At 44.4% G+C, this 71,873-nt stretch overlaps 1 protein-coding gene and 2 non-coding genes across 3 annotated transcripts; all 3 read left to right on the top strand.

Annotated features, from left to right (window-relative positions):
* The first annotated feature begins 17,554 nt into the window (after window positions 1-17,554).
* On the top strand, window positions 17,555-58,886 carry Elavl1 (ELAV like RNA binding protein 1). The gene is made up of 6 exons (XM_036209536.1): window positions 17,555-17,722; window positions 33,794-33,981; window positions 44,735-44,838; window positions 49,405-49,558; window positions 54,440-54,665; window positions 58,481-58,886. The coding sequence occupies exons 2-6, from the start codon at window positions 33,810-33,812 to the stop codon at window positions 58,803-58,805; spliced, it is 981 nt and encodes a 326-aa protein (XP_036065429.1). The 5' UTR covers window positions 17,555-17,722; window positions 33,794-33,809; the 3' UTR covers window positions 58,806-58,886.
* LOC118569220 lies at window positions 24,005-24,168 on the top strand. Its single transcript, XR_004943019.1, has one exon. It is a non-coding gene; the product is annotated as a U1 spliceosomal RNA (small nuclear RNA).
* Window positions 58,887-65,910: 7,024 nt separating the features above from the next.
* Window positions 65,911-66,016, top strand: LOC118569250. The gene has a single exon (XR_004943039.1). It is a non-coding gene; the product is annotated as a U6 spliceosomal RNA (small nuclear RNA).
* The last annotated feature ends 5,857 nt before the right edge of the window (window positions 66,017-71,873 follow it).

The following is a 71,873-nucleotide window of genomic DNA, read 5'->3' as shown; positions in this document are numbered from 1 at the left end:
AAACAAAAACACCACTTCGCTCCTGTCTTTCCCACCTCTCCAACACCTCTGCACTCATCTTAGCAGCACTGGGAGCTACAGTGGGCCATGCAGTATACCCTCTTTGCTTTACTTGCAAATGTTTATTGCAATTATTGTTATGGTTCAAGGCCTCTGGCCCCTGGTATACCATCAGTACTGGACCCTGACCAAAACTCCTCTCAGACATCCTGCTGTTGTCTGGAGTCATGGAGATCCCACAGCTATGGTTCCACAGGATAAGTCTCTTCACGCACTTCAGCAGGTCACGGATGGGTTAGATGTTGAAAGGGCCAACTCAAAGCCTTGAATACGGGCCTGGGTGGTAGCTGATTTGGTCAATCTGGGCCCCTGGGACCTCTACCCACCCCCACCACTGCCCAGCAAGGGGCAGAGTCAGTTTTCCTATGCCCATGCCATCAGGCCTCTCTCCCACACCCGTGGTGAGGGGCAGGGCCATCTCTTAAGTGTGGGGCCAGCTCTCCCATGAGCGGTGGGTCCAGCTCTTGTGCTGCAGTGGCCAGCAAGGGGCAGGACCAGCTCTCCCAGGGCCACTGAAGTGACACTGGCTCAGCATAGCCCTCAGATTTCAACATGCATGGTTCCTATGGCCCCCTGTGGTAACAGGAGCCATGGAAATCAACACAGACCTCAGCTGCAGTAGGACCATGGACCCAGACATGCCCTTGGCAACAGCTCAGGCCCAGAAGTCACCATGGCCCCGGTGGCAGCACAGGCCACCTTGATCAGTATGGCATTGGTGGCAGCATGGCCCTAAGACACTAACATGGTCTCGGGTGGCTGACCAGACCCCACTATCTGCATGGCAGTAACAGGAGCCATGGACCCAGACATAGGCCTTGGCAGCAGCTCAGGCCCAAAAGTCACTATGCCCCAGGTGGCAACACAAGCCACCCAGATCAGTATGGCTGCAGCAGCACAGCCCGCAGACACCATCATGGCCACGGGTGGCAGCCCAGACACTGGGCATCCATGTGGCCCCTTGGTGGCAACACAGGCCACGGAGACCCTGGCTTTGTTAGGACCACAGACCCAGATATGGTCCTTGGCAGCAGCCTGGGCCCGGATGTCACTATGGCCCCAGGAAGCAGCCCAGGCCACTCAGATCGGCATGACCCTCAGGCACCAACATAGCTTCAGGTGGCAGCCCAGAACCAGGGCACAGCTTTCAGTGGTACCTGGGGCCATGGAGATCAACACAGACCCTGCCTCCCCTCATTTTTAAAAATTATATGTGTGTTTGTTGACACACATGAAATCATAGAAAAATTCCTTTACCTCCACTTTATGTGGGCTCCAGGGATCAAACTTGGGCTGTCCGGTACCTTTATCTGCTAAGTCCTCTTGCTTAACCACCATTCCCCCTATTCTGACATCCATGTCTGGTTTGCATAGTCCCTGCTCCCACCCTCCCTCCTCTTTAGGCAGAATTTTCTGCTTAACACACATTTTAGTTTACTTTTTCTAGGTCCCTTTGATAAAATACTCCAACTAAAAACAATTGGGAGAAGAAAGGGTTTATTTTCCTTACATTTCCAGATGGAAGCCAGGGCACAAACTGAAGCAGAAACCAAGGAGGACCATTCATGTTTGGCTGCTTCCTGCTGGTTTTGTTTGTTTTTTCCTTTTAAAAAATACAATCCATGCCTACTTGCCTAGGGATGGTACTGCCCGAAGTGAGCAGGCCTTCCCACATCTATCATCAGTCAAGAAAATCTCACAGCCACGGCCACAGCCCATTCTTTTGCTGAGACCCCCTCCTTCCAAGGGGACTCTAGCTTGTGTCGAGCCGACAATAAAAACTAGGTATAGAACGTTGGTCTTTTTTGGCAACCCAGTAACTCACCCTCCTCTCTGGGTCTGGGCCAGCTTTTCTTCACAAGGCAGATCCCACAAGACAATCTCAAAACCCCAGTTGCTGCTGAAGGCTTATTGTCAGGCTCATATTCCGCTCTCTTACATGGCACCAGTGCACCTGCATGGACGGTACTGCACAGCAGGCTGGGCTCTCCTACATTAATTATGAATCAAGAAAATACCACACAGACATGCCCAAAGGCTAATCTGATAGAGGTAATTCTTCAGTTGAGGCTGTCTCCCAGGTGTGTTGTCGTTGACAACCAAGATTAGCCTTTACAACTCTGGTTTCCTTACTGGGGTTGGGCATGGTAATACTTGTCTGAGCTCTCAGCTCCGAGAAGGAGCAGGATCAGCATTCAAAGTCACCCGGGATATGGAGACCCTGTCTCTAAACAACAAGTTAACAGCCTTTTAAAAGTTTTTTTCATTTATGTGTGCGTGTTCTTGTGCGTGCATGTACATGTGTGCAGTTGCCCTTGGAGGCCAGAAGAGAGCATCAGATACCTGGGTGCTGGGATCTGAACTGTAATGATTGAGCACTATTCGCGCTTAACTGCTCAGCCATCTCTCCAAAACTGCCCCCCCAGTTATTTCTGTGTGGACTGTGTGTCGGACGCCTTAGTGATGCACGTCTCTCACTCAACCTGGAGCTTACCAAAGAGGCTACCTGGTGGGCCAGTGAGTGCCAGGTTGTCCCCTGACTCAGCCTCTCCATGCAGTGCAGTGCCTTTTTACACAGTGCTGGAGGAGGATCTGAGCTCAGTCCTCATGTTCTCGACAAACTATTTACCAACAGAACCTCCTAGTCCAACTCTCTTATTTTAGAATTTTTTTCTCAGCCAGAAGGCAATTTTTAAGTTTTAATCTGGTTGTTTTTTTTTTTTGTTTGTTTTTTTTTAATTCTTGGAAGAGTTTCATGTAGTCCAGGCTGGCCTCAAACTGGCTAAAGTTCCTGATCCTCCCACCTCTACCTCCCAAGAGCCAGGAGTATGGGCCTGCACCACCATTCCCTGGCTCGACAAAATTTCTTTAGATAATCATTTTTTATTAGTTTATGGAGATTGAAATTTACATTTCATATAATTTTCAATTAAAAAATTACAACTAAACACTAAGTTCAATAGGTCTTTATTTTCTTACAACAAAAATAAACAAAACATCAGAAATCTCAAATAATGTATTACTAGCCTGTTTAGTGCAATTTCCTCTCTGATTAACTTTCCATTTTGGAGGGAAACAAGACATTGGACATGCTATGGGGAGGGAATCATTCCATCCTAGAGGTAAGATCTTTAAGCTCAGGAAGTAAACAACTCAAGGGTTTCAGAAAGTCCTTCAAACTGACCAGATTTTCTTCTCCAAGCACATGCTTTATGGACTGCTGAGAGACACTCTCAGCCCAACTCAAAGGCCTGGAAGAAGCAGAGACCTACCTCGCTGCCTAGAAGAGGGCAGTCTCCAGTCTGCTGAACTGCTTGCAGGTTGTGTAGTCTGCTCCAGGTTTTCAGGGTTTTCTTGAGTTGTCACCCATGTGGAGGTGGGCCTTTTGGTGATCCAGCTGACTGAGCCATTCCTGCTCCTGTAAGTAACCACAATAAAGCTTACCAGCTTACCAATTTGGACTTTCGTGGTATCTTCTTCCTGGTCTGTTGTTAGTTCCCTATTTAGGGTAAGTAGAAATTTGTTAATGGCTGACCCCCAGAAACAGTGTCAGACAACAGGCTAAAATCAAGGTGCTGGCAGGGCTGACCCCTTCTGCAGGCTCTAGACAGTACTGGCGTCTGCCTTTCTGGCTTGTGTCCTCGGTCCACAGCTCAGTCCACTTCTTCAGGGCTGGCAGCAGAGCTTCTGCCAGCCTTTCGGATCCCTGCTCTTCAGCCTCCCTTTTAGGAGGTGCTTTGGGGACTGACACAGATTGAGACATGACTCCTCCCACCTCCTCTCAGATCCCAACTGTGGCAGCAAAGTTCTAGTGTCCCTGAAGAATTCAGCCAAGCATGGGTAGAGCAAGCCGGGTTTTCAAAGTTTATTATTCAGGTTAAAAAGCAAAAGCAGGGCTAAGGTGCTTACCACCGAATCTTGAGGATTCCAGTTTGATCCCAAGGACACACGTTAGGAGAGAACTGACTCCCATGAGTTGTCCTGAGTTCAGCATGTGCACTGTGGCACACATACACATAAATAAACTGTTAAAAAGCAGAGCAAAATAACCTCTGAATGGAGAGTGGACCAAGCCAGGCACCAGCAACAGAAGGCACCCAGTATCTGACTGACAGGTCTGGGTCTAGCACTCCTCCTCCCCTGGCGCACCACTGGGACAGTCTAGGAACAAGAGGGTTTCTCAGAAGCTGCACATGCCCACAATTAAGTCCCTAACCATCAGATGCACGGATGTGCTGAAGGTGTAACTGCTCTCAGCTGCTGAGCTTCCTAGGAGAAAAAGCAAAGGTACCTTGAGTGTGTTGCCAGGTGCGGGTGCAGCCTCTATGGAGCCAGCTGGAACTTGCAAGACAGGCTTGTTTTTCTGAGCTGCCCTTCTCTTTCTGGTTGGCTACCTAATACCTGCTGTAAACTTTCTTATTCTGTGTATTCCAGCATGTGTACGTGTGCATATGTATGTGGAGGCCATCAATATTGGGTGGGCATCTTCCTCAATCACTCTCAACCTTGGTTTTTGGTTTTTGAGACAGAGTCTCACTGTGTATCCCTGGCTGGCCTGGAACTCCCTACGTACAGGCCATTGAACTTAAAGAGATCCGTTTGCTTCTTCCTCTGGACTGATGAAGTCACTTTCCCATCTCCATAGTCTCTTATGGTTTGGGTACTAAATGTTCCCCCAAAGTTCCTATCTTCAGAACAAAATGGACCATGGGGGCTCTGACTTCATCAGTGGTTCATCCATTGATAGGTTCACAGCTAAATGAACCATGAGAAGGAGATGGGGCTATCCTAGGAGGTAGGACCTAGATGGAGGAAGCAGGTCACTGGGGTTAGATATCTTGTGCCTGCTTCTTTGTTCTCAATCCACCCCCCCCCCCCCCCCCCCCACCCCCCCCACCCCCCCACCCCCCCACCCCCCCCCACCCCCCCCCGCCTCGGCGGGCAGCTGCGCTCCAATTCATGCTTTCCACTATGATCTTCTGCCCCATCCAAGGCCAGAAGCAACGAAGCCAAGTGACCATGGACCGAAACCGTTGAAAGGTAAGAGCCAAAATAAGCTTTCTTCTATATAAAGTGTTCATCTCAGGCATTTGTCAGTGACAGAACACTAACACAGATATCCAGAGCAAACATTTGAGGCTTTGTGGGCCTATGTTCTCTGTTCCTACAGCAGCTACATGATTTACAAAAATGTAGGATCTGGAGTTGAACAGATGGCTTAGTGGTTAAGAGAGCTTGCTGCTCCTGCAGAAGCCCAGAGTTTAGTTCCTAGCACCCACATCAGGTGGCTTACAACCATTTACAACCCCAGCTCCAGTGGACTTCGGGCCTCTAACAGCTGCACACATATGCACATTCACACATACAAACTCACTCACATTTTTTGTTTGTCTGTTTCTGTTTTGTTTTTCAAGAGTGTTTCTTTGTGTAGCCCTGGCTGTCCTGGGACTAGCCCTATAGACCAGGCTGGCCTCACTAAGATCTGTTTGCTTCTGCCTCCAAGTGCTGGGTTTAAAGGCATGTGCCACCACCCAGTTCATCTTCAAAACAAAAAAAATCTTAAAAAGGGAAGGTAAAGCTTACTCTTAAACAGTCTTCAGAATCATGCCATAACTACTCCAGCTTCTTCTCTGTGACCCTTTGAAGCAGGCAGCTGGCATGTCTTCAGTGTCATCTTGACATCCTCTCCACTCACTACCTGAATTCCTGGTGTGGAATGACCTTCCTGGATAGGTGTGTGCTTTCCCTCATTTTCATGTGTGTGTGTACATGTATATGTATATGTGTTTGCATGAATGGGCTCACGTAGGTGCAGGTGCAATGTGCATATGCATGAAGAGGCCAAGGTTGATGCTGGGAACCATTCATAATAGCTCTTCCCTTTTATTCATTGAGACAGGTCTCTCAATCAAACCAGGGCTCACTAGCTTGCTTTGGGGATTCTGTCTCCACCTTCCAAGGCTGGAATTACAGAGGGCCACACACCAGCCAGTTAGTATTTATGTGGGTCCATAGGAATTCACTGGCTGTCCTCACCTATTGACAGACCAGCAAGTCAAGAGCCCGGACAGGTGAGAACCATAAGCAGGTATCACCTTCAAGGTCTACCCTTACTCCCCAGCAACCTACTTCTTCCCGATAGGCTGACTCCTAAAACTGTGCCTTCTGCTGGAAACCAAATGTTAAACCACATGATGCTGTTGGGGGTGGTTCTCATTTACACCATAACCCTTACTCCTTAGGTGCTGCCTACACATAGTGACTTCCTTACAAAGTAGTCAGTGTGGTGGTATTTGTAATCTAAAAAATAAAGCTTGTTTGAAGATCAGAGGACAGCGCCAGCCAGAGTTAAACACAGAGTTAAGGCAATGGTAGCACACACCTTTAATCCTAGCACTTGGAAGGTCCACCTGGCTCTCTGAGTTGAAGGCCACACTGGGCTACATGAGAATGATCCAGTCTAGGAGAGAAACAGAGCCAAGCACTGGTAGTACACACCTTTAACCCCAGTATTTGGGAAGCACACACACCATTAATCCCAGCACTAGGAAGGTTGAGATAGAAAGTGAAATGGCTGAGCGGAGAAAGGTATATAAGGTGTGAGAAGACAGGAACTAGACACCCTTTTGGCTGAGGACTGAGAGGCATTCAGTCTGAGGATTTGTGGAGACAGGATCAGCTGAAGAATTGGCAAGGTGAGAAGTGGCTGTGGCTTCTTTCTTCTGATCTTTCAGCATGTACCCCAATATCTGGCTCTGGGTTGTTATTATAAGGCCATTTAGGCCAGGCAGTAGTGGCACATGCCTTTAATCCCAGCACTTGGGAGGCAGAGCCAGGCAGATCTGTGAGTTCAAGGCCAGCCTGGTCTACAGAGAGAGATCCAGAACAGGCACCAAAACTACACAGAAAAAACTGTCCCCCAAAAACCCAGAAAAAAACCCAAAAGACCATTTAGGATTTGTGCAACAATTCAGTGCAGTGCTGGAGATACAGCTCAGTGGAACAGAACTTGCTCAGCATGCATGAGGCCTTGGGTTCAGTCCCCATATCACATAAACAAAACAGAAACAAGAACAAAGCAAGAGAAAACGAAGGAAAGGGTGACTATGCTGGAGACTGACAGATATCACCAGCAATGAAGGTGGACATCAAAATACAGACACTGCTCAAGAAGGGTGAGAGGCTGGGCTCCGTGGCAAGGCACTTACTGTGACGGCTCTTCTTGGTTGTCAACTTGGCTACATCTGGAATGAACTACAATCCAGAAATGAAGGCCATACCCTGGAGAGAATTTTTGCTTGGTTTGAAGTAGGTCAATCTACTTCCAGTCTGAACCTTTGAGGTAAGGTAGGGGGACACATACCTTTGATGCAGATCTTGAAGCAGAAAGACACGTCTTTAAGTTGGATCTTGAGGTGGGAAGACACACCTTTAATCTGGGCCACACCTGATGGAAGCCTATACAAGGACCTGGAGGATGGAAACTTGCTCTTTGCCTGCTTGCTCTCCCCTCGACAGCAAGCTCATTACAGGAATTAGAGCCAGCACCTTCAGGACTCCAGGGTCTACTCAAGACCAGCCGAGACAACCAGCCTCTTGGACTGAGCAACTTTTGGATCCTTGGACTTTCCATTCATGGCCTGCCATTGTTGCCTGTGATTCTAATAAATCCTTTACATAGGAAAGATTCATTCTGTAGTTCTGCTACTCTAGAGAACCCTGACTAACAACTTAGCATGCTGAAGGCTCAAGCAAAACTGACCAAGTAATGTTGACGGACGTACCTCGATATATGAGAGTACAGGGGAGACGATTCAGTCAGTAAAATGCTTATAGCGTAAGCATGAGGACCTGAGTTTGGATCCTCAACACCCACACTGGGCACAGGTACATACCTATAATCTTGGCACTGAGGAGACAGAGACAGGAGGATCCCTGGGGCTCTTTAGTCAGTCAGTCTAGCCAATCGGTCAGCTCCAGGTTCAATGAGAGACTCTGTCTCAAAAATAAAGTGGAGAGTGACTGAGAAAGACAACAGATGTCAACCTTTGTCCTCCACATTCATACACACACAAGATGATGGGAGAAAACCAGTAACGGGCTGCTTTGATCTTTCTGTCAATAATCCATTATCATAATCTATGACTACTCCGGCAGAGAAACATCTTCCAAAGTAACTCACCAGCCAGGTACAGTGGTGCACACCTCTAATTCCAGCACCCGAGAGTATCGTGAGGTCTCAGCCAATCTGTTTTGTTCTAGACAGCAAGATGGCTGAGAGCTACAGAGACCCTGTCCCAAAGGACAAAACAAAACAAAATACCTGGCCTGTGATTCTTAAAAGTGTCAAGGTCATCACAAACAAGGAAAATGTAGTTCTGCCACAGGCAAGAAGTGGCTAGACAGGACAATTAATTTAAGTATAATGTGGTATTCTCTGTGGAAACCTAGAAGAGTAAAGGGACATTAGAGAAAGACATACTCTAAATAACCAAAAACAAAGCATCAATATTGGCCTATTAATTACAATAAATTATTTTTGTATGTGAATGTGTGTGGTGTATGTAAGTATGTACTCATGTGTGTGCACATATGTATGCATACATGGAAAGGACAGAGTGGATGGCCTTTTATTTAAAACATTTTTTTAAAACATTTATTTGTGTGTGTGTGTGTATGTGTGTGTGTGTGTGTGTGTGTGTGTGTGTGTGTGTGCGCGCGCAACCGCAACATAGAAAAGTCAGTTCTCTCCTTTCACCACATAAGTTCCAAGGATTGAACTCAGGTTGTTAGGCTTGGAGGCAAGCTACTAAGTTGTCTGGGTTCTAAATCTAATTTTTTAAGAGAGGGTCTCTGAGCTTAGAGCTCATCAATTCAGCTAGGCTGGCTGGCCAGTAAGATCCAGGGATCAGTCGGTCTCTATCCTACCATTGCTGAGGTTAATAGTTGTGTGATGCAGGGCTCAGCTTTTAAGTGAGTGCTAGGGCATCCAAAATCAGGTCCTCAAACCTGGGCAGCAGGCACTTTCCAGACTGAGCCATTTCTCTACCTGCCCCTCCTTTCTATGTCAGTGCTTAGGGCTCAATCTTAGCCCTTACACAGACTAGGCAACCTCTCCACCTTTGATATCTCTAGCCCTATTTTAAAAAGCAAAAACCCAAAATCTTGTTGTGGAGCCCTTTCTATCCTAGAACTTGATGTGTAGCCCAAGCTAGTCTTAAACTTATGACAATCCTCCTACCTCAGCACCCCAAATGATATTACAGATAATATAGCATTACTCTAAACTTCAAGAGAATCAAGGAATACAAATCTCTACCACCAGGTCTGGTAATGACTATATTACCAAGATGGATGTGATGGAGAACATCTTTAGTCTCAGCACTTGAGAAGCAAAGGCAGGCAGATCTCTACAAGTTCAAGGCCAGCCAGGGCTATAGAGTAAGACCATCTCAAAACAAGCAAAAACAAAACAAAACAAAACAAAAACCCAAAGCAAGTATTTTGATTTTAAAAATTAACTAATTAGGGAACCAGGTATGGAGAATAATGCTCTACCATCTTTCTGATATTCCAAAAAATCTAAATAGTCTATGGCCAACAAGATGGCTCATAGGATAAAGGTGCCAAATAAGACAATCTGAATTTGACCCTATGTGGTAAAAGAGGCAAACCAACTTCCTCAAGTCAGTCCGTCTGTCTGTCTGTCTCTCTCTCTCTCTCTGTCTCTCTCTCTCTCTCTCACACACCCAAAAAATTTAAATTTTTAAAATGTAATTTTTAAAAAGTCAATTTTTTTTTTGTTTTGTTTTTTGAGGCAAGGTTTCTCTATGTAGTTTTGGTGCCTGTCCTGGATCTTGCTCTGCAGACCAGGCTGGCCTTGCACTCACAGAGATCCTCCTGGCTCTGCCTCCCGAGTGCTGGGATTAAAGGCATGCACCACAACTGCCTGGCAAAAAGACAATTATCAACAATAGAATATAAATGAAGGAAAACCACGCATAGTGGTACATACTGGTAATCCCAGCACTAGGGAGGTAGAGGCAAGAGGATCATGAGTCCAAGGTCATCCTCAGCTACACACCAAGTCTGAAGCCAGCTTGGGCTACATAATACTTGGGGTAGGGATGGCTGAGAAAGGGCTTATTGATTAAGAGCACTGGCTGCTCTTCCTGAGGACCTGACTTTGATTCCCAGACCTACAGAGTGCTTCACAGCTTTGTCCAATCCCAGTACCAGGGGATCCACCACCTTCCATGGGTACCAGACATGCATGTAACACAGAGACATACATATAGCCAAAACACCTGTGGTGGTTTGAATAAGAAGAGCTCATAGATTAGAATGCCACCAGAGTAGCACTATTAGGTGTGGCCTTGTTGGAAGAGGTGTGCCTTTGTTGGAGAAAGTGTGTCATTGGGAGCAGGCTTTGAGGTTTTAAAAGCCAAAGCCAGGGCCAGTGGCTCTTTCTCTTCCTGCTATCTGGGGAATCCAAACGTAGAACTCTCAGCTCATCTCCAGCAGTATGCTTACCTGCATGCCACCATGAATTCTGCCATGCTTGATAATGGACTAAACCCCTGAAACTGTAAGCCAGTTCCAATTAAACGTTTCGCTCTATAAAAGCTGCCTCTTTTATAAAGTCATGGCGTCTCTTCACAGCAACAGAACAATGACTAAGACAGAAGTTGGTACCAGAAACTAGGGTATTGTTGTGATAGGCCTGACCATGCTTTTGTTTGGAGGAATATGGAAGACTATAGGTCTCTGTACTAGAAAAGTGATTGGACACTTTAACTGGGGCTTAATGGGCCATACTACTAGGAGCATGGAAGGCAGTGCTGAGGGTAATTTGAACTGTGGGAGCCCTGCTCAAGAAGTTTCAGAAGGGAAGAACATTAGTATGCAGCTTAGAGACCATTCTTGTGGGGTTTTGGCCAACAATGTGGCTGCTTTTTGCCTTTTTCTAAAAAGTCTCCCTGAGGCTAAACTGAAAAGTTTTGGATTAATGGTGCAAACTGAACAAGGGAAAACACAAAAAGTATAGTTTGAGGAGAAAAGAGGCATCAGAAAGTATAATGGAGCTAAGGCCTGTGTTCAAGGAGATAAAAAGATTCAAGAAAAGCCTGGTGCTAAATGGAATAAAGGGAGTGGTGGCTTCAGGGCAAGATCCCACCAGGTAAGCTTTTAACTTTTGAAAAGGAATTAAGAAAAGTTTAAGCAGTGAAGGATACCATAAAACCCAGAAATCTGGTGAAGATATAATTGAAGGGGGGGACCATGTTCTAGCTCCAGCAAGCAGCAGAACTTGGCAGCTTTGGACACACGGTTCTGACTTTAGAGTTAAGGATAAAAGAAAGGGGTTATGGACTATCCCTCTGAAACTAAGAAAAGCCACTTACGCCAGGCCTGTGTCAGGGGTGTCCCTGCATGGAGGCTTGCATTGGGTAATGCTGTGAAGGCGAAGCTTGGATTGCCTTGGAGACCACCCAAGATGTTGGAAATGCCAGAATTTCAGGAGACCTACTGAAGAAAGCTACAAAGAGTAGAATCAGCCCAAAAGAGAGAAATGTGTTACAATTAACAAAGCTGAAAGGAGTTGGGAGATCTGAAGAGTGCTTTGACAGCGGGCATGGATATGCAGAGTTTGGAGTTTTCAGTCTTGTTTTGGTCCTGTATTTCCTCACTATGCTCCCTTTCCTCCTTTTTGGAATGGTAATGATATCCTCTGCCTCTGTATGTTGCAAGTATGTGATATGCTTTTTTATTTTGATTTTACATGGGGTTATAGTTCAGAGACTGCCTTGAGTCTCAGAAGAGACTTTGGATTTTTAAACAGAGTTGAGACTGTTACAGATATGGGGACTTTTGAAGCTGGACTGAATGCAGCTTTGCATTATGATATGGCTACAAGCCTATGAGGGTCAGGGAGTGGTTTGGTTTGAATAAGAATGGCCTCCATAGGCCCATAGATTTGACTGCTCAGTCACCAAAGAAGGCACTATTAGGAAGTATAGCCTTGTTAGAGAAAGTGTGTCACTAGGGGTGGGCTTTGAGTCTCAGATGCTCAAGCCATGTCCAATATGCCTACAGATTCAGACGCACAACTTTTAGCTACCTCTCTAGTATCATGTCTGTCTGCATGCCACCATGCTTCCTACTGTGATAATGGACTAAATCTCAGAACTATAAGCCAGCCCCAGTTAAATGTTTTTCATTATAAGAGTTGCCATGGGATACCTTGCTCAGCCTTGATACAATGGGGAGGGGCTAGGCTCTCCTTCAACTTGGTATGCCAGACTTTGTTGACTACCATGGGAGGCCTTACCCACTCTGAGGAGTGGATGGGGGTAGAGTGGGAGGGAGGTGAGGAGGCAGGAGAAGGGGAGGGAGGGGGAACTGGGGTTGGTATGTAAAATGAAAAAAATTTTAATAAATAAATATATTAAAAATAAATTAAAAAAAAAAAAAAAAGAGTTGCCATGGTCATGCCTGGCAGTAGTGGCACACGCCTTTAATCCCAGCACTCGGGGAGACAGAGCCAGGCGAATCTTTGTGAGTTCGAGGCCAGCCTGGTCTACAGAGTGAGTTCCAGGAAAGGCGCAAAGCTACACAGAGAAACCCTGTCTCGAAAAACAAAAAAAAAAAAAGTTGCCATGGGTAGATCCGTGGGGCTCCCTGGTCTGCCAACCTAGACTAATTGGCAAGTTCTAGACCAATGAAGATACTGTGTCTCAGAAAAACAAGGTAGACAGTGCATAAAGAATGACACTGGAGGCAGGTGGTAGTGACACACATCTGTAATCCTAGCACTTGGGAGGCAGAGGCAGGGAGAGCTCTGTGAGTTCCAGGCCAGCCTGGTCTACACAGCAAGTTCCAGGGCAGCCAAAACTACACAGAGAAACCCTGCCTCAAATAAACAAATAAATAAATAAAACAACACCAGAGGGATATCTGTCCTCTACATGCATGTGACCACACATGTGCATGCATAAACATAAACATACACACCTGCTGTGGAATAATCCTTCTGTACACTGTGAATATATGTTACTCTCACTGGTTAATAAAGAACTGACTGGCATACACTGCACAGCCAAATTGAGAATGCTAGGAAGAAGAAGGGCAGAGAGTGGAGTCGCCAGGAGACAAGGAGGGAGCAAGACATGCTGGAGGACAGGTAAAGTCACAAGCCACATGGCAATACATAGATGAATAGACATGGGTTAATTTCCAAACCCAGAAGAACAAACATGGTATGTACTCACTCATAAGTGGATTCTAGATATAAAGCAAAGAACAATCAGACTGCAACCCACAGAACCAGGGAGGCTTTATAGAAATAGAAATAAATTAATTTTTAAAAAAGCAAAAAAAAAAAAAAAAAGAAGAAGAAGAAATGGGTTAATTTAAGTTCTAAGAGCTAGTTAGTAATAAGCCTGAGCTATCCACCAAGCATTTACAATTAATATTAAGTGATTATTTGGGAACAGCTGCTACACAGGAAAACTCCGCATACACATAACCTACATACACACATAAATATAATTAAAAATTCAGATATTCAGTTAACTAGCTATTGTCAAGTGCCCAACATCAAGTTTCAATAGGGAAGTGTTGATGGGGACACGTTAATTTTTGTGTGCAAGTATAGTGTATGTCCACTTGTATGCACACAGGTAGAGGCCAGAAGAGGGCAATGCTCTTGCTCTCCATCATTGGGTAATTTCTTTCTTTCTTTGAGGCAGTCTCCCCGGAACCTTGTGCTATATTGGCTGCCAGCAAGCCCCATCCATCCTCCCACCTCTGCCTCCCATAACATGTGGTTACACAAATACACTGGCCTTTTATGTGTGCACCAGGTTCTGGACTCAGGTCCTCATGCTTGCACAGCAAACCTCTTACCTACTAAGCTATCTTCCAGGCCCCATACCCAAAATTTCTACATGGTCTACAGGGCAACACTAAACAATAAAGAAGGTACTTTTGTTATGGAATAATCCCTTTGTACACTGTGAAGATTTGTAGCTTTGGTGGTTTAATAAACAAGTTGACTGGCCAATAGCTGAACAGAATAAAGTTATGCGGGAAAGCCAAACTGAGAATGCTGGGAAGGAGCATTTCATAATTTATATTAAGTCTCCGAATCAGTTATTTGGGAAGTGGCTAATGGTTAACTGGGAGCAGGCAGGACAGGAAAACTCTACCTACACAATTTTTCTCAGTTCCTCTGGTTCCTCTTCATAGTCCACCCCCTGATTATGAACCACTACCCCTACCTCCCTGTACCTTTTCCAGTTCACTTTTCTTCTCACCCTTTTAAAAACTACTTCAAATGGAACTCACTTGATTTCTCTTCTGTTTCCTCCTACAACAGCTCCTGGTCCGATGTTAACATGGGACTTCTGAGTTCTTGAAATGCAACTGGTCCAATTTGATATGTAAAATATACACTAGATTTCAAAAGCAAAATGAAGGAAAAAACAGAATGTAAAAATTCTCACAACATTAAAAAAAATTTTTTTTTCCAAGATGGGTATTTTTCTGTGTAGCCCTGGCAGGCCTAAAAGTAGCTCTGTAGACTAGGCTGACCTGGAACTCACAGAGAACTGCCTGCCTCTGTCCCCACAGTGCTAGGATAAAAGGCATGTGCCACCATTGCCCAGCAAAGATCTCATAACTTTTGTTTTTTGAGACAGGGTTTCTTTGTGTATCCCTAGCTGTCCTGCAATGCACTTTGTAGACTAGGCTGGCCTCAAACTCAGAGACATCCGTGCCTGTCTCCTAAGTGCTAGAAATAAAGGTGTGTGCCGCCACCACCTGGCAGATCATGTGACTTTTAACTCTGATTATATGTTGAAATATTTTAGACATAGTTGGTTAAATAAAATTACTAAAGTATCTGTTTCTTACATTAAAAAGATACTGTGTGTGCCCAGTTGCAGCTATGAAAGCAAGAGGACAGCCTGCAGGAGTCGGTTCTCTCCCACCTGGGGTTCTGGAGTTTGAACTCAGGTGGTGCCTCACTCCGTTGAGCCATCTCGCAGCCCCTCATTTTTACCTCTTTAATACAACTAATGACTTACTCTTTTTGAAATAGGGTCATATGTAGCTGAGGCTGGTCTTGAAATTTGCTATGTAGTCAAGGATGCAATTTTTTTTTCTTTTTCCAGAGCTGAGGACCGAGCCCAGGGTCTTGTGCTTGCTAGGCAAGCACTCCACCACTGAGCCAAATCCCCAACCCCAACCATTTTTTTGTTTTGTTTTGTTTTTTTGGTTTTCTTGAGACAGGGTTTCTCTATGTAGCTTTGCGCCTTTCCTGGAACTCACTTGGTAGCCCAGGCTGGCCTTGAACTCACAGAGATCCACCTGGCTCTGCCTCCCGAGTGCTGGGATTAAAGGAATGCGCCACCACCGCCTAGCCTAGGATGCACTTTGTTTAAGGAAAGGTTTTATTTTTGAATTATGTATGTGTGTGTCACACAAGTGCAGTGCCCTTAGAGGGCTGAAGCAGAGTTATGAGTCAATAGATGTGGTTGGTTGCTGGGAATTGAATCCTTGTCCTCTACAAGAGTAGTAACTGTTCTTAACGGCTGCCACCTTTCCATCCTGCCCAGGAACTTTTGATCCTTCAACTTTATTTATCTCTTAAATTCTTGGATTACGGGATGCAATGGCCTGGGTTTGAATCCTATCTGGTACAGGAAATCAAACACAGGACTTTATGTCTGCTAGGCAAACACTCAACCACTGAGCTACTTAATGTCCTTTTCAGCTTTTCTTTTGAGAACCTCCTTGGATGTGCTAGCAAAGTACCTTACCACTAAATTACATGGCCCATAACTTAATAAACATGTTCCTCGTACATAATATGAACATTTTTTTAAGATTTATTTATGTATACAGAAGAGGGTGCCAGATCTCATTATGGATGGTTGTGAGCTACCATGTGGGTGCTGGGAATTGAACTCAGGACCTCTGGAAGAACAGTCAGTGCTCTTAACCTCTGAGCCATCTCTCCAGCCCCAATATTAACATTTTAAGTTGCCAAATAGCTGACAATTTTGTGGCTTCCTTAAATTTTCACTGTGTAGAGCTGGTTAAGAATGTCACAGGCTCAGCTGATAGACACTGGCTGTTGAGTGTGACAACCTGAGTTCAACCCCGAGACCCCACGAGATGGAAGGAGAGAACTGACTCCTGCAGGCTTTCCTTTGATTTCTACATACATGTCATACACACACATAATACAGAATATATTAAAATACAGTATTTTCAAATTCCATAAAACTATCTTTAAAAGGTCACATAGCCAGCTGTGTTGTTGCAGGACTGTAATCCTAAAATTGAGAGATGGAAGTGGAAGGATCATTTCACCGACATCCTTAGCTACATACAGAGTTTAAGGCCAACCTGGACCACATGAGACCCTGTCTCAAAAACATACGCATCACCTTTAAACCCAACACTCAGGAAGCAAAGGTAGGCAGATCTCTGTGAGGTAAAGTCAGTCTGGTCTATAATTCCAAGCCAAGGCTATTTAGGAAGACCTTAACTAAAAGAAAACAAACACGCTAAAAAACAAAAACAAAAAACAAAAAACAAAAGAGACAGAATTTTTTTTAAATCATGCAATTTGCATATACTTTTCTGACAGCACTATCCCAGAACAGCAGCCTCCAAAGGGACAGTCAGTTGTTTTCTGATCACTGCCTGGCTGGCACACAGCATGCATTTAAAATTTCAAAGGAAGAGGAGCTGGAAAGATAGCTCAGTAATTAAGAACACTGGCTGCCCTTCCAGGGGACCGGGCTTCGGTTCCCAGCACTCACAAGGCAGCTAACAACCGTCTACAACTCCAGTTCCATAGGATCCGATATTCTTTTTGACCTCCGTAAGCACTGCACGCATGTGGTGCACAGACATATATGCAGGCAGAAACCCATCCATACACATTAGAAAAAAAAAATCTTAAAACCAAAAATTTTCAACGTTAGAGCCTCTGGGAATGCCATGGTGACCACATCCCTTAATTCATTTCACTAGATAAGAAAACTGAAGCCAGGCGAAGTGACGTCAGCCGGTGCTCAACCGCAGGCAGGCAGAGAGGAAATGTCGGTCGGGACCGGGATTCGAACCACAGATCCTACGCTCCTAGCCTGGGCTCCCGATGACCACACTTCTTACTTTGGGCGGAGGCGACTGCACAGCCCGTCAGGTGAAGACCAGATGGTGTGAGTTCTACAAAGAGAGTCACTCCTCGGCCTCCGTGTCCAGTCGGCGCCTGCGGCGGGCCACGGCCCCGCTAGCCGCCTCCACCGCCATGGCTGGCCATTCGGCGTCTCCACCGGGCGCTTTAGCCCTTCGCTGGCGACGCTGACAGGAAGTCCTGCCTCCGCCGCACGCACCAGAGTACCGCGACAGCCATATCAACCAATGAGCGCCGTCTCTTCAAAGACGCCGACCAATAGGCGAGCGCGCTGAGAAGGGGGGCGTGTCTGGCCGCGGGGCCGGGGAGCGGGTCGTGCGCGCTGAGGAGGAGCCGCCGCCGTCGCCGTCGCCGCTCTGCCGCCGCCGCCACCGCTACCGAGGCCGTGCGGAGCCGTTATCGCCGCGCCGCCCGCCCCGGAGCAGAGCCCCGGGCCTTCCCGCCCGTGTTCAGGTGAGGCCGGGTGGCTTCGGCGACTTCCGAAAGAGTAGGCCGCGCTAGGGCCTGAGCTCGCCTAGTCCCGCGGGCGCCCGCCGGGCCTGCACCGGCCGAAGGCCCCAGGCCGCGCAAGGCCTGGGTGCGGAGGCGCGCGTGTGGGCCGTGGCTAGGCGGAGGGAAACCGACTCGGTTTGATCCAGGTCGGCGACAAGCCTCCTCCGGGCCAGATTCCTCTCTGGGCTCCCGCGAGAGAGGCGGGAGAAGGACACGGCGTGGGCACGCGCTTTGGGGGGCCGGGCTCCGAGGCTTTGGGGGGCCCTGCATAGTCGGTCTCGGAAGCCCGGTGATCCGGGGGCGGAAGAGAGGAGCGAGGGCCTTGGGCGCCCAGAGGTCACGGCCCACGGACTCGCTCTCTCGGGAAATCTCACAGATTTCTTTTGTGGCGGATTTTCAGGATACACCGCGACGGATCGTGAGGTCCTTTTAGGAAGTGTGCAAACCTTTCTTCTGTATGTATGGAAGTCCTAGAAAATAAAAGGAAAAAAAAAAAAAATTGGATCGCCATCTCTAACAAAGCTGTTCTCTGGACGTTTGCATTTGTAAAATAATGTGTAAATATAGAAACTATAATTGCACGCAGTTGAACAATGGGCAGTGAAAGAGTCTTCCTTATCTGCTGTCTTGTGCTGCTAAAGCATATCAAAATGGGTTTTAACACCTACTGTGTGCAGGGCAGGTGGAGAACTTTTTTTTGCACGGGACAGAGCTTCTATTATCGAAAGTGTTCACGTGGGATGGCCAGTGCTTTAGAAGGAGCAAAATGGTAGGGAAAGCTTTTCTAACCTCCTTGCTGCAGACAGTTAAGGTCAGATAATGGTCCGTTGTGGGGGCCTGGCTGCCCTGTGCATTGTAAGAAGTTGGATGGCATGCCTGGCTCCTCTGCCCACTAAGTATTAGCATCTCTGCCTCCCACTTCTCCCAGTTGTGAGGACCAAAAATAAATTCAAGTGTTGCTAGGGGTCTTTCTCACGCTCCCCACCACCAAACACATACACACACAGAGGTGAGAAATCCTTAAATAATCTTTCTGGAAAAGTTCTTCTAGCCCTGTCTCTGATGTTCTGTGGGAAGCTCCTAAAATTTTGAGTAAGCTATGTTGAATTGCCTGTAAAATAGTAGGGTGAAAATATTGTGAAGATGTGAGGAAAACCCCAGTATTGTGCATGCCATACGTGGACTGCATGATGTTACAAATAACCATCAGAATTTATCAACAGTGTACCACGTGTTAATATTTTACAGGCGTGTCTCCAGCCCCTAAGATAGGTGTTAGAATATCCATTTCAGAGAAGAAAGTAGAGCTTAGAATAGTCTCATGGCTAGTGCAGGATTTGAATGCAGGTCCGAGATACCCCCAATGTATTACCGCTGGACATGTATGTACAAAACTGCTGAGAGCTGGTTTTTAAAATGCTGTGGGGCTGGAGCAGTGGCTCCGCAGACAAGAGCCTGCATGTTAAGTTCCTAGAGCCCAAATGACGGCTGGCAACCATCCCTAACTCCAGGTCCAAGGGATCCCATGCCGCCAGATTCTGGCCTTGCAGGCACCAGGCACACATTTGATCCCCACACATAGAAACAAAACACACATAAATCTAAAAATATTTTTTAATGCTGTGACTTGGAGTCTGTGTTCAGGAATAGGTCACCGTGCAACAGAGGGAGAGATTGAAGAACATACTTTTTCCTGTGCTTACTCAGTTGCTTCCCACACTTACTGCTTCTCTTCTCTCTGCCTTTGCACACCAGCAGGAGTTGACTTTTGAAGATGCAGATCTGATCATGTTTCTCCTGCCTTGGGGCGGGTGGAGTGGGGGGGAGAGGGAGGTTGTGCTGGGCTATTTGAATGGCTCTAAAGATTTAAATCAGAAGCCCTTAGCTTGGGTTGACTCCCATCCCTTCTGACCCTGTCTGCTCTTTCCTTGGAAGAAGATGTTTTTCTCATGCTGTGTAGCCCAGTTCAGAGCACAAACACCGCTTGAAGCTGCCTCCAACTGCCAAGGCTTCTCCACCTCCTCCAGAATCAACTGTTCCCTGGTTTGTGTTCCCATCCCATTCAGTGTGTTCAATCTAGTTAAATGCTGAATGGTGAGAGTGAGATGCAGTGCCAGCCTTTTGCCCCTAGGTGGCAGTAGTTCATAGTGATCCTGGTTCTAAGAGAAGACCTAAGAAAATTGGCCAACAAGAGGGAAATGAGCTTTTGCGCCCTCTCCCCCAAGCTGTGTCCTAGCCTAGAGGCTAGCCTCTGGAGAGACCATGTTGTATATGACCCATTTGTAGATGATTTCAGCCTGGGTGGTGAGCAATAGTACCAACTGATGTGGAAGCAGAGGGAAAGGAACCTGTTATACAAGCCCAAGAGACCTCAGAAGGACTGGAAGGAAGTAGCTAGGTAAAAGACCAGTGAGAAAGGCTCTTCAAGAACTTAGTGGGTAGAGGAGGTGGGACCATCCATATATTCAGGAAACCATGCAGGGTATGGAACTTCCTGGGAAAGTAGAATGGAGTAGCAGGTTTGTTGGGAAGAGAGCTCAGATATTATGAGGGCCCTCTCTAGATCCATGTTAATTGACAGAGGGAGTCACATTTGCACAGGAGGAACTGACTGGCAGCCAGAAAACCAGTTAGATGTTTTCCTTTGAGTAGGAAAAATTCTAATATGACCCAGAACATTAGTCGTAGAGACAGGGAGCATTGAGACACAATTAGAGGATCAAAAGTCACATGACTTGGAATTTGGGACATGAGAAAGAGCAATGGTAGCTGATCCTACCCAACACTTGAGTGCCACAAAGATGGGTGGCCACAGAGTACTTAAGAAGGACGAGAAAACAGTTTAATGTATGACTGGAGACAAAGCTAGCACATGGCTGAAGCAGAATGCAGGAGATAGGGTAGTGACAGAATATCCATGTCCACACGTGCGGGGGCTCATTGCGGTGCTCAGTGGTTTATCCTTACTGGTGTGAATTGCCAGTACCTATTCTCTATCACTGGGGAAAAAATGACCTTTTCAGGGTTGAGGATGTAGGTCAGTTGGTAGAGTGCTTGCCATGCATTCATGAAGCCCTGCTTTTAATACCCAGTGCCACATAACCCAGGAATAGTGTCTCGTGCCTGTAATCTCTGTGCTCAGAAGTTAGGGGCAGATATTGGCTATCAATGGGGGTTGAGGCTATCCTGGGCTACACTGAAACTGTCCCAAAAAGAAAGTCAACCTGATTTGAGAAGAGTCCTCAATGTATTATGACACATAATATAAAAAAGAGGGTTAGTCTTGCCAGGTGGTGGTGGTGCATGCCTTTAATCTCAGCACTCAGGAGGCAGAGGCAGGCAGACGGATCTCTGTGGGTTCCAGGCCAGCCTGGGCTACACAGTGAGTTCTAGGAAAGGTGTAAAACTACACAAGAGAAATCCTGTCTCCAAACACCCCCCCCCCCAAATCACATCAGTAACAGAATGAACACGTGTCTAGGATGATGGCTGGAGGTCTAGGTAAACTCCAGTACCATCACCCCAAAGCAGATTTATTGTAACTGAATCTTTAAATGAGAAAAACATAAGTTACTGAAAACACATTATAGTTCACATTAGGCAGCATGGAAAAAGAAACCCACCACCAAAAAAAAAAAAAAAGTCTTTGCGTACAGTATATTGAATGGAATGGTTATTGGTTACTGAAAGGTTGTTTTTATTCAAGCAGATTGCAGTAAAAGAGGATCAGGGAGGGCTATCCAGGATCAGCAAATGGCCACATTAAGAGAAAAGGAAGGCACCAAAAAGCTGCCAGGCCTGAGTTTACCAGTTAAGCCAGACCGAGAGTCGGGAGGGTAAACGTGGACCTAAAACTAGAAAATTATGCTGGGGTCAGGTGGGAGCAGGATTCTGGTCCTTGTCAAGGGGCTCCAGAAGATTGCTTAAATGGGGAAAGAAGAGTACCATCTAGTTCAGAGGCTAACATCCTGATCTGTTGTGGTTGGCTTTGCTTCTGTTTTGTGTTTCCTGTGCCTGGTGCATAGCTGGCATTCCACTCATGCCTGGGGACGAAAAAGTTAATGGGGAGCTTGGAAGTGACTAGGTGCAGCCACCCATCAAAGAAACCTTTATGCCACAGGAAGGATTGACAAGAGATAATAGCACACAGCAACTCGGTGGCAAGGCTGGTGTCACCATGGACAGAGGCCTGGAGACATTGCAAGAGGAGTCATTTAGAGGGAAAGGTTAAACTGGTTTAGAGACACGTTTAGGAGTTGGTCTAGGCAAGAGGAGACGGACCTGGTTGAGAAGGCAGAAAGGAGGGAGAGCTAGAGATGTCCTCAGGTGTTACACTGGCAGAACTTGGAGCTTCATTTGAGAGAGGGAATGAAAAGAGATGACTCGGAGGACAGGTGTGGTTCTTCTGCAGGAAGTAAGTCAAGGTGAGGGGAAGGTTTGGAGAGGAGTGAGACAGGAGATGATTGGGGGATCATACACCTGGGTTTCAGGAGAAAGGGTACCCACATTTACCAGCTGACAGGTGGTGTGTAGTAGTTGGTAACATCCACAGTGAGAGAATGAAGTCATAACCCCCACTATCTTTTGGTTGTTGCTGATGGATTCATTTTGGAAATGAGGTAAAAACCATGGGCTTTTGTGTCTTAATGTGTTACTGGGCATGTCTGTGCAAGAGCTTCACCAGTTCCAAGTCTCTGATACTTTAGCAGGACTCTGGAGCTGGCCAAGTCCCTGGGGCCTATCAAGCACTTGGACTGGCCGGCGTGCTCTCTACACCTGACCTACTGGCTAGAGCTGCCCCAGCCAAGTGGCCTTCCCCTTCTTGGATGTGAAAAGGGGCCATTATAGGATCAGTATATATCCCATCTACTTGAGCCCTCAATGGGTGGCAGTCATAATTAGGTCAAGTAGCACCTTCAGTTTTTTCTGACAACAGAACATTTCCTGGGTGATTTGTTCTCCCCACCCCCACTACCCACCTTGAAGACTCAAGAGTTTTATATCTAGAAAGAACTTCAGAAATAATTGAGAGGCTGGAGAGATGGCTCAGCAGTTAAGAACACTTGCTGCTCTTGCAAAGGACTTGGGTTCTATTCCCAGTATACACATGGTGACTCACAAACAACTGTAACTCTTGTTCCAGGGAGTGTGACATCCTCTTTTAACCTCCATAGGCACCAGTGCACAGACATGTGCAGACAAAACACTCATACACATGAAATAAAATCTTTTAAAAAATAAATATTTGCGTTTAAGCCTCGTTAGAACTATGTAGCAGTGCTGGTCAGGCCTGATGAAGAGTGACTGTTTGGCTCCAGTCTAGCACTCATCCTTTACAAAGGCCTACCCCACCACTGAAAAGTTTGCCTCTCATGTATGCCTCATGGATACTAGCCTTACTAATAGCACCACCCAGTACATGGGCTGCCGATGGGAACACCGTGGAGGGTGGCTCACAGCACAACTATAAGATAGTTTGAAATGTGCAGTAGGATCAAAAACCCCAAGATCCTTTTAAATAAGATTTCTCTTTGGTATATCCAGTTACTTGAAATGGTTCCAAATAACAGGAAAATCATTTTGTCACACTTGAAGTTTCCATTTTTGCTCCTTGCGGTAGATACCTATTCTTTGGGGGTGATGCTCATTAATGATGATCTTGCGAAAGTAAGATACTGTTTGTATGTGCCTGAGTGATAGAATTGTTGCCTAGCATGTTCAAGACCCCAGGTTCTGTCCTTACCACTTCAAAGAGGGAGGGAAGGAGGGAACATGAAAATGCCATTATGAAACCCATTGTATTATATGCTAACTTAAAAATTACCTTAGGGGCTGGAGAGATAGTTCAGCTGTTAAACATGTGTTCTGCTCTTGCTGAGGACCTGAGTTTGCACACAGTATTCCACATTAGACAATTTACAACCACCAGTAACTCCAGTTCCAGGGGATCCAACACCTCTCTCTGGTCTCCTCAGACACCTATACTCTCACATGTACATAGCCATGTATAGACACATAAACTTAATTAATAAATAAATCTTAAATTACTTTCAAAAGGAAGAAACTGAATGGGTTAATAAAATGTCAGGACAGCTTCTGACTGCTGTTCTTTACCATTAAAGAAATACTCCAGACATGCAATGTCCTAGGTGGAGTCTGAAAGTCAGTAACCCTTTCCTACTATGTAACACACCAAGGTTGTCTGGAACCCTGAATTTGGGGGCTCTTAGATAACAGTGGTCTATCCTTACATGGTAGGGGAAATGCCATGATCAAAAGGTCATTTTCCCTGGATGAGGCTCATCCATTGCCCTTGGGATGTATTAACCCCTGTGAATTTCCCCCAAATGCTAAAAACTTGACTGCATAATTTGTGGTAGTTAGGAGTATGTATGTATGTATGTATGTATGTATGTATGTATGTATGTATAACCTTGGCTCTCAAAAGTCCTTGCTGTATTTATGTTATTTATTTTGGTGTGGGGCACATGCAGAGTTCAAAGCAGGTTTTTTTCCACTTTTATATGTATTATGGGCATCAAACTCAGATTATCAGACTAGCATAATAAACTCTTCACTTGTTGAACCATCTTCCCACTCTTGATATTGGTAAAAAGTAAACAATTTTAAGTGATTGAGGAAGTAATAAAGACTATGTCAGTTGTGGAGAGGAATTGAAAAATGAAGTAGCCTGTTATCCTGCATAGGACAAATCCAGGTGAGGAACACAGACTGGGAAACGCAGTGGGGCACCATCACAGAGGTCCTGCTGCACTACTATGGAGTGACAACTCAAGGCCAAACCCTGTCACTTATTAACAGCCTAACTGACCATGAGCAAAATAGTGTGACCTCTGAGCTTTAGTGGGTGATGACAGGGAAAGCCTGGAAGTGAAGGGAGTTGACTTAGAGTAAACAGGTGGCAGTGGCTTGATAGTGGTCATTGGTAATTGGGTTGTAGTCACAAGACCTATTATGGTTAGAGCTTGTGAGCACAGGACCAGTTGGACCCAGGTTGGGCACACAGATTCGGAAAGGGTCAAGGGAGGTATCCTGGAAGATTGAAGTAGCCTCTGAAGTACCATGAAACTGGCTCCATTATTGCTAGTTGACTACACACTTGACCTGCAAGGAGTGTTCAGCCCTGACTGCCCATGACCATGCTGTGGAGCAGTATAGCAAGTTCTTTGTTTAAATCTTAAATTTAGTTTTTAATTTGCATTATAGAAAATTTTACTCATCTTTGTGTAGGATTATTTGAAGTGTTATGTTGAGAAAGGGTCTGAGTAGCTCAGCTTGGCCTTCAAACTTGCTATATATCTGAGGATTACTTTAAATTTCTGAACTCCTGCCTCCACCTCCCAAGTACTGGGATTACAATTATCTATCATCACTCCCATGTGGGGCTGGAGCCCAGGGACTCATGCATGCTAGGCAAGAATGTACCAACTGAGCTGCATCCTAGTCCCATTATTTGAGGCTTGTTGTGTTGGTTTGGTTTAAAGGGTCTCATTTTGTAACCATGGTTGGCCTAGAGTATGTGGACCAGGCTGGTCTCTTGCTCACAGAAATCTACCTGTCTGTGCTTCTTGAGGGCTGGGATTAAAGGCATATGCTGCCACATCTCTCAGTGTGGCCATCAAAGGACAACTTTGTAGAATTGGTCCTCCTCTGTCCACTTTTATGTGGATTTGAGGTATCAAACTCGGGTCTCCAGGCTTGCATAGCAAGCATCTTTTACCATTGAGCTATCTTGCAGGCCCTGAACTTCATCATCTCCATCATGATAGCAGAAATTCCTATCATCCGAGAACAAAAATATTCCCTCTTGTTGCGCTTAGTCAGTTCTTCCTGTGCTTCATCTGGCAATCACAGATCTCTTTGAGGAATATTCTTAGACTTGCAATGGGGTTACACTGTAAAATGAAAAAAAAAAAATTAAGACAAATTATCCATATGCTCAACCTATTGAACCCTATGGCTCATCTACTATAGTGGTTTGCTATCTCATGTTTGTGAAGTGGCTGGGAACTGTTACTGTATAACATCATAAGACTGTCATACCACATTATTAGGAAAAGATCTGAATTTTGAAGCACAATTTCTTTCTTTTTCTTTTTTTTTGGTTTTTCGTGACAGGGTTTCTCTGTGTAGCTTTGCGCCTTTCCTGGAACTCACTTGGTAGACCAGGCTGGCCTCGAACTCACAGAGATCAGCCTGCCTCTGCCTCCCGAGTGCTGGGATTAAAGTGTGCACCACAACCGCCGGCTGAAGCACCATTTCTATAGAATGGCATTGCTTCTGAACCTTCAAAAAGTTGTATGTTTCTAGACTTGGTAACACATACCTACAATATTAGTAATTAGAATCAGAAGCTTGGGGCTGGAGAGATGGCTCAGTGAGTTATAGCTTTTATTGCTCTTATAGAGAACTCAAATTTGATTCCCAGAACCCATATGGTGACTTATAATCATCCTAACTCCAGATCCAGTGTCCTCTGACCTCTGAGGGCACCAAGCACACATGTTACACATATAGACAGACAGACATACAAGCAAGCAAAACATTCATATTTTTGAAATTTATTTATTTTAAGTCACAAGTTAAGTTAGTGGGTCAGCCTGGGTTATACACTGGTCCTGTTGCAAATACCATGGGGAAAAGTTTTAAGATGAATCATCCATAATTTGGTTGAGGCTGTCTAGTTTGATCCTTTTCCTGAATGTCCTAAAATGGAATCGCCCAAGAGGTAGCTTTTTAGTCTGCCTCTCCCCACCCCCCACCCTGCCCAGTAAAATGTATTTGAAAGTCATGTATGTAGTATGAATTAGTAGTGCCTTTCATTACTGAGTAGTGTCCATTGTATAACATACCATAATTTCCCAGTGAATGACTTATTTCAGACTTAAAGTAATTGTGAATAAAGGATGCTATATGCATTTGTGTATAGGTTTTTATATGAACTTACATTTTTATTTCTCTTACATTGATGTGGCTTACATCTATAATCTCAGCATTTCAGAGGCTGGGATGGGGTTTGCCATAGGTTTGAGGCTAGTTTAGGCTACATGATGAATTTTAGAGTTAGATTAACACGGTGTCTCAGAAAGAAAGGAGGGAGTGAAAGACAACAGTAGTAGGAATATGATTGCCAGGTCACATACTAAGTGTGTGTGTTCAACTCAGAGACTGCCAGTTTGTTTATCAAAGTAACTGTTACATTTGCATTACTAACATTGCTGTGTGTAGAAAGCCTGACCTCTCCCACATCTTCCCTAGCCATTTGACATTGTCTTGTTATAGTTTGTTTTAGCCATTCTAGTAGGTGAACATGGCTATTGCCTGGCTAATGATGTTGAACCTCTTTCCATATGTTCATTTGCCATCTATGTATTTGCTTTGGTGCACCTTCAAAGTTGTCTTTTTGTTTTGTTTTGTTTTAAGATTTTGGGGTTGGCTTATTTAGAAAATTCAGTTATTTGTGTATTTTGGGTTTGAGTGGTCAAGCATGCCATTATACATGTGTGGATGTCAAGGGACAACCCATGAAAATGAGAATGGATTGATCTTTGGTTTCCGTGTATAGGGGTCTTCCACTCCTAAGACCTCTTTTGTTTTTGCTACACAGCGGGGACATGACATCTAGATTCATACTTAGGTTCTGGGGATCAAACCCAAGTTGTCAAGCTTACGTGCATGAATATTTTTACCCCCTGAGCCATCTCCCCAGTTCCTATTTGTTTTTGAGACAGTGCCATTTTGTTAAGGACGACTTAGAACTCCTGATCTGCACACCTCTACCTTTCAAATACTTGGGTGTCAGAAGTATACCACCACACCTAGGGTGTGTGTGTGTGTGTGTGTGTGTGTGTGTGTGTGTGCGTGTGTGTGTGCGCGCGCGCGCGCATGCGCGCGCTTGCTCAAATACAAGTGCACATTACTCATGTTTTAAGTTAGGTGTACTCTGTCACTTTCTGTCTTATTCTTTGAGAAAGAGTCTCACCAGACCTGAAGCTAGTTTGGAAAACAGCAGGCCCCATCAATCTTCCTGTCTCCTTTACAATGCTAGTATTACACAGGCAGTCCTAGCCATGTGCATGTTTTTATGCATATGCTTGGGATTTGAATTAGGTTCTCATTAAACCGTTGCTCCAGCCTCTTGCCCCCTCCTTTTTTTCTTTAAGCAAAGATGTGTCTGTATGTGTTTGTAATTGTGCACATCATCAAACTGTGAACATAAAATTATCAGAAATAAATCTCTAATAAACACAATTTATGTATACTCCCAGTACATTTTCCAGTAGTTAATTAAGAACATAGGAGGTAGGGGGAGGCTAAGATGGTAGACTAGAATAGAAAGAAGAACCATTTATTTAGTACACTGAAAGAGAGAAGTGGGCATATGAGTAACAGAATAACTTGTTCTAGTCTTGAGATCTTTTAAAAAATGTGTCCTCAGGGCTGGAAAGACGGCTTGGTGATTAAGAGCACTGACTGCTCTTCCAAAGTACCTGGGTTCAATTCCCAATGCTCATATGGGGTTGTCTATAACTCCAATTCCAAGGGATTTGACGCCCTCTTCTGGCTTCTCCACAGGCACCAGACACACACATGATGCACAGACATACATGTAGGCAAAATACCCATATACATTTTTTTAGAATAATTAAAAAATATTTTAAGTGTTTTCACTTCTTTGCAAATACTTTCCTCAGTCTTTGGGTATTATTTTTTTCCAGCATTGTCTTGCAAAGCAGCAGTATTACATTCTGATGACATCTATTCACTTTTTTTTTTTTTAGTGAAAACAGTTTTTGGTGGTACATCTAAGAAATCTTTACCTAGCCCAATGTTAGAAAATGTTTATATTCATAAAAATGACTGGTGGAGCTGGAGAGATGGCTCGGTGGTTAAAAACACTGACTGCTCTTCCAGAAGACCAGGGTTCAATTCCCAGCACCGACATGGTGGCTCACAGCTGTCTGTGACTTCAGTTCCAGGGGACCTGAAACCCATATTTTGGGGAGCTGAGGATCGAACCCAGGGCCTTGCGTTTGCTAGGCAAGCGCTCTACCATTGAGCTAAATCCCCAACCCCTAAATAAATTTTTTTTAAAAAGACTGGCATAGTGGCACATGCTGTAATTCCAGCACTTGGGAGACTGAGGCAGAAGGATCTCAGGTTTGAATCCAGCCTGGGCTACATGGAGTTTGACTACTGGCAGCGTGGAGAATCAAACCTTTCCCCACATATGCGAGCTCAACTCTGCACTCCTGAGCTGTGTTCCTAGTTTGATACCCTGAGGAGGGGAGGACCTTTGGAGACTTCAGAATGCATAGAGGAGGGAGGGAGGGGAGGAAGGAAGGGAATAATGGTAGCAATTTTTTTTTTTATTTGCAAAAAGCCAGATGATGAATTTTTTGGGCTGTGTGGACCGTGTGTTTGTTACTAGTTTGTTTCTGCTTAACTCTTGTCATTGTAGTAAAAAAATGAATGAATGAATGAATGAAATATCAACCTTAGACAGTAGATAGCACAAAGAAAATGGTTGTGTTCTGGTAAGCTTTATATAAAAGGTGGTAGGCTGGGCTTGTTTTATAAGGGTAGTCACTATCAGTTCATTAGCGATAAAAGCAGAATGAGTGGAGGAGAAGAGTAGGTGCACAACTCTTATAGAAGGGGTAAAGAGAAGAAAGGCTCAGGATGTAACTCAGTGGTAGAGCACTGGCCTAGTATATGCAAGACAGTAGAGTCAGTCTCCAGCACCATGAAAAGGAAGGAGAAGGAGTGGAGGGAAGAGAAAGAAAAAAGCAAAAGGAAATAAAAGGGGAAGGAAAAAGAAATGTTTTGAATCTCATCTTCAGCAAACTTGAACATGCATATTAATTTTCCTTTTTGTTTTTTAAGACAGGGTTTCTCTGTGTAGCCCTTCTTGTCCTGGAACTGGCTCTTCAGACCAGGCTGGCCTTGAACAGAGATCTAACTGCCTCTGCCTCTGCCTCCTTGGGATTAAAGTCTTGTGCTACCACCGGCCCAACACATACTAATTTTTTAACATTAACCTCTGTGCTCTCAGCAGATGCTTTTTGTTCATTTGATTGTTTTTGAGCTAATGATCTATTTAAAACTCTCATAACCACAGACCATTTGACATATTGACCAAAATCTTTCGTGATTAAACTTTAATGCTTTCTACTGAAAATTGATAGAGCCATCTTCTATTAATACACACTTAAATGTTGTCCATGTTTTGTACTTTTTACAAGCTGAGAGATATTGTATTTCTTCTGTGTGGTCATTGCTGCAGGACAGATTTCTGTGGCCTGAGTTTTGGGGTTGGTTTCACATGTCCTACCTCTTAGGCTTGGTAGGAGCTCCAAACACCTCCAAAAAGGTGATGCTGTCTTAATGTACATGTCAGTCTCTTCTCTCTACTTAAAGGATTTATCCATCCTATATGACCAGTAAAAATCTAATGTTTCATCTTGCTTTTATGTGGAGGGTGGGTGTTTGTCTCTCATATAGCCTAGCCTAGTTCTCAACCTGTGGGTCACAACCTCTTTGGGGAACAAACAACCCTTTCACAGGGGTCACATATCAGATATTTACAATTTATAATGGCAACAAAAATAATTTTATGGTTGGTGGTCAGCAACCTGAGAAACTGTATTTAAGGGTCACAGCATTAGGAAGGTTGAGAACCACTGTCCTAGATGATTCCAGACTTCACAGTGAGGTAAGGGTGGTTATGCTTCCACCTCCCACATGCTAGCATGATTACAGTGTGCCACTGTGCCCAGCTTGCATGGTGTCATGATTGACCCAGGGTTTAGTACATGCTAGGCAGTTGTTCTACCAGCTGAGTTATATCCCCAGCCTTATTTGCATTTTCCCCGTTGTTCATGAGATTGAGCTTTTTTCCGTGGGTTTCTCATCTCTTTGAATGGCCATCATCATGAAGTTGTAGTTTATATCATTTCTGTTGGATTTCAATTATTAATTTGTACATGCATTGAATCAACTTACTCAGCCTTAGCAATGTTGACATTTTAGGCTAGGTACTTCTTGATTGTTGGCATCATCCTGTGCCTTGCAGAAGATTTAATTAACAGCATCCTGGAATCTGCTCACTAGACACTGATAGTGTGTGGGCACATATACACTGGTGCTAATCAAGAATGCCTACACATCATCACATCCTGTCCCCTGATGGGTGAATTTCCCAGCATGGCAACCACCTGATCAAAAATTATACATAGCAGATGTTTTCTCCCAGGTTCTTGTTGCTTGTCTTTGTTTCTGGTGCTTTTTGCCTTAAGATGATACCTGGTTTGCTAGGCTTCTCTTTATGTTAACATGCTTTATAGAGAAGAAGGAACCTGCAGAGCTTTAAATGAGTAACACTGGGAAATTTTTACTGTACATGTTTGAGAGTTAGGAGAGTAGGAACGTGAACACTTCTAGAAACCAGGCCTAATTAATTCCCCTTCTCTCAGAGATTTAGAGAGTAGAACAGTGTCTGTGTGAGAGTTGTGTTGTGTTTTATTTTATTTTATTTTTTAAATATATTTATTTATTAAAATTTTTTTCACTTTACATATCAACCCCAGTTCCGTGTTGTGTTTTATTTAGTCTCTGGCAAAGCCTTTTTTTTTTTTTAAGGTGCTAGAGATGGAACCTAGTACCTCCTGCATACCAGGCAAGTGCTCTGCTACTTAGCTCTGAAAAGCTTTTGTTTGTTTGTTTCTGTTTTCTTTTTGAGATAGTTAAATATAGCCCAGACTGGCCTTGAACTTGCTATACAGCTGAGGGTGGCCTTAATCCTGATCCTCTTGCCTCCACTGCTTGAGTACTGGAATTACAGGTGTGTACTCACACCCAACCTCTGCAACGCTGTTCAAAAAATAACAGGCATATTCCTTTTATATCTTTCCCCAACAACCTTTTTCCGTTATCTACATCTTGCAGTTGGATACATTTGTTGCAATTAATGTATATGAGTGTGTGTGTACATATGTGTATGTGTACACGTGCTCTCTATATGAATGCGTGCTGCCCACAGAGGTTAAAAGAAGTCAGGTATCTTGGACCTGGATTTACAGATTACTGTGAGCTACCATGTGAGTGCTGGGAACCAAACTTGGGTCCTATTTAAGAACAGGAAGTAGTGAGCCATCTGTACAGGCCCTTATTTTGAGAAGTCTGTTTTGTTTGTTGAGTTGGGGTCTCATATCTTATGATGGCCTTCAACTTGATATATAGCCAAAGATAGCCTTTAAATTCTACCTTCTCAAGTGTTGAGAATATAGGCATGGGCTTCCATACCTGGTACTATCCCTACAGTATTGCCTTAATAATAAGCATTAAAGTTCTTGCTAACTGGGCTGGGAGGGATGTAGCTTAGTGGCAGAGTACTTACCTAGCATGCTCAAGGTCCTAGGTTTGATCCCAGAGCCCCCCCCCCACACACACACAAAATTGTTTTAAATAAATAAGGACTGGGAACTTTGGGAGATTAGCTCAGTGGTAGAATACTGACTGTTAATCACAAGATCATGGGTTTGGTTTCCAACACCATATAAAAGAAAGATAGAAAATTAAGGCTCAGTCAGTATTAGAAAACAAAAGTTTTTCCTTGTCTTTTTGTGGCTTAATAGTTCTGGTGGTTTGAATAGGAATGGCCTCCATAGACTCAGGTGTTTGAATGCTTGGCCCATAGGGAGTGGCACTGTTAGGAGGTGTAGTCTTGTTGGAGGAAGTGTGGTCTTGCTGGAGGAAGTGTGTCACTGTGGAGGTGGGCTTTGAGGTCTCATATGCTCAAGCTGTGCCCAGTGTGACACACAGTCTCCTGTTCTCTGTAGATCAAGATGTAGGACTCTTAGCTCCTTCTTTATCACCGTGTCTGCCTGCATGCTGCCATGCTTCTCGCCATGATAATGTACTAAACCTCTGATCTGTAAGACAGCCCAAATTAAATATCTTCCTTTATAAGAGTTGCTGTGGTCATGGTGCCTCCTCATAGCAATAGAAACCCTAACTAAGACAATAGCTCATTTCTTTTTAGGTCATTATTGATTTAAGTAGGTGTTTGTAACCATAGTTGATCTCTTTGTATGGGTATAGGTAGGTGGATATGGTGTATGTATGTTTATGTGGGTACTTATACATGTGTGTGGGGTTATAAGTTTATGTGGAGGCTAGAGGTCAATATTGAATGACTTCTTTTATCACAGTGTATTAAAATGTTATGACCCGAGACAGCTTACAGAAGAAAGTTTATTTGAGCTTACAATTCCAGAGGGAGACTCTAATGGTGAAAGAGATATGGCAGCAGGTAGCCAGGGTAGTAGGTGTGTGAAATCACATTTCTATCCACACTCAGGAAGTGCAGAGAGCAAAGAGGATGTGGGGCAAGACTAAACTCAAAGTCCACCCCCAGTGGCTTCCTCCAGCAAAGCTTCACCTGCTAAAGGTTCTACACCTCCCCAAACAGTACCATATCTGGGAAGCAAGTATTCAAATGCTTGAGCCTGTGAAAAATATTTCTTGTTCTCATTCTCTGAGACCTAGGTGCTACTGAGTAGAGCTACTCTGTAAATGGCAGTACTATCAGTAAGACACAGAACAAGATCAGTGTGGGATGTGCTGGCTGTGGTGAGGAGAGGTGTATAGTGGTGTCCACCACACACACTCCACCTTTTGAGACAGGGTCTCTCACTGAACCTGAAGCTCATTGATTCAGCTAGGCTGACCAAAGAGTTCCATGGGTCCCTCTATCATGTTCCCAGCTCCCTGAACTGGGATTACAGGTATGTGCCAACTCATCTAACTTGTATATGAGTGCCGGGGATATGAACTCAAGTCTCCATGTTTGTGCCAGCAGGCTCTTCACAAACTGAACCATCTCCCCAGTAGTTAGTTGATCTTTTAGGGCAGAAAAGGAAATCCCTTAAGTACAAATATAGTCATTTATCTTTGCCTTCACATACCCAGATACAATTAGAATTGAGCTAATCGTACTTTTCTTTGCAGATTTTTAAATAATACCATGTCTAATGGTTATGAAGACCACATGGCCGAAGACTGCAGGGATGACATTGGGAGAACGAATTTAATCGTCAACTACCTCCCTCAGAACATGACCCAGGAGGAGCTACGGAGTCTATTCAGCAGCATTGGCGAGGTTGAATCTGCAAAACTTATTCGGGATAAAGTAGCAGGTAAAGAGCCTGAGAAGTTTCTGGAAGAGGTCATGGTTGCTGTCCTGTTAGCACTGGCTCCCCTGATGGTGACTTCCTTAGTACAGAATAGCTACAGGCTAGAAATCATAGCTGTGAAGTTCTATTCTTTTACTTCAAACTGGTTTTTTACAGCCCCAGTATAGGAATGGGAGGGGATGGGGGGTATCTTAGAGAGATGATTCAGCAGTTAAGAGCACTTGCCACTCTTGCAGAGGTGCAGTTTGGTTCCTGCACCCCCATCGGCAGCTTACTGTGTAGGTAACTCCAGCTCTAAGGGGAGCTAATGCTGTCTGCCGACCTCCACAGGCACACATTCATGTACATATAACACCACCACCACCCCACACACACACAGATTCCATAATTGAAAATAAAATACACCTTCATAAAAATCTAGGGGTAAGATCCCCCAGAAAGAGTTGGGGATTTTTCATAAGATAGAACACATGCTGGGTGTGGTGGTATATTCCTTTAATATCAGTACTCAGAGACAGAAGCAGGTGAGTCGCTGTGAGTTCCAGGACAGCCTGTTTTATGTAGTGAGTTCCAGGACAGCCAGTGCTAGGTAAAGAGACCCTCACTTAACAGCAAAAACCACATGTACAAAATAAGACAAGAGAAGAGAAAAACGGAGGGACAGCAGAAATGGCATGCTCTGAAAACTGGATGGAGCCAAATAATTCTGCACAGGTTGATCAAGTTCCCTCATATAGAAGGGACCCTGCTAGACCAAGCACTTACAAATCTGTCTCTGTGGGTACAGACTGTCATGCACAAGTGAACCCTTCAACAGCTGCAAGCCTGAGTCAGGAGCAAGGTGCCTGAAAGCCTTATGCTCTCTCACGATGTGACTCGTAGGCCTTTGGGCACCCATCCATTCAGTAGCCAATGGCACTTTTAAATCCTTACTGTACCTACCTTATAGGTGTTTGTAAAAGGCCAGGTTCCTGTTAAGGTCTCCTTATTTGGCCTCTCAGGTTCTGAGAATGTGGCTTTGGGAGCACAGTGCTGCAGAGCCTGCTTCATTTCTTTCTCTTTTGGGTGCAGTATTATCCTCAGGAGTCACCGCCCTCTTCCTTCTTCCCTCCCTCCTCGACTCCCCTTCTCTACTTTGCCTGACTGGGAAAAAAGCAATGCATTGAGGCATTCCAGCTATCATCTAGTTTTTAAGTGTCTAGATTCATCTTGGAAACTAAAAGGTTTTTTTTAACTACTCTTTTTGTATTACGGAAAACTTCAGGTATGTATGAACAAAAAAATATGTGTTCAATCTGGTATATTCTTTGTCTTGCTTCATCAACCTTCAGCATTTTTCCAGTAACCCAAATACACTGATCCCTGTATAACTGTACAGCCTGTCTGATTGCTGTCCAGAGAAATCACTCATCAGATGAGGTCCTTAAACTGAAAGGCCTTTTCCTCCTTCAATCCCAAGTCTGATTTAATGCCTTCTAAAAAGGAACTTTAGATAATACACAGACTGAATAATTTTACATTATTTAGGACATTGTCCTGCATAGGAATCCTACCCAAAGGGCTTTTGGATTTGGATTTCTGCTTATGTTTTGGTGGAAGGAGTTCTGAGAAGCATCTTCAGTCATTTGGAGTCCAGCTCTTGGTTCTCATGCCCTGACTTCTTTCTGTGGACTTCAGACGAATATGAGCTATATTTAGCAGAAATACCTAGATTGGGCAGGGTTAGTCCTGAAAGAACTAGTCTTGAAGAATTAGAAGCATTGGAGGCAGAAGTGGGATTAGAAAGTGAGTTGGGTTCCCAGATATAAGGCTTCTTTCTCTCTAGCCTGTAGGCTGGGTTGGGAGTTGGTACCGGTTCAACTCAACAACTTCTGGACTAGAAGCCTTTGGTTCTGATTCAAGGAGTGTCATATCTGAGACACTCATCCCGCCTTATTTTTTACTACGCTGCTGTCAAAACATTTTTGCTTACTGACTCTAGGGCTGTGGCCTTAAATTTCACTGTTCATCTGATATTCAGTGGCATCACTCTGCCTAGTCCCATGTCTCTTTTCCCCTAGCTGGAACTTAGCCTGCCTACTCTAACAAGAGTCCTTTACATCTCTCTAGCTAGGCATGCTGCTAGGGCCATTTCCAGACCTGCTCATTGGCACAGTGGATAGTCTCATCCTTGATAGGCTTTATGTGTGCTTTCTCTCCTCCAGCCCTCAACTGTCCCTTACTTGGAGCTGATGACCACCTACTATTTCACAGTAGAACTAATATCTGTCTCCTCTCTGCTCTGAATCCCTTCCCTCCCTGGCTACTTATGACCCATGATCTATCCAAGCACACAGTTGTCCTTGAGTCTCTTGAGAATCATCCACACATGGCTCCAAAGTCCTTCCTGGGTTTCCTGATGTCCTCCAGTACTCTAAAATTTGGAGTAGATGCTGCAGCCTGAAGCCTGGCTACACACTGAGTAAGGGATGCCAAACTCTACCCACTTGAAACTGGTAGCACCTTCTGAGTTCTGAACATTAGTATAAGTCTCCAGATATTGTTCAAGTGTTAGTAGGAGGCAGAAAAGCTCTGGGGTGAGAATGTGAGAGCTCTATGTATTGTCTTTCCCTGTCTTGGCTGTCAGTGTCAAATTCCCTCTCTGTACTTCCTTCTAGAAACATCCTCTTCCCCTGGCTGGCTGGCTGCCCTCAAGGCCACACTCTGTCTATCGCAGATGCTCCTTTCCCCAGCCTTGCACTTCAGATTATTCCATGGTCCTCTTCCTTTTCCAGAGCTGATAGTCAGGGTGAGTTTAGTTTGCTGCCTCTCCTGACCAGATGGCTCTCCTGAGCTCCAGGCCCTTCTGCACCACAGCCAATGTATCCCACACTATACTGTTCTGTCTTTGTCTTAGCTAACAGAACCACTGTCTACACAGTAGCTCCACTAGGAAGTACCAGGTCTCAGAATTCATTCTTCTCAGTGTTTCTGTAGGCTTTTGCTGTTCTGCCTCTTCCCCCAAGAGTTATCCTAGCCTGGGATGTCATTACCTGCTTTATTGCTGTGTCCTCTTTTTTTTTTTCCCCCATTTTTCTTTATTAAGAAATTTTCTACTCACTTCACATACTATCCACAGATTCCGCCCCCCTCTTCCCTTCTCCCACCCCCAGCCCTATTTCCCAACCTTCCCACGTCCCCCAAATCAACGTCTCCCATGGGGAGTCAGCAGAGCCTAGCACACTGAGCCTAGGCAGATCTAAGCCCTTCCCACTGCACCAAGGCTGTGCAAGGTGTCACACCATAGGCACCGGATTCCAGAAGCCTTCTCATAGACCAGGGACAGATCCCGATCCCCCTGCCTGGGTGCCCCCCAAACAGTTCAAGCCAAACAACTGTCTCCCATATCCAGAGGGCCTAGTCCAGTCCCATGGGGGCTCCACAGCCACCAGTCCACAGTTCATGGGCTTCCACTAGTGTGGCTGGTCATCTCTGCACGTCCTCCCATCATGATCTCGACGTCCCTCGCCTGCAGTATCTCTCCTGGAGCTCAGCCTGGTGCCTGGCCGTGGATTTCTGTGTCTGCCTCCATCAGTCACTGGACAAAGGCTCTATGATGACTTGCTGTGTCCTCTTAACTGACCACCCAAGCCTTTTCTCCTTCAGACTTCCTCAGTACAGCAAAGGGACTTCTTCAGTTTCCATGTGACCCAATCACTCCTTTCCTCCAAAACCCTTCAGATTCTGGGCTCTGTTGGTTTGAGAATGCCTTCCCTGGCTCAGCTAGTCACCATAAGATTGCTGGTTTGTGGCTTGTTGAGGGCATTGTGTTTGCTATTGGCATTTCCATCTACAAACACTAGGTACATGGTATCATCATAGCGTCTATCTGATATTGTAGCTTTCTGTGCAACCTCTAGCTGTCTTGTATGACCCTTGAAGGATTGGAGTCAGCCCTCAACCCTCATGGTTCCCTATTCTCTCTTCCCCTCATCTAATTGCCATGTACCTCTGATCAGGATTGAATCTACACCCTTCATCATCATCTCCTTGTATCCCACTGAGTTGCTTATTTCCATAGCATGCCTACTCTGGCTCTCAGGACTACTGAACAGTGTTCCTTCTACAAGAATGCCTTTCCACACTTTGCCAACTTAACTACTTTTCCCTTGGCATGATTCATCTTTGCTCCTCATTTTAAAAAAACAAAAAATTTGACTGGATGTGATGGCACATACCTTTAATCTCTGCACTTTAGAGGCAGAATTAGGCTACCTACTAACACCTTGTCTCAAAAACAAACAACAGGGGCTGGAGAGATGGCTCAATGATTAAGATCACTGAATGCTCTTCCAAAAGACCCAGGTTCAGTTCCCAGCACCCATATCGTAGCTCACAACTGCTTGTAGTTCCAGTTTCAGAGGATCTGACACTCTTACATAAATAAGTTAAATAAATTTTATTTATTTATTTATTTTTTAAAAAGCAGCAACAACAAAAAGCAGAAACAGTAAACATTAATAGCAGGAGATAAAACATAAATTACCCATAATTTGCCATTGGATACATTTTCTTTCAGACCCCATTTGTTGTATCTTCACTATAAGTAATCATTGGTATTATGAGCTCTATAGCGAACTGTCTGAACATGTTCCCTCCGTGCTGGACATTGTATTAACCCATCATCACAGTGGTTGTGTAGTACTCTGTATACTGTGTTTATAAGTTCCATAGAGATGACTACCTTGCATCATTCTGTTCACTCGCTATTTCCATAGAATCTTCCTGGAAGTAGTAAATCAGCAAATAAGAATGTTCCTTCCAAGAACCCCCATGACTCCAGTTGCCAACTGGCCCTCCCTTCCACCAAGGCTTGCCATCAGTGCCATGGGCCCTCCAGGATTCCTCTGCCAGCTGATACAGCAAGTGATGTTGGATTGTGTGTTGACCTGCATTTCTAGTGAAGCCTATCATCTCCATCTGCTTGTTGGCCACCTTTCTATTTTATGTAAAACACCCTTCTTGTCCTTTGCCTCTTCCCTTTCCTTTGGTTCCTTTACTATTCCTTTCTTACTACCAGATTCCTTCCCTCTGTCACCCATGCCCTGTGTCTCTTAGTGAAGTCCTCTCTGGAGCCCCTATGAACCTTCAAAGAAAAAGTTCACAGTCCCCACACTGCACAAGAGTCCTCACCTCTCATGTACATATCTTCAGCTCCAGTTCCTAGAAGCACAAAGGATAAGGCAAGACAGCTGAGGCATCATCTTTTCAGTCATAACTCTTACCTGAACAGAAAAATATGTTTGGAAATGCAAGATACTGGCCCAAGTGTACCAGGAAATACTTAACAAGATAACATACATGGTATTCCATGTGGAGGTTCCTCCAATGCAGCAGACCCCCAAAGGCTGTCCTCTGATCCTCAGTAGCATCTGGGAACTTGGAGAAATGCAAACGACCCAGACACCAGATCAGCTACTCTGAGAGTTGGACCATCTGTATTTTAACTTTTTGGAGAGTGATGCTGATGCTGGGTCTGTTAGAAAACAGGTGGCATAATTGTGTTCCTGCAGTTAAAAGTGGGATGGGGGTAAACCAGCCTCTGGGACATTCTCAGATCTTAGAGGCATGATTTGTTTAGTCTTTATTCTCCATATCTATTACCCCCTTCCTATTCCCTTCCCCTTTTGCCTATACTATTATCCCATCAGCAGAACCTTAGCCATCTGACCTTGCCTCTAGGCTGGACCTCCTACTCAAGTTCCCAAAAGCCTATCTAGAATCTTTGTTATCCCCGCTACTGTTCCCCAGCCCTTAGGTTTCTCTCAGTCTGATCTCTCTTCTCGCCAAAGAAAGACAGAACCCTATAAGGCTCTTAGGTCCTACTCAACAGAAGCAGCAGGAATGAGCCTTCCAGTATCTTGAGTCCCAGGCTGAAGGAAGATCTTAGAGTCTAGATGTCCTACTGCTATACACACAAACCGTCACTTGGGAACCACTTCCTCACCCTCTCTTGATACCTCCTACCAGCTGTCTAGTCGATGCTGTCTGTACTAAGGCTCCTCTGCAATCTTACTACCCCTATGCCACAAATACTGTGTCAGAAGAGCTGATGGTAAAAGAGACAAGTGGTCGAGCCTCATGAATAGAGGAAAAAAAAAACAAAACTATTGGTGAAATTATTAAGGCCACTCCACGTAGTTAAAAGGGAGGTTTATTTTGTGGGGTAACTTACAAATGAAGGGGTAGGTTGCAGGGTCTGGCAAAGGTATAGGGCAGTCCGGCGGTGTTCTCTAGAGAACTCTGCTCGGTCTACCTCCAGCGTCCCGGAACCAAGAGAGCCACCTCCTCTTGCTCCTCGGTCTTCCGCTCCCTCCTCTGCCCCGCCTTGTGGGCGTGATCATTACTGAAGCCTCAATGGGGGTTGGAACTTCCAGGCCAATGCTGGGATGGCTACCCCTACACAAAACCCAAAAGCAGTGGTTCCTACAAAAGGAAAAACAAATTCTCCATTCCTGGGGTCAGGGTAAATCAGATGGGCTGTGTTGCTTGAGCACAGTAGGGGATTGGTAGAGAAACATTAAACAGCAGTTGCTTAGAGGTACAATAGCCTAGCCACTCTTCAGAAGAGATGGGTAGAGATGTATGGCCCTGATATAGTACGGTTGGACCTTTTATGGATATCCTTGTGTCCCCAACTTAGCATTGGTAATATTCTGCAGTGTGACTACTGGGTATTTCTAGTCCCACAGCCCTTCCTGCTGTGGCTGCTCACTTCGTCTAGAGCTATAATGCCAAGTCTGTAGGAGTTCTTTGTTAGAAATAGGAAACAAGGGGCTGGAGATAGCTGTTTAAAAGTGCCTACTATGCAGGCTTGAGGACCTGATTTGGGATGAAGAGTCAGGATCTCCACATAAAAAGTCCCTGTAATCGGGCTGGAAAAAAATGACACAGAGGTTAAGAGTACTTACTGCTCTTCCAGAGGTCCTGAGTTCAATTCCCAGCAACCACAACTATCTATAATGAGATCTGGTGCCCTCTTCTGGCATGCAGGCATATATGCAGGCAGAACCCTGCATACATAATAAGTAAATAAATGTTTAAAGAAAAAAAAGTTTCCTGTAATCTCAGTGTTGGAGCTTGGAGTGGGAAGGGAGATAGGTGGATCCCTGAAGCTCATTTGCCAACCAGTCTGCCTATCTAAATCAGTAAACTCCAGGTTCAATGAGAGATCTGTCTCAAAGAAGTGTTGGCCATTTCAGTCTCTTATTCTGTGCGAGTCAACCAGTTGTGGGTCTTTGCATTGATTATTGTCTGCTGCAGAAAAGAGCTCTGACGAGAGGTGAGAGAGACACTGATCTGTGGGTATAAAAATAAGAACCTAGGGAACAAGGTTGGGTGAGGATTATTTTGTTTTGCTTTTTTAATTTTGATAATACTTTTTCCCCTTCTCTAGTTCCTCCCAGATCCTACCCACCCACCCAACTCTATGCCATTTCTTTCTCTTTCTTTTTAAAAACAAACACAAAAGGCCCCCCCCCCAAAATAGAAACCCAAATACAAGCAAAAGACCAGTATGACAAAAATGCCCAAACAAAGCAAAGAGACAAAAAGTCTGCTAAAAAACAGTTCATTTTGTGTTGGCAAACTAATCCTGGGCATGGGGCCTGCCCTGTAGTGTTGTTAATATACCCAGTGAGACTCCATTAGAGAAAACTAATTTTTCCTTTGCAAGCATCAGTTGCAAATAGCTTCTTTGTTAGGGATGGGATCCCATGAACAACACTTCCCACTCTCAGTGGTGAGACCAGCCACCACCCACTCCCCTGAATCTGGCTTGAATCTACATAGACCTTGTGTATGCTACTGTAGTCTCCATGAGTTCATATGTTCAGTCTTGTGTCTGGAGGACCCTGCTTCCTTGGAGTCTTCCATCCCCTTTGGCTCTTAATCTTTCCACCTCCTCTTTTGCATAGCTTCCTAAGCTTCAAGGGGGGGAATTTAATGGAGACATCCCATCTAAGACTGAGTGCTCCAAAGTCTCTCACGCTGTACATTGTCCACTTGTTGATCTCTGTGTTAATTCTTCATTATTCCAAGAGGAAGTTTCTTTGATGATGTCTGAGTGAAGCACTGATATATATATATTTAGCAGAATATCATTAGGAATCATTGTATTGCTGTTTCTTTAGCAGAACAATAGTATTTGGTTTTCCCCAGGCTCATGTCCTGTCCAGTCTTGGGTTCTTGGCCATTCAAGCAATATCAGGTCTGGGTTCCATCTCATGGAGTGGGTCTTAAATCCAGTCAAAGTTGTTAGTTACTCCCACATTTGTGCCACTGTTGTACAGCATGTCTTGCAGCAGGTCATCATTGTAGGTCACTGGGTTTACAGCTAGATTGATGCAGAGTACCTTCCAGTACCATGAATGCTAAGTCAATAGGGGTAAAGATTTCAGGGAGACACTAGCTCAACTTCATGTTTGATGAGATATGCAAGTGTGTCTTAAGCAACAGGAAACAGTTTTTAAGATCTCCCCTGAGGCCTAGGACATAGCCACAGGTTTAATGCCCAGTTAATGTTAGCAAGGATGAGTTCACAAGGATGGGAACAAAGCTTTAAATCCAAACATAACGTGGTCTGTTATGCATGCATGCAGTGTTTGTGCTGCTGTTGCACAATTGACTCAAAGTGGCTGTGACTGTGTGCACAAGACATACACAAGAACAAAGCAGCATGGATGGCAGATAGCAGGAGGGGCTCATGGAGTTTTGCCCCTAGCTAGGAAGTAATTAACACTCATTATTCCTGGGGGAAGGAGAGTCAATTTCCTTTGGGGTTGCAACTCCTTATGGGGCTACCCTGCTTCAATAGATGGTACTTCACTCATGCAGCATTAAGTGGAATTAGTCGTTTGTAGGGTTTTTTGTTTGTTTTTGTTTTTTTTAATTGAGCATATAGATAGTAGGTAAAGGGGATGGGGAGGAGTTGGAGGGGTGGGGATAGGTAAGATTTGTCAACACACTTATATTTATTTTGTGTGCATTAGTGGGGTGTTTTGTTTTGTTTTGTTGCTTGCATCTTATGTCTGTGTGAAAGTGTTAGCTCCCCTGGAATAGGAGTTACAGACACTTGTGAGCTGCCATGTGGGTCTTAACCACTGAGCCATCTCCAACCCCATATGTGAAATTTTTGACTTAAAGGAGAACGAGGGGGCTCATTGAAAACTGAGGACCTGGGAGTCAAGTGTGAAGAGTTACATTAAACAAGTATTGGTTCACTTCCTATCCAGAATATGCCATGGTAATGGAAGATATTCCTGATGATAGAGGAGGCTAAGGGTGAGTTGGGAACTCTTACTTTGTTTAGTTTTTCCGTAAATTTAAAATGGCATTAAAAGATGCAGTATCTGAGGAACCAGGTAGATTGGTGGTAGGCTCAGGAGGTAAAAGTGCTTGCCACCAACCATGACAGCCTCAGTTCTGTGCCTGGGACCAACATGGTGGAAGGAAAAATCTGATTCTTGAAATGTGTTTATATCCCGTATACTTGGCTGTGACATGGGTGCATATGAATGTACATATATAGTAAAATGATTTTTAAATGAGTATTAGAAAGTACCAATAAAACTAAAAACAGTTAAGCACGCATTAGGTTCTCTACTTGGTTCAGGTCTTGTTATGAGCGGAGGGGGTGGCTTCCTAGGTTCTAATTGTAACAGACTCACAACACAGAGGTCTTTGCATCCAATGGGCTTGTCTTAAAGTAGCTCTCTCAGATCCCGAACAGAATGAAGTAAGTGCCTGCATCCTGCATGAGCTGGCAGGATGTGAGTCAAGTTCCAGTCTCCCTCAGTAAGAGGTCATGGCTAGGCATCCTCTAAGGCTCCTTCCTGACTATCACTCTAGTAGCTTCATCTTCCTGGGCCTCTCCCTACATGCCATGCCCTCCCCGGGTAGACAGGTAGATAGATGCTTCTTCCTGTCCTAAATGTTTCACAAAGAGGACATTGGGATCCTTTTCTGCTTTCATGATCTCGCCTCTCATCTCCAGATTTATACTTAGGACATTGTTAGAGTAGACAGGAGAAGCTGAGGAAGTTGGGCGAGGGTTGTGAACCTGTGACCAGGGCCACTTAGCAAGTTTAGGACGCTCTTAGTTTAGTTTCTCCCATCCTTCCACTAGATCCAGTTTCCCCAGACTCAGGAAAGAAAGGGAACCTGTACCAGACGGTGCTAGAGCCCAGCAGGCCTTCCCACTCTGGCAATTTTGGTTTCAGAGAATCAACAGGCTCTGGCCATGGCCATTGGCTCCTCATCTGTCAGGCCCCGTAATGCAGCCAGCACCTTTGGGACTGCTGAGCAGCAGTTCACAGGATGCAGTCAGTAACGTATTATTACTATTTTTTAAGAAACAATTTATCTGTTTTGTGTGTATGCTCATGCACCATAGCTCACATTTGGAGGTAAAAGGATATTTTAATGCAGTTCTTCTACTGTGTGAGTTTCAGGGATTGAACCCAGGTCATCAGGCTTGGCAGCAAGCCCTTTACTGGCCAAACCTTCTCACTGGCCCAGTTTTTAAGTAACTTAATTGCAGGTTACCTTTGTTAGTTGCAAAGATAAAAAAGTTTGCCATGGTCTCAACAGTAGTTACCCAGAGTACCTCCCTTGGAATTTTGCTGTTACATTGTCTTCTCTTCTTCTCACCTTGCCCTTGTGTCTCCCCTTCACTGCTCACTGACAACTAGTTTACAATGTCATGTTCTCTCCACAGGACATAGCTTGGGGTACGGCTTTGTGAACTATGTGACTGCAAAGGATGCAGAGAGAGCAATCAGCACGCTGAATGGCTTGAGACTCCAGTCGAAAACCATTAAGGTAAGAGATGTGATCCCACCTCGTCCGTTCCTGCGCTGAACAGGAGTCATTCTGAGGCCTGGTGCTTCTAGAGCATCTTGGGGAGTCCATGTACATTTATCCCTCTTCAGCCTCACTATAGGAAGGGAGTATATACTGAGTTAATTCTCACCCCTAGCCCATGGCATCCCTTAGGTCCCCTTGTAGACAGGCATGATGACCCTCAGCCTGAATTTCTCCTTTGTCATCCTTGAGACCACACTGCCAGATTCCTGTTAACAGCTCCTCAGTGTTCTCTAGAGCCCTTTGTCTTCAGAGGATACTTCTTCACCAAGCAGATCTTTTCTGAGCCCCCAGTTGAACTCCTGCCCTTTGTGAGTTCAAGGAAGATATGTCCATGTAGTATGATACAGTTGTGGGTTCATCTCACACACAGCATGATACCAAGTGATGTCTCACAATTCTGACAACAACCACTCAGGGTCACCACACCGCCCCACAAATTTAAGAGCCTTATTCCCAATAATGCTGTCCTTCTTTCATGCCAGGTGCAGTTCAGTTCTGATACAGCTGGCTGAAATTTTGGAGCCCCCTTGACCCCTTCAGATCATAAGCCACTAAAATGGTTCCCAGATAGTTCCTGTTATGCTATGCCTAAAGTCAGGACCCACTAAGCAGAGAGACACAGTACATTAGAACACTCCTGTCCCTGCCTTAGTCAGGGTACATTCTCTTTTCCCATGGCAATGCGGTGATGATGAAAACTATTTCATTGTGCATCAATGTCTTTAGTTTCTATGGAGGTCTTATTCTATATATGTGGCTGGCATAGTTATTGTCATAATAGCATTATAAGCATCATTTATTCCCCCTCCACCTACTCCAGCATACAAAGGTGACTCGATACTGTATGACTCAAAGTCCTAACCTTGTAGCCACTGACATGGTCTTTCTGATGACTTGGCCTTCATCCTCTTCCATCATCTAGCATAAATCCAGATGTAAGCCATAGGATTCTGAATAACAAACTAAATAGTTTAGAAGTTTCCCATGAGGAAGCCAGGATAAAGACCAGACATATTATTATATAAGTATAGGTAAAAAACCCAGACCCACTGTGCTAGTGTCTGGACTTCTGTGGCCTGTCCCAAATGCTATGATGCATATTAACATCAACCCAAGGTCCCATATGACAGCCCAGGTTGGACTGAGGGAGCCTGTATCAGCAGGTTCCTACCTGCCACTCAGGCTGTGCTATATGAGGCTCTTCAGGATGTTCATTGTTAATCTGGAGGAAAAGCCTTAACCTAGCCAGAATGGGATACAAGGGTATTCCAGACTCAGGACCTGTAGGTGCTATGTGTGTCATTGATGGGTGGGGCACCAAGCAAGAGCAGCTGTACTGAAAGAGACCCAGAAGCTAGGCATATTCTGTCCCTAAAGCTAAAACCTTGCTTCTGCCTCTGCAGGTGGGTCTTTTTTGAAGGCTTTACATACATGCACATCTGACCAGCTGCAAATCACAGCTCTTCATGGCTAAATTATTGCTTGTGTTCTCATTGGTCCTGATGTTGTACTCTGGTTGCAGAAGTCAGAGTGAAGGGTTTTGCTCCTCTATGGCTAACCATCTTCTCCGTGGCAGCCTGGCAACAATAGTGAGAAAACGGACTGATCAGGCTCCACAGGCCTGCCAGGGCTGTGTGATTCACACAACTCACACTTAACAGGAGGATTGAGGGCCAGATCCTTCCACATGGCATCTCAGGGTCCTCACCACAGCACCATAAGAGTATGAGGCCCAGTTTAGAATGAGAAGCTGACTTTTTTTTTCTTTCCCCCAGTAAGTGAAATGGTTTTCCCAGCATGTGCCAGAGGGCAAGAAGGAGGGGCAAAGGCCAGGGCTTGAAACTGGATGCTTTGGCACCTGGCATTTAACACCAGGTTAGCAGCTTCCCAGCACATGGTGGAAGATAAGTGCCTGGAACTTAAGTTACAGCACAGATGTCTGAGGAAATTGAACATTCATTTTGGTCGCCTGTTGTAGGTTTTTGGGGTTTTGTTGTTTATTTGATTTTTGAGACAGGATTTCTCTGTATAGCCCATACTGATCTTGAACTTGTTACCCACCGCCCCCATCTCTGGAGCACTGGGATTCATTGCATGCCTTCTTATCACTAGAGATCGTGATTGAGTCATTCAGCAGGTGTTCACTGAATGTCACTATTCCCCCTGACTGTTTCGGTGCTGAAGGAAACAGTGATCATCCGCGTTTACTGTCATGGAGTTAACTGAATAAAAATACAGTTTGTGAACCTGTGGTAAATGTAGTACATGTAGTACAGGAACAAAGTGAACTGTGCACTAAGTAGATAACAGAGGTCTGTGCTAATCACTTACTCAGAGAAGTTGTAAGTTTGCTTAGACCAGATGTCCTAAATAAGAGAAACCATTTTACTGCTCTGAAGTCTTGGAACAAGGAGGTTAGTTGGTGTTTTCCAGGGGCCCTGAAAAAGGGTCCTTCACAAGCTTCTCTAAATTCTAACAGTTATTGGCAATCCATGACATTTCTTGCATTATAGAAGCATCCACATATTCACTATAGTCCTCCATCTCTACATGACATTGTACCTGTGTGGATGTGCCTGGGTCCAGATTTTCCCTTTCTGTAAGGATACAATTATATCAGACTAGGGGCCCAGCCTCCCATGTGTCCCTTTGTATTAACTAAGTTTGTATGCAAACCAGGACACGTTCTATGATCCTGAGGGTTAGGATTTCACCATGTGAATTTGAATTGGGCAAAGGGGGGGGGGGGGGGGGGGAGAGAGAGGCAAAAGGGAGAGGTAGGTAGGTAGGTAGGTAGGTAGATATAAAGATATATGTTTCAGCCACTCATAGATTTCTCAAGATGAGGATAGGAAAGTACTGGATTGATGCTAAAAAAAAAAAAAAGAAAAAAAAAGTGTTGTTGAGAACTTACAGGGTCTTCATGGTGTGCCCAAGGATACTCAAAGGGTCCGTGTACACATAACAGTGCCAGATGCCCTAGTGCAGCTCCATTGACTCAATTTTGACTTTGAACTTGGCAGTGCCTAAAGAGAAAGGGCAAACAGTTCTTGTGGTCCTGTCCAACATTAGCATTGAAGTTTTCCTCGTCATTTGGCTCTGAAAAGTACAGACAGTGCTAGTCCTGAGCTCTGCCCTACTGGTGCCGCTCAGTCACAATTTAAGAATGCCTGTGTCTCTGTGTCCTTCATTAGAAGCTGAGAAAATGGTTCTGTATGCAGCCTAAGCATACAGGCTGGTCCTGGATGGCAGCTCCCTGCTGGTCCAGCCTAATCTCGGGAAAGCCTGGAAGAGCTGGCAGCCCTGGTGGTGGGGAGGCTACATTCTTTTTTGAGCTGTTCTGCCCAAAATTTGGTGGTTTTCACCAAGACCTTTTGTAAAGTTGGAAGTCCTTAGTTGTGAGTACTTACCCTTGGGCAGGAGTGAATGGGTAGTCTGCAGGGTGTTGATGCAGGGTGTAGCCATGAACACTTTGGGCCTCTATGAAGAGAGAAGGTGAGGAGGCTGTGGACCAAGGCAGAACCAGTCACATGTGTGTGTTAACCCCTGATTTAGATTATGGAGTGGCCATGTATCCACAGAGCTCTTGCTCTACAGGTTGGACCTTGGTACTCAAGGCCTGAAAACAGATAGGGAAGCATCCACTGTACACAACTCCATTTCCTCAAAGACTGCTCCCCAGCTCCCTAATAGTTCTCGTGTTGCCCAAGAGGTTGTTAGCTCCTTACCATTTTTAATAAGCAGTTTTGTGCCTTCAATACACAGATCTGAGTTCTTGTCCCCCACCCACCATCCACCCTATTTCTAGAGCACTTGGTTCTCACACATGCACCCAACTCTGTACCCAGCTTCCTGGCTCAGCTTTGGGTCCCATCCTGCTAGGCTACCTCTCTTCATGCAGAAAGGCCTCCTGCTAACCATATTATTTCATCAGGGACAGCTTTGGGTGTCCCTGGTCTTTGAGATTTCTACTACCTGTAGTGTGTCTACCAGGGAAAGCACCCAAAACCTTTCCTTGCTGTTGTCTTTGGGGCTTCCCTTTCTTTCTCCCAACACAGGCACTAACACCACAAGCATTTGAATGCTGATCACCAGGCCCCCTCAGTGCAGCATTCTTATCTGAGCTTTTGTAGTATCTTACTTGTTGACAGAAGTTGTTAAAGCCCTTCCAAGAGGACTCTCAGCTTTTGTGTGCCATACCACAAGTTCCTTGCAGGTGTGGACATAGGTCCTATTTTCAGCAGGCAATATGAACTTGAATCCCAGCTTCTGCGGGCCTACAGTGGCTTTGTCTTTGTGTAACAGGAATAATGTTCTGCTTCTTAGAGATGCTGAGGACCAACTGAGAAAACGCCAAAAGGTGTCTGAGGTCCCTGCTGGCCTGTAGTGAACTGCCAGAACAATACCATTGCAAGATATTCCTTGCCACAACATTGGCTTTGCATAATACCAAATTTTGGTCCCTTCCTATGGTGCTTTGGCCATATGTCAGTCCTAATTTTGACTTGTTTTGTTTTTAAGGTGTCATACGCTCGCCCAAGCTCAGAGGTCATCAAAGATGCCAACTTGTACATCAGCGGGCTCCCGAGGACCATGACTCAGAAGGATGTGGAGGACATGTTCTCTCGGTTTGGGAGAATCATCAACTCCAGGGTCCTTGTGGATCAGACCACAGGTACAGACAGGAGCTAGGATAGGCAGCAAAGGCTTCTCTCTGAGCCCAGGACTGGGTGTTCTAGGGAAGATAGAGAGATATCATGAGTTAGCCTCCAAAAGGGGGCAGATTGGACATGAGAAGACCTTAGTTTTCATTTGATTGGGCTAGGGGAGTGAGATGGCATTAAAAGAATCCTGGGAGATAGGGGTATTGTTGCATACCTTTAATCCCAGCACTCATGAAGAAAAAGCAGGTGAATCTGAGTTCATAATCTGCCTGATTTATATAGCAAGTGCCAGGCCAACCAGGGTGACATAGTGAGACCATGACTCAAAAAAGAGAGAGAGAGAGAGAGAGAGAGAGAGAGAGAGAGAGAGAGAGAGAGAGAGAGAGAGAAAGAAAGAAAGAAAGAAAGAAAGAAAGAAAGAAAGAAAGAAAGAAAAAGCAGCCACCCAGCATAAGGCTAGCATTTTGTAGGAAAAACATCAAAATTTTGGCACCTTCTCTGTACACCCAGATAGCTTTCGCTGGCCTGAGAATAGTTGGAAAGTTTGCTGTTCACATGTCACTTGGAGTTCTTACTACGGATACATGATGTCAGTATGTCTCCTCTTAAAAGTCCCAAGACTCCACCTTGTAGTGACCTGAAGCAACACCATTGGCTGTTTGAGATGGCTTCCTCAATCTTCATGATTGGGATGCTCCTCTCCAGAGAAGCAGTGAATTCCTGTCTCTTGTCTTTCTGACCACTTGGCAGGTCCCTCCCAGACCATCAGTGTAGACTTGGATGCCAAGCTGTGTGTAGAGATACTGGACATAAATGCTGAGGACTCCCATATATGCCCATGGCTGTGTCCCAACCCAACTGTCTGCTTCTTGGAACCAAAACATTCCTAGTCAAATGACAAGTATAGCTTAAGTTGGGAACATAATTACTCATTGTCTCCATGATAGGAATGGGAATTTACTGGTACCAGAAAGGAAGAGTCTGTTTAGAGGCTAAGCAAGGCCTGTGTGGATTTGTTTGTTTGTTTGTTTTCTCCCCTTCACGTTCTCCATAGACTTAGTGCCACACTTCCTGGCTGTGGGTGACTGTCATAGAATTCCTCGCTTTGGGGCACCTTCCCTTTGGAAAAACTTGTGATGCTCTTTATTAGGGTTGATGTTCCACTTTGTCTCAAGTTCAGGCTCACTGCAGGCTTCCCAGGTACCTGTTGCTGGCATGCCAAAGTGGGTTTGAGTGTGGCCTATAGCCTAGTATATACACCTACTCTGAGCAGTCTTTGCCAGAAAGGCCTAGGTTTCCTCACGCCATTGTGCTCCTTGATCTGGATGGGCAGCAGATTGGAAAATAGTATTTACTTAGCAGGAACTCCCAACCCCAGTTTGCACTAAAAGTTTCAGTAGTCTCTAAAGTACCTGTTGAGAGAAGCAGTGAGCCACTGGCCAGAGTGGGTGACCAAGCTAACACAGGTTCTCCCTGAGCCTCTTCCCTAGATCGCACATGGCTCCTATGTCAGTTGTGCCCAGCATTGCTGGGTGTGGGGAAATGAAGCAGAAGCCAAGAACATACCACTTTTCCTAGAGGCTCCCCTCTGCTTCTTTGGCATAGTTAGGCCCACTTTGTAGAAAGTATCGTTTCAGCAGGCAACTCCTTCATCTGGTTGTAGACTTCATCTCTTTCCCTTGTCCAAGAGATACACCACAATATCACCCCCTCTCCCTAATTAGCCATGAACTTGGGGTGATTTCATGCTTTTCCCTTGGTTTTCAGTGCTGTTCTCAGCCACTTTAGCAAAGGACATCACACTCTAAGCAAGAAAGGACATGGCAGGACCCCCCTCTCTTCCCTAGCCCCTCCTTCCATAGATGAAGCCATCTAAAACGATACTTACTTGCTCTCAGGGCTTCTGCTGGAGTAGGAAGCTAATCTTGCTAGAACTTTATGAGGCTCAACATTGCCAGGGGAGGAAGGGTATTGAAAAGGAAGACTTGTGTTAAGTTCTGTAAATGAAAAGTACTTGAAGTTCAGAAAACCAGGGGTGGGACTATGGCCCTGTGGTAGAGTCTGCATACCATGAGACATGAGATGAGTAGGTCCCAGGTCTGATCCCCAGTACCGAGGCGGGGGGTGGGGGGTGGGTGTTACTTAACCCAGGGCCTTGGCCTTGCTAGGCAAGCGCTCTACCACTGACCTAAATCCCCAACCCCTGGTTTATGATTTCAAAGGGTTGGAGCTCATGATGACAGAGGGAAAGAAGAGTTTTGAAGAGTACATTGTGATCCACAACCACAAAGCAAGGAGAGGGCCTTCCCCCAGTGACACCCCTCCTCGAACAATGTCACACCTCCTAATCCTTTCCAAATAGTTCCACCTTCTGGGGACTACATGTTCAAACATATGAGCCTGTGGGAGCCATTCTCATTCCCACCACCACAGTTATTTTTAAATTCATTTTTATTTTATGTGTATGAGTGTTTTGCCTACATGTATGTGTATGCATACAATTCCTGAATAAATGTTTAAAACAACAATAAACAAAAACCAGATAAGGTGACACAAGCCTTAATCCCAACTCTGGAGGCAGAGGCAGCTGGATCTCAGTGAATTTGAAGCCATTCAGGGCTGCATGGTGGGACCCTGCCTTTAAAAAGAAAAACTGGGATCTTCTTTAAAGAATCTTCTCATAGCCTGTGATGGTTGCTCACACCTTTAGTCTCAGAGGGAAGCTGGTCTCTGTAAATTCAAAGCCAACCTAGTCTATAGAGCAAGTTGCAGGACAGCTGGGGCTGTTACACAGAGAAGCTCTGTCTCAAAAAACGAACAAACAAAAAGATTCATGTGGAGCTGAACAGATGGCTTGTTAAGAGTACTTGCTACTCACCCAAAGGACCCAGTTCAGTTCCCAGCACCCACATGGCAGCTCATAGCTATCTGCAACTCAGTTTGGGGGTATCAGATGCCTTCTACATACACACAGGCAAAGCACTCACACATATAAAAATAAATAAATCTTTTAAAATATTTTTCAGTATTCATATCCATAGTCAGAACTAGTTTTTATTTTTATTTTTGTTTCTTTATTCATAATTGTTAATTGGATTAGTTCACACATCTAGAATTTATGCCAGTTCTTAGTCTCTGTCATTAACCCTGAAAACACTAGCAAAAATAAAGCCCAGTTCAGGAAACTTTGTGAAGAGGAGTCACAGTAGGAGCCACTGGGGATGGAAGACACCGAGGAATCAGTGCCTTCGAGACAATGCAGGACTGACTGAGGCACACATGAACTCAGAGACGGCAGCAGTGTGCACAGAGCCTGCACAGGTCCAAGCTGGGTGATCTCTAGGCACTGAGAGAGGGAAGTGGACATTATCTCCCATCCCTAACCAAGGAGTCATCTCACAAAGGAAAAATGTGTTTTCCCTAGTGGAGTCTCACTGGGTATACAAACCACACTTAGGGGCAGGCCCTATGCCTCGGAATAGACAGCCAACTAAAAACTAACTCCGTGGTATTTTTGGAGCTTTTTTGGTCTCATAACACTTTTGTTCTTTTCTGGTTTGTTTGTTTTTATTTCCTTGTTTGTTTTCTAAAATGAGAGAAGGCATGAGTTATGGATGGGAAGGCGGGAACAGGAAGGGGAAACCATGATAAAACTATTGTATGAAAAACATATTTTCAATTAAAAATAAAAGTAAAGCCCAAATCACAAAGCCATCTTTAGAAGTATGAATTTATCAAGCACTTACTGATTTTATTACATCCTACATGAGATACCATCCCATTTTTCTTTCAGGTAGTTTTTATTTGAAAGCAGTTGCATAAAACCAAAGAAACCACACTTGGGCATAGGCTTTTCCTCCACTTGGTCACAGGTCTAAGAAGACAGTTACTCTAAAGCTGACCTTGTGCCAACAAACCACAACTTTGCCTAAAGTTAGGTCAGTGTTCAGCTTTCCAGGATCAACCAAGTAGTCAATTTTGCTGTGTAAGAGGAAACACAGACAGCATCTGCCAAGGGTTGGTCTTCAGGTGTTCCTTCAGGCTTACGATTTAGAAATGAGCTCAAGTGCCAGAATCTTGCTAGCACATGGCATATTGCTAGGTGTGGAATCTGAATCAGTACGTGTTGTGCATTTTAAGTTTTTTTGGGTTTTGCAATGCCGTTGAACCGAGAAGAAAGTATCCATAGGTTCCCTGGCTACTGTGCACATAGATGATTCATATGGCATAATTGTTCAAAGGGCCTTTACCTAAACCAGGGATAAAGCACCATTAGTAGAGTGCTTGCCTGGCATGCAGAAGAATCTGAGTTGAGTCCCTAGCACATGTAAACTAGGTATAGTAACACATACCTTGGGAAGCAAGATTAGTAGGAGTTCAAGATCATGGGCAACATAGTGAGTTTGAGGCTAGCCCTATCTCAAACCAAAAAAAAAAAAAAGAAAAGAAAAAATGTCTGCCTAGAGAAGGATCACCCCCATCCACGTTAGCCTTTGCTGGTCTTGTGAATGAAAATGTTTAGTCAGGTTGGGGTAGCCTGTCTTCCAGACCATATCCAGAACTCGAGAAATGTCACTCGAGCCCCTTAACACTCTTTGGTGTTTGCAGCTCACACCCGTTTCTGAATGTTCTTCAAAGCACAGAGTTTACTCTTTTCCTCCTCCCAGGGAGTCATTGGTTCAGCCCAAAAGAGTCGAATCTTAATCTTCCATTAGTCATTGTTTTCTTTATTGTTTATTTGCATATTTGGGTTTGATTTGGGTTTATTTGATTATGTAGGTGCCCAGTTTGAACCACAGCCTATAGACTTGACTTTTGCATCTCAGTTTTGTTTTGTTTCTCTGTCTTTTAGGTTTTCCCCCTAACTCCATTTTTGTTGATTTATTAAAAAGGTTTGTCCAGAGGGGTTGCGTTTATCCGGTTTGACAAACGGTCGGAAGCAGAAGAGGCAATTACCAGTTTCAATGGTCATAAACCCCCAGGTTCCTCCGAGCCCATCACAGTGAAGTTTGCAGCCAATCCCAACCAGAACAAAAATATGGCTCTCCTCTCGCAGCTGTACCACTCGCCTGCTAGGCGGTTTGGAGGCCCTGTGCACCACCAGGCACAGAGATTCAGGTGGGTCCAGATGTTGACATCCTGGTGGGCTATTTGTAGCCTGCTACCCTCCTTCAAGCTACACATACATAGCCCTGTGCTGAAGGGCTGCTCAGAGGAAAAAATACCAGGGATACTACACTGATCCTATCTTCCTAGCTTTGTCCTCACCTCTATTTCACGTGTGTCTGTGCATTGGGCATGGTTGCTCACACCTGCAATTCCATCACTGGGGAGACATAGGCAGAAGGATCAAGAATTAAAGGCTACCTTGGGCTACAAAGCAAAATCCTTTCTTAAGGGAAAACAAAATATGCAAGGGCTTGCCTTAGGTGGATAAAGGTATTTTCTCCTTTACTCTGTAGATATCATATCTTTGTTTTAACTAGTGGGGCTGAGTAGATCCTGCTCTTTCTACACAAGCTGTCTTGGAGAAGGCTGTTTTCACAGTATAGCCATATAGAGTCCTCAGCCTGGCTCTAGTTCCAAAGCTAGTCTGCCTCTACCTCCTGGTTTAAAGACAGCTGGGGAGGCATGTGGAAAGAATTGAGCTATTTCAGGAGTCTAAAGATGTTAGAGCAGTTCCAGCTAAGTAATCAGACAGTAGCATGAGAGAGCTGCTCAGGAACGAGACCCAAGGATGCTAGAGGAGTAGGGTTTGGGCACAGAAATGAGGAGCAGGAAGAAAGGGGACCATGAGAAGATTGACACAGGCCAGGGGGATATCAGTGAGGGAGGAAAGGAGGAAGAGGTCAGGAGTTGGAAACGTATGTGGCAGAGATGAGGAAAGGAAGAGAGGCCCAGGTGGGCAGAAAGCAGGCAGTCAGGACAAGAGTCTGTCTCTATCAGAGATGATAGGGAAATGGATATTTTTGGTTATCTGCATCCAAAAAAAATTCAATTCTCAGTTTCAAGAAGTCTAGCAAACAAGAACAGTTCCTGTGAATGAGACCCTTGTTGGGCTAGAGATGCATGTCTGAAATCCCAGGACTGGGAAGGCTGAGGCGGGAGAATCTTTAAGACAGTAAAATAGTACCCTAGGAGTTCTCAGTATATAGTCATTCTTCGGTGTTCATTAGGTTCTAGGACACCCCTCATACTCCTATCTCACATTCCATAATCATCCAGTGCTTAAGTTCAACCTATAAAATAGAGTGGTGTTTGCACTGATCCCTATACACATCTCTTTAGCTCATCTCTGGGTCTCCATGTGATTTATACCTGATATTCTGTGATTACCATGGAAACAGTATATTATACTGTTCAGGCAGTAGTAACCCAAAAAGTCTATACATGGTTAAGACAGGTAGAAAATTGGGGGAGGGGGGTGCAGGGAAGGATCTTCCCCCCTCCCCCATATCTTCCTTGATCTAAAATTGGTTGAATTGCAGATGTGGTTGCTGAAGACATCATTTGCTTGGAAGAGTGCTTACCTAGTATGTATGAATCCCTGGTTTCCATTCCCAGAACCACCTAAACTAGGTGTGTTAGTACAAACCTGTCTTCTAGCACTTGGAAGGTGGAGGCAAGAGGACCAGAAGTTCAAGATTATCATTAGTTACATAGAGAGCCAGAGAGTCCAGCTTGGGCTACATTAAACCCTGCCGTATTAAAAGAAAAAAAAAAAAATTGGGTGTGCTGACATGCACTTGACCCCAACACTCAGGAGACAGAACAGGTGAATCTCTGTGAGTTTGAAGCAGGCCTGCCTGGTCTACATAGTGAGTTCCAGGTCATCTAAATCTACGTATAGTCTCAAAAATTCACAACAAAATGAAATGCAGATGGAGAAACTATAGATATAGTAGGCCTACTGTAGTTGCTGTATGAAAATCTAGGTGACTTGGAACCATAGTCATCTCCTCTTTCTAGTTCTCATTGAAAACCAGCTCAGCTTAGTATCTCACAGGCACCTGGATACCATCCTACCACCCACGTCAATACCACAGAAGGCCATCTGACCACTGCAACATCTTACTGCTGGCTGTTGAAACTAATTGATACAGTTTTTAAAATCAGAGCAAATACTGTATCTTAGTTCTTTTTTAGCACATTGAAATTAGCCCTGACATTTTACCTTATTGAAGGTGAAGTCGCCATGGGAGCAAGTAATGTTGTGCTGTGCAGCTACACAGATAATAATATCCTCAAACATTCCTAAATATTCCCTTCAGCCATTTTTTTTTTCTCAGAAAATGCCTAAAGAGGGCAACAGAGCTTCCTCTTTTATTCTCCTTAATCCTTACTACTACATCGACATGTTTTCATCCACATTTTTTTAATCCACATTTTTTAACAGTTCACTGTGGCCAGACCTGGTGTAGCACTCATGCATCTTAGCATGAGCTGTAGAGTAAGTAAGGCACCTTGTTGCCCTAAAGAAATAGAACAGCTGGGCAGTGGTCGTGCACGCCTTTAATCCCAGCACTCGGGAGGCAGAGGCAGGCGGATCTCTGTGAGTTCGAGGCCAACCTGGTCTACAGAGGGAGATCCAGGAAAGGCGCAAAGCTACACAGAGAACCCTGTCTCGAAAAAAAACAAAAACAACAACAACAAAAAAGAAAGAAATAGAACAATGGAGGGAATAGTAAGGGGGGAGGGGGTGAATGTGTCACTGTGAGGAAAACTCTCTGCGCTTATCAAGTTGCTGATATTTCTCTATCCTTGTTCCCGTCTACTGAGTTCATAGGCCTCAGTATCGTTAGCTTGCCCTGGCCCTTGTGAGGTGGTTTGAGCCAGCTCAGAGCTAGGGGGAAGGAATAATTATGTCATGTATTAGCTGTGTGCAGCATTGTACTCTCTTCAGAGAATCCTGGGCTTTGATCCCTCAGGAAGAAATATAACAATGAGGAGGAGACAAAAGCCACAGGTGGTGGTACACACCATTAATCCCAGCACTCAGGAGGCATAGGGTAGGTAGATTTCTGAGTTCAAGTCCAGCCTGGTCAGCTGTGTGAGTTCCAGGACAACCAAAGCTACACAGAGAAACCCTGTCTTGGGAGGAAAAAAATATAGAAAAACAAAAGGCAAGAAAACAATGAAAAAGGACTAACCTTGGGAGGAAAAGCTTCCTCCTTCCCCTACGTGGATTAATGTATACACATTTACACACGGGATGTGAAGAGTTTCCCTCAAAGAAAGTGACAGTGAGAGATCCCTGAAGAGTATTTCCACCTGCATGTGGAAGAGACTCCTAGGATTTCATAAATGGGATATGGGATTGGGCTTGTGGCTCAGTGCTCACCCTCAGTTCCTTCCCCAACATCATAAAAACTAAAGTAAAATGGAGAAAGCCACAGAAACATCGAATGGATCCCATGTATGCCACACACATAGTGCAGGGGAAGTGGAGGCACTGCTGCTGTCGGATGACCCTAGCTGGGCACCAGAGTCAGAGCCTAACAGAACAGGGTCTTATCTCTCCCCACCACCACTGTCTTACTAGATTCCTTTCAAGAATTGTTCAAAGGTGCAGACAGTATATATTGCTCTTATGTCCAAAATTCAGATAAAAAAAATGAAAGTAGAAAGAGCTATTTGGGAAGCAGACAGGATCTGAGGGAAGGTGGGACAAGAGGATAATAAAGGTGAGAATGTCACAGTGAACATTGTTATCTTATGCAGCTAATACATGCTGTTTTTTAAAGTCATTTTGACTCACAGGGTACCCCAGCCTTGAGCTTCTGTAGCTTAGAGGAGCTGAGTGTGAAGAGCAGTAAGAAGCCCAAAAGCCCTGTACCGGTCATCCTGGCCCGTCCTTCCTTCCTCTTACCCCGCCTGTGCAGATACACTACTGGCCTTAACCTTGACTTGAATGTGTGCTCTCTGTTTGCTAGGTTCTCCCCTATGGGTGTAGATCACATGAGTGGGATTTCTGGTGTCAATGTCCCCGGCAATGCTTCCTCGGGCTGGTGCATCTTCATCTACAACCTTGGGCAAGACGCTGATGAGGGGATCCTCTGGCAGATGTTTGGCCCCTTTGGTGCAGTCACCAATGTGAAAGTGATTCGTGATTTCAACACCAACAAGTGCAAAGGGTTTGGTTTTGTGACCATGACAAACTATGAAGAAGCTGCTATGGCCATAGCAAGTCTGAACGGCTACCGCCTGGGGGACAAAATTCTACAGGTTTCCTTCAAGACCAACAAGTCCCACAAATAACTCGCTCATGCTTTTCTTTTCCTTTTCTTTTTTCTTTTTTTGTACGGAATAGATAATTAAGAGTGAAGAAGTTGAAACTTTTTTGTTAGTGTACAACTCATTTTGCGCCAATTTTCACAAGTGTTTGTCTTAGTCTAAATGAGAAGTGCAAAAGGTTTTTATACTCTGGGATGCAACCAACATGTTCAAATGCTTGAAATCCCACAAATGTTAGACCAATTTTAAGTTTTCTTAAGTTATTTCCTTTAAAGTATATATTAAACCGAAACCTAAGTAGACTGCATTGACTAACCAGTCCCTCTGGATGGTGGTGGAACTGAAGCATGCTTTAACTTGTAAGACTGTCTAACACCTGTTCCATTCGATGTCTCCGCAGACCAGATTTAAAACAAAACAAAAATCTTTTTTTTTTTCTTCTTAGGTTTAGTTTTTAACCTAAAGATGTTAGACAGATGGAGTGTGTTTTCTTAACTGCTTCACCATCTTAAGCAGTTTCTGCTGTAGCTGACAGGAAATTTGCCCTCCCCAGCAGGTCCCACTGCTGCCTCCTGCCCAGTCAGTCCTGGCTCTGGTGTTAGGAGCAGCAGCAGGGCCCATACTCTGTGTGTGGGCCCTCACCAGGGACCGGTGACTTCCCCGTGTTGGCCTGGGTCAGGCCCTCCAGAGGACACGAAGGTGTTTTATAAGCCCAGGCACCAATGAGAACGGACCAAAGAGTTTCAGGGCAGCTCCAGTATATTCCAGAGTCAGACCTGAGCTCCAGGCATGCCTGAAGATGTCCCACTCCTCCGACATCCTGAGTGTCTGTCCACACATTGCATGCATGGTGCCCACACATCGGATACTGTTGTTCATGCAACCTCTCAAGTTCCCAAGACCATTTAACCTAGCTTGAATGCACAATGATAGTTCTGTTTTTAATGACACAGAAACATTTGAGCATTGTATTTCTCGCATCCCTTCTTGTGAGCGCTAGACTTTCTCCGATCTTAGTCAGATTTTTTGTTTTGAAATTTTGCTTTTGTATGGACACTCAGCAGAAAAGTACTTCTTGCCAGTTATCTATTAACAAAAACCTTTGATTTGTAGTTTTAAGGATTAACCCTCAAAGTTCTCTTCATAACTGCCTTGACGTTTGGGGTTCTGTTCTGTTAATTTTCTTTTGCTTTTTTGTGTTTTTTGTTTGTTTTTACTTTTGCATTTAAGACCATTAAATTTGATTTTGTTTTGCTCGAGTTTTGTTTTGTTTTTTGTTTTACCTTTTCTTTCTTTTTTGGCTAGGGAAGGCACAGACAGCCCAGCATTCAGGGAGAAGTCTGTCAGACCTTAAACACTTGCCTCAAAGTTTAAAAAGCATTTCTGGATCTATGGTGTAGGAACACAGCTGTGGATCAATGGTTCTTAACTCAGGAGCTGGTAGGAAAAGTCAGAGGGTTGGCCTTCAGAGCAGATGAGGCCTGACCCCTGCAGCCCTCAGAACCTGCTCTGATTTTTATTAGCATGTGGAGAAAATGACAACAGGCTCGCTCAGTTACTGGCAGCTCTTCACTTTGATGTGAGCCTGGAGTGTGTAACAGCAGGCTAGTATTTAGTTCTTGATATCATGAGATGACAGCATTATTTATATATTTGTTTACTTATTTATGTATTTAGCTATTTATTTTGTTTAATTTATTTAAGTGGAAAACTGAGCAACAAGCACAGCCATCGCTAAAGCAGGTCATCGTGTCAAGAAACCCTTGAACAGTTTGAGGCTGCCTAATCCCCTCCCCCTGCCTCCTTTCCCTGACTTCCCTGCAGTGTTCCCCCCGCATTGATGACGATGTCTCATGTACCAGGGCTTTGTCCCACCCTATGGGAGCCAAGTGCTGCTCGCTCTTTCCCAGAATTAACCAGCCTGTAGAACCTGAAACCAAGAACCAAAGGCCCATTTGCCCAGATCTGACCAAAAAAGAGGGGTCACCTGCTCTGTTGCTACAGAGCGCTCCTCCCCATAGGACAAGAATGTTCTGGTAAAATAGGCATTTCCAGTTTCTCAGGCCAACATTCTTCTGAGTGAAGGTGGGATTCCCGATCTGAGCCTTCCCTGCTTTCTCCTCACTCTTGCAGCCTTAGCTAGTGTCCCATACCTGAAAGGGACTGTGTCTTTAAAGCACCTGGTGCTCAGAGCCAGCACCTCAGTCACTACCATCTCCACCCCGCAAACACCTGTTTATTCCACAGTGATCATTCTGACCAGAAGCATGAGAGGAAAGGGGGAGTCTTCACAGCTTCTGGTTAAGGTCGCCTCAAGTTGAGTGAAGTTCTCTTTCTATATGGTCACCACTCTCTGAACAACATTCTAGATAAAAGTCATAGTGCATTTCTTTATGAGCTTTCTTTGTCAGTGTCTAGAAGGAGTTAGCTTTGAAAAGACATTCCTGAAAGCAGTTTTCATTCTATGAAGGGACTAGATGCTGGGCCTGAGCTCGGAGTTCATGATGGCTTGTAGAGGCTTGCTAGAAAGGGGACATTCCAGAATCCAGAGATGTGTGTGATTAAAGCGCTTGCCAAGGATGAACGAAGCCATGAGTTCCATCCCAGCACTGGAGAAAAAGTCACAACCCAAGAAACTATTTCTTAATTTTTTTTTTAATTACAGAAATCCATCCTGTTTTTATTGAGCAGGATAAGGGCATTCCTTTCGTTTGGTAATCTGATGGGGAAAAAATACAGAGTAGGTAATGTTCATCAGAAATATGGTTCAGCCAATACCAAAGAGGCTTTGACTGAGTTCACTTGACCTGTATGATTGGCCCTGGTTATCTGTTGAGCCACCTCCAGATCTTCAGCCTACTAGTTGGGTTACCTGTTTTCTTCCTGGAGTGATTCTCTCTCCCAACTGAAACTTTTCTAGGTAATGTGCCAAGCCATCTTGGCTGTGCCTCTGGTTACAGTACTGTGACTGTATCCCCCTCCTCCCTATACTTCGATGCTTTGCTCAGCTACCATCTTGCTTGACTATCGGAGAACCAGATTCCCCTGGGGTGGGGTTAAGGGGTGATGCCACTGTACTGTGTGGGTTCTGTCTCTCTCGCAGTTGCCTTAACCTTTTGAGAGTCTGCACTTGACAGTAGTGCAGGAACCCTCCTGGCTATAAGGAGCTAAGACAAGTCTCCTGACTGGCATTTAAGGAGAATCCTGCTGGGTCAGAGAAATAGATGAACCTCCAAGACAGTGGCAGGTTATCTGCCCGGGTTTGCCTCCACACAAAAGCCATTTGTCTATTACATAACATGTTGAAAGGATGTGACCTACTCCAGTCTGGTGTTACATTTGGAAATCAAAGTTGAAATAACAGCTCTTCTAATTAGCATGATTTAGCCCAATTTTATCTCTTGATGTTTTGTGCAGCCAGCTTTCCTCTATTGGATGAAAGAGAATATGAATAAGCTGAAAGGAGCCTCTGCCTTCTCCATCCCAACACCTTACCCCTTCCTATCTTCCCAGGAACTGCCTCACCTACTGGGACCTAAGGTAGCTCCTGAGGAAAGACCTCTGGGGTTCATCACACTCAAGGAGTCAGGAATTCTATTTCCAAACTTTCCTAGAGCACCCCAAAGTCATGAATGCTTACTGTTGAGTGGCATTGATGATTTGACACATTCTTAGGGGAGCAATAGAGCATGCATTTCCATCCTAAATAAGGACTCCACACCCACACCCACACCCACCTTTGACCTTTAATAATGATTGTATTACATTTTCCCATAACCTTTTGCTGATGTGGTTCAATTTCTTTTTCTCAGTCATGAAATTATTATTTATTTATTTATTTATTACTTGTAAGTCACCAGCTGCCAAGTATTCGCATTAGGCTGATGGAGACTTTGAGAGGATTGTGCTTTTCTGTTCCCTTCCCCAGAAGAGAAGGCTGGTTGGTTGGTGGAGGCCACCTCTCTTCCCACATGCTGTTTTCCCTCACAGTGGCTTGCTTTGGGGGAGGGGAGGGCTTCTACCAGCTGATTCCCGTGTTGTACACTAGATGGCTAGACATTTTTGTATATTAGTGTGTTTTAAGTTATTGATTTGTTTTATATGAAATAATTTATTTTTCAGGTACCATTTTTTTTTTTCATTTTAACTTTGTTTTTACATGGGTTTGTTTTCAATAAAGTCTGACACTGCTGTCCAAAGTCAACAATAAAGTGAATCCCATTGTGTTCTTTTTAGGATGTTTATGTAACTAGCCTTTAAAAGTGATTTTCAGAAAAAGAAAGGTAGGGACAAAGCCCTTACCTGTTCCCTACCCAGTTTGCCTTTTCCCACTACTTTAAATCCTTGTGAATAAATGTTCTTCAGTGTTTTAGGAAGAAGAAGCAAACCTAGATTTTGATAATTCAGAAGATTTCAGATTAATGAAGCTTTGAAAGAACCATTTTTCGAAATTTTAGTGACGTGTGAATATTTTTTGTCAATGGCTTTCTCAAAGAGAATGAAACTTTTGCACCATTTTCAGAGTTTTTATAGAGATGCCAAATTGATATATTTACATGTAATGGAAACATGAAAAAAAAGTTTTATTAAACAATTGTTCATAGCTGTGTAGACATTTTAATTCAGTTTCCAAAGCTCTTCAAAAGCGTATTTTGGAGGTATGGGGCGTTAACTGATGATTCCAAATGAGTCAGTTTGTCCAAATACTCAGTTCCTTTGCAGGTGTCAGGTTTGTGCTAAACACTGTATGTTACCAGTGACTGGAATTCTGTGATATTTTGGTAATAAATGAAGTGGGATCATTGAGATTCGACGGTGTAGGGGTGATCGTGTGTGACTTGTCAGCATTCCAAAGCCAGATGAAGTGCCAGGTGACTTCTTCCCTCAGTGAGCCAAGACCAGGCCACAGCCTTGACCTAGCAGAGAGGGAGCCCGTGGACAGCCCAGGTATGGTGTGTATCTGTCTCCCTCATAACCCTCCCATTTCTTCCCAGATGTTTCCTCCTCATGGAGGAGCCCCAGAACCCTGATGATGAATACCTCTTCCCCTTACTCTCGGGTTGGACGTGGCTACATTTGAGCCATGGGATGGAATGAGACTCAGTTTCCTTTGGGACAGGAAAGCAAAGTGTAGCTCTCCCTCTTACTGTGTAATTAGGAGCACAGAATCTCGTGTGGCCTGGGGATGTCGCTCTTTGGATAGAGTGTCTAACCATACACACTAAGCTCTGACCTCCATTCCTTGGTGCCACAGAAAATAATCCTGCAAGTGTGTGCCTGTAATCCAAATACTTGAGAGAAAAGGACAGGAGGACCAGTAGCTCAAGGTCAGCCTTGACACCTTGACTACATAGCAGATTTGAGGCCAGCCTAGGGGGATACAGGAGACCTTATCACCTCTCAACCCCTCCAGAGTTGGGGGTGGGTTTACTCCCTGAAGTTAAGAATCTGGGTCTGGAAAAGAAATTGTATCTTGGAGAACTGGGAAGAAGACTCAGAAAAGCCTGTGGAGGAGTCTTCCCCGGTTGAACAAACTCGGGACAAGAGTGGAGAGTTGGTGGGGAAGCTATTTTGGTGGAATACACATGATGCCATTTCTTGTCAAGGCAGGGCTTCTGAAGAGAGGCCTTGGGAGGTCAAGAGTGGGATCTACAGGCAGTGTAGAAGAGCTGTGAGACTCAGAATTCACCTGGAGATCACTAAGGTACTCAGGAGACTCATACATAAACAGCATGACTCCATTCAGGAAGGCTGTGGGTTTGTCACCACATGTACAGGGGACACTCTGGTTAGATAAACAAGATACATGGGACTAAAGACATGACAGGGTGCCTGAGAGGACCTCTGTGGCTTGGACTCCTGAAACCTATGGAAGAAGACTTCACAGTGGCTTTCTGAGCTGGTGAGATGACTCTGTAAGATGCTTGCTAAGACTGGTGACCTGAGCTCTATCCCCAGGATCCACCTGATGGAAGTAAAACCTACTCCCACAAATTGTCCTTTGACCCTATGAAAAACATGTGCGTGCTCACACAAAAAAAAGTGTGAGGAAGAGGCCAGTTTGGTCTACATAGTTCCAGGCCAGCCAGGGCTACATAGTAATACTTTTGTCTTGACAATAAAAAGGTACACTCCAAGGTGCAGATGATAGATTCTCAACAGCGTTGGTTCTGGTCAAGTGGAGAAGTATAGCGTAGAAGGTGGATGGTTGTGCCATGCTCTGAAGTACCTCCCCTAGTGAGGCAGCAGGTAGCTGCTTGGTACCTGTCCCTTGCATGTGGCTGCCAGGGACCCTTAAAACCTGGGATGCATGTATGCACTCGTTCTACCTCATGAATTTTGGATACTGAGACAGATAAGGGCAGAGCTCACCAGAGAACAGCTTGGACCTTGCCTCACCCAAGATTCTGCTATAATCCCTTATTTCTGTCTTGTGAGTTCACCCCCAAATTCCTTTGATCATTAAGCTGGTTCTGTGGACTGATAACTGATTTAATTGCATTAGTATAGAGAAATTCCACAATTGTCAGTAACGGTAGGAGAGTTAAATTCTTGATGCTTGGCTGTGGGAACAATGGTCCCAGTAGGCATATTCATTTTATGACCCAGAAACCAGTTCCAGTATTTGTGTTTGAAGTAATTTGAAAAAGGAAAGGGGAGGGGGGGCTGGAGAGATGGCTCAGAGGTTAAGAGCACTGACTTCTCTTCCAGGGGTCCTGAGTTCAATTCCCAGCAACCACATGATGGCTCAACCATCTGTAATGAGATCGGGCGCCCTCTTCTGTATACATAATAAATCTTTAAAAAAAGAAAAAGGAAGGGGAGTGTATGCATATGTGTGCCAGGGGATAGGTGGAGGTCAGAGGATAATTTGTAGGATTAGGTTCTCTCTTTCCACCATGTGGGTCTCAGGGATTGAGCCCAGGGATTGAACTCGGGTGGATTTCCTGTATTGCCATACATTTTTTCTTACCCATTTCATGTGAAATGAACTCAAGGCTTCCTGTCCTCTATCAGTGAGTCATCACACCCCCAATCTGTTTTCTACTTCTGTAACCAATTGGCATGTCTTTAGTGGCCCAAAACAACACCCTTTATCATTGCCTGATTCTGTGAGAAGTCTGGTTGGGTACTGGGTTCAGCAGTACCTACATTAAAATTAGAACGATAAGGAGAGGTTAACACGGTCCCTGCTCAAGAATGAAATGGGAATTCATGAAGACTTCTGTAACTTAACACAAAGTAAATGCAGCATTTGATACATTGTAAAAATTTTTTAAATTTTGTAGATTTATTTTTGAGTTTTTCATGTATGTATGTTTGTATGTGTGTATGTATGTATGTCTTTGTGCCAAATGAATGCCCAGTGCCCATGGAGGCCAGAAGAGGATATCAGATCTCTTGAAACTGGAGTTAAAGATGGTTGTAAACCACCATGTGGGTGCTGAGAACCAAACCAAACTCACTGCAAGACAAAATGCTCTTAGCTGTTGATCCATCTCTCCTGCCCAGTAAGCCTCGGGGTATGGTTTAAGAAATGAGAATAGGGCTGACAAAATGTCTCAGTGGATAAAGATACTTAATGCCAGGCCTCATGACCTGAGTTCAATCCCCAGGAGCCACGTTGTGTGAAGAATGAACCAATCCCTGTATATTGTCATCTGACTTCCACTCACAGACAAAATATATTATTAATTTAAATGGTTTTTAGGTTTACTTATGTTCTTTGCCTGCATGTATGTGCATGTACATGCCTGATACCTATGGAAGTCAGTAGAGAGTGTCAGATTCCCCTGGGCTTGAAGTTACAGACAATGGTGAGCTACTTTGTGGGTGCTGGGAATGGAACTTTGTTCTTATGGAAGAGCAACAAGTGCTCTTAACCACTGATCCATATCTCCAGCCCTAATTTTAAAAATTTTGATGGGAATAATAATATTAAGTACCTTATGGAATTATTGCAGCCAGAGAGGTCAGCCAGCTGTGATGATATGCACCATAGAAGGGCATGAGTCCTACACAGCTAGTTTATTAAAATAGAACACAAAGGAATAGGAGAGTCTTAGCACCCACTGAGTTGCCCTGTTTGTGTAACAAGTAGCTATAGAGTTGTTATTAAAAGCTTCACACAACACAAATTCTGGCTGCTAAGATGTCTCAGTGGGTAAAAGCACTTGCCACCAAGCATGACAACCTGAGTTGGGAGTCCCAGATTCCACATGGTAGAAGAGAGCCAGCTCCACAAGGCTGTCCACTGATCTCCATGCAATTACAATGCAGCACTCAAAAGGCTAAGATAGTTTTTGAGTGGTCATTAAACTGTTCTTGCAGCTTTGAAATTCTACAGAGCCAATGTGGGCCTCACACCTGTAACTGTAGTACTTGGGAGGCTGAGACAGAAGGATAGCTTCAAGTTTAAGCCCAGCCTGGACTAATAAAAAGTTCTCTGAGCCTCTAGCTTAAAAATTAAAAATAGGGGGCTGGAGAGATGGCTGAGAGGTTAAGAGCACCAACTGCTCTTCCGGAGGTCCAAAATAAATGTTAAAAAATTAAAAATAAATAGATAAATAAACAAATAAAATTTTAATGCCAGGAGGTAGTGTTTGCATGCCTTTAATCCTAGCACACAAGAGGCAGAGGCAGGTGGATCTCAGTAAGTTAAAGGCCAGCCTGGTCTCCAGAGTGAGTTCCAGGACAGCCATTGCTGTTACACAGAGAAACTCTGTCTCAAAAAACCAAAAACAAATTTAAATAAAATAAAAGTTTAAGGGGTAGGGTCGTGAAATGGCTCAGGACAAAAGGCACAAGCAAGCCAAGCTTGACCACCTGGCTTGTCCTCTGACCTCTACAGGTGCACTGAGGAACACATGTACCTTTGACACACACGAAGGTGAAGAAGGCTAAATAAATGTAATCAAAATTGTAAATAGGAGTTAGGATTTGGGGGTGGAGCTCAGTCAGTAGCATGTTCATAGGGCATACATGAAGTCCTGGATTCTATTGGTCTTAGTGGTGTATACCTATAATCCCAATACTGAAAAGATAGAGGCAGGAGGATCAAGTTCAAGGTCATCTTCAGTTATATATTGAGTCCAAGGCCAATGTGGGCTACCTCAGACAGAGACAGAAACAAAAATAAGTTGGGGGGGGGGGAGATGCTGGGCATAGTGGAGCATACCTTTAATCTCTGCACTAAGGAGTTTATAGACAGCCTGGTCTACAAAGTAAGTTCCAAGTCATCCAGGGCTAACTGCTACATCATAAGACATTGTTTCTAAAACAAAAATGTTGAGTAAAAGGTATGCCACTCACCCACTCCTCTGTTTCCCCAGTTGTCATCATCATCCTTTAAAGGGTCTGTATTTACCTTCCCTCTTCCCAAGCTTTGCTGTTCCGACTAAAGGTTCAACCAGTGGCTCCTCAAATAAACTTCAAAGTATCTGACTTATAGTATTTGCTATTTCCTGTAGTGTAAATATGCCCACCTTGGCTGGTGTCACTATTAACTGGGCATCATCATCAAAGCTGGCATTGGTAAGAGATAAGCAGTACACAATATAGTACTTTGAGCCTTGGCTATGTTGCAAGTTCAAGGCCAGTCTGAGCTGCATGAGTCCTTGCTTTAGAAAGGGATGAATGGAGGGGGCGTGGGTAGAAGAAGACAACACAGTAGACTGATGCAAGTGCATTGTTGGGCATCCTTATCAATGGAATGTATCTGGGGGAGGTGCTTAAGAAGCTTTTGCTGGGCTGGAGAGGTGGCTCAGCGGTTAAGAGCACTGGCTGCTCTTCCAGAGGTCCTGAGTTCAATTCCCAGCAACCACATGGTAGCTCACAACCATCTCTAATGGGATCTAATGCCCTATTCTGGCATGTGGGCATATAGGCACAGAGCACTCATGCATTTAAAAAAAAAAAAAAAGAGAAGTAGAAGGAAGAGCTTTTGCTGCTGTTCCAGAAGACCTCAATTCAGTTCCCAATTCCCACATCAAGGGCCTCACAACTACCTGTAATCCCAGTTTCCCAGGATCCAGTGCTTTATCTGACTTCTGTGGACATCTGCATTCATGTTGAAGAGAGTCATATATATATATATGAACAAACATAGATACTGTGAACCAGTGTCATTGTACTTGGCCTCTGAATGCAAAGCCAAAAAGCTTGTGTATCAGAGCTGGAGAGATGGCTCAGCAGTTAAGAACACTGGCTGCTCTTCCAGAGGACACTAGTTCAGTTCTCAGCAACCACTTGTAACTCACAACCATCTGTAATGATATCTGGTGCCCTCTTCTGGCAGGTAGGTGTATATGCACCAAAACATTATCCATTTCTTTGGGCTGAAGAGGTCCAAAGGACCATGGTTCAATTCCCGGCACCCACAAGGAAGCTAACAACTGCCTGTATCTCCAGTTTCAGAGGATCTGGATTCCTCAGGCACATGAACATGCTGCAGGCAAAACATCCATCTATATAATAATATAATAGTTTAAAAAAGAAGCTTGTGTGACAGGCTGCACCCAGGTAATAATAACTTGAATGATGACGCAAGAAGATTGACTTGAGCTTAAGGCCTGTCTGGAGTTCATAGTAAGGTCCTATCTCATAAACAAAACCAATGCGATCAAGAAAAGAGGAAAACATGATATATGAAGTTCTATGAGCCTTGGTGGGAGTGGGGAATAGAATCTCATTTGTGGTCTGTTGTGGTATTTTGTAAGCCATGACTGGGTAAACAACCTTAAGGTCAAAATAATAGTGACATGCAGTAAGAGAATGAAGTGATGCTTTGAGGCTGTTTGTTAATTTTGTGTTAATGTAATCTATTTGATCCTGTAACTTACTATTAAATATCAGCTGTGTTTAAAAGCTGCCTTCAAAATACTGGAACATTTGCCTCTTGACTCAAGAGTCAGCACAAGCTGGAGCCAGTCCACTTATGTGAAATGAAATCTCAACACACTGACATCTGGCAACTGTTTCACTACCCAGTCCAAACCCTGCTGATCCATCTCCCCAGGCGCTTCTTTTTGTTGTTGAGACAGGGTTTCTCTGTGTAGTCCTGACTGTCCTGGAACTCAGTCTGTAGACCAGGTTGGCCTCGAACTCACAGACCACCATTCTAGCCTTGAACTATCTGTGAAAAGAAATGTCTTTAACTCCAGATCCTCCTGTCCCCGCCTTTTAAGTGCTGGGGTCGCAGATATACACCATGCCCATCCCTCTTCTTCCAATTTGAATTCCCCATTCACACAGTCTCCCCGGTTGCCTTTGTCCAACTCCACAGTTTCAACCATAACTGAGATGCTGTATTTTGAGCAGGGAATGGATGCATGTCTGTAGTCTGTGCACTGGGCAGGCTGAGTCAGGAGAATGGTGAGTTTGAAGTCAGATGGGCTACATAGATCCAGGTTTCTCAGCCTCTTCCCAATGTCCCAAAACAAGCTATTTTTCTAGCCCAGACTTTAGCAAACTTGTATCCCTGTGCTTTTCTAGTCTGACACTAGAATAAAGCTATATGCTAACTAGTGTTTGCCAACTTGACACAAGCCAGTGTCATCTGGGGAGAGGGAACCTCAATTGAGAAAATGCCCCTGTCAAATTTGCCTGCAGAGAAGTCAATGAGTCATTTCTTGGTGATTGATGTGGTAGAGACCTGGGCAGGTGGCTTTAGGTTGTACAAGGAAGAAAAGCTGAACAAGCCTTGAGGAGCAAGCCAGTGAGCAATGCTCCGTCATAGTCTTTGATTCGATCCCACCTCCAGGTCTCGGCCCTGAGTCGCTCTTTTGGCTTCATCATGTAGTGTGACCTAAGAACTGTAAAGTGAAATAAGCCCTTCCCTCCCCAAGGTGCTTTGGGCCAGTGTTTTATCATAACAATAGAAAGCAAACTAAGACAAAGTATTTCACACTTACGTTCTGGGATTCCTCAGAGACAAGTCTATCTAGTCACAAAGACAGGGAATGCATGTCTGTAGTGTCAACCTGCCCCTTTTTGTTTGCTTTTCAATAAAAGTAAATTCACTAATTTAATAGAGCTGGTAAGATAGCTTGGTGGGAAAAAAGCCTGATGATATGAGTTAGATCCTGGGATGCACATGTTGGAAGAGACCCAACTCTCAGAAGCTGCCCTCTAACCTACACAACACACACACACACACACACATACACACACACACACACACACACACACACACGAGAGAGAGAGAGAGAGAGAGAGAGAGAGAGAGAGAGAGAGAGGGAATGGATAGATAGGTAAATGTAAAAAAAAAAAAAAAATGGGAAAAATATCATCGGGAGCTGGAGAGATAGCTCGGCTGCTCTTCCAGAGAACCCAAGGTGATTCCAGCACCCAAAATTAAGGTTCATAGTGGTCTGCAACTTCAAGTGCAGGAGATCATTGTCCTTTTCTTGCCTCTACAGGCACTGTATGCATATGGTGCACATACACACAAGCAGGCAAAACACCTATACATATTAAATAAAAGTTTTTTTGTTTGTTTTAAGAATTCAATCTTTGGTAATTCACATTTAGGAATACTACACAGCTGGGTGTGGTGGTGCAAGCCCGTAATTCCAACACTTGCCAGACTAAAGTATAAGGACCATAAGTTTGAAAATTATGTGCCTGGGCTACATAAGAGCCTGTCTGTGGGTAAGGGAAAGTATAGGTGCTTCTGTGAGACAGGTTAACCAATGAAAACGAATTATCATGCCCTACAAAACACTACATTTGTATGTATGTATTATGGCACTAAGAATGGAACCCAAGGCTAGTCTCTAGCCAATACCTTGTGTAATCTAGGGAAGCACTCTACTGCTGTCCTGTATCCTCAACATGTTTTTTGTTTTGTTTTCAGATATGTCTCAGCTTCTTTAAGAAGAATAATCAGATACATAAGACTGTTGCTGTTCCAAATGTTTAAAGCTTGGCATCTTAGGGACCGACCACCTTCTGGGGATATCAAATTCATAGTAAGATAGCCGCTGGTCCTGTTCCCTATTTTCTGCAGCGAAGGCTGCCTTCTTCAAAGGATGAAATCCCATAAGACCATGCTTTATTACAGCTTCCATAGCTCATGTCTACAACCACAGA

Source organism: Onychomys torridus, chromosome 17 (genome assembly GCF_903995425.1).
Source record: "Onychomys torridus chromosome 17, mOncTor1.1, whole genome shotgun sequence".
In the NCBI taxonomy this organism is placed as follows: domain Eukaryota; kingdom Metazoa; phylum Chordata; class Mammalia; order Rodentia; family Cricetidae; genus Onychomys; species Onychomys torridus.
The sequence above is the reverse complement of the archived record's forward strand: the minus strand, read 5'-3'. Positions and strand labels throughout refer to the sequence as shown.

Bases quoted from the DNA above. Each gene is read 5' to 3' on its own strand.
- Elavl1 (XM_036209536.1), top strand. From the start codon at position 33,810: ATGTCTAATGGTTATGAAGACCACATGGCCGAAGACTGCAGGGATGAC. The intron at 44,839-49,404 runs GTAAGAGATGTG...TTTGTTTTTAAG, and splicing joins TCCAGTCGAAAACCATTAAG to GTGTCATACGCTCGCCCAAG. The intron at 54,666-58,480 runs GTGGGTCCAGAT...TCTGTTTGCTAG, and splicing joins CACCAGGCACAGAGATTCAG to GTTCTCCCCTATGGGTGTAG.